General features: G+C 37.4%; 3 protein-coding genes across 5 annotated transcripts in view; all 3 read right to left on the bottom strand.

Moving 5' to 3' along the window:
* Nucleotides 1-386: 386 nt before the first annotated feature.
* LOC147537445 (tRNA/rRNA methyltransferase (SpoU) family protein) lies at nt 387-30,910 on the bottom strand. Of its 3 annotated transcripts, none has more exons than XM_086639986.1 (36): nt 30,448-30,910; nt 29,340-29,433; nt 29,101-29,195; nt 28,525-29,009; nt 28,213-28,414; nt 27,793-28,104; nt 27,400-27,550; nt 27,152-27,286; nt 26,802-26,883; nt 24,388-24,674; nt 24,153-24,266; nt 22,744-23,000; nt 21,941-22,183; nt 21,662-21,817; nt 21,423-21,560; nt 21,068-21,316; nt 20,268-20,392; nt 19,961-20,084; nt 18,645-18,809; nt 16,747-16,894; nt 16,552-16,652; nt 6,824-6,988; nt 6,253-6,300; nt 5,882-5,989; nt 5,037-5,111; nt 4,848-4,898; nt 4,627-4,770; nt 4,414-4,541; nt 4,232-4,319; nt 4,032-4,091; nt 3,782-3,965; nt 2,688-2,839; nt 2,515-2,585; nt 2,135-2,291; nt 1,793-2,010; nt 387-742 (listed from the first exon to the last, which is right to left on the bottom strand). In XM_086639986.1, the coding sequence occupies exons 1-35, from the start codon at nt 30,664-30,666 to the stop codon at nt 1,828-1,830; spliced, it is 5,496 nt and encodes a 1,831-aa protein (XP_086496112.1). In that variant the 5' UTR covers nt 30,667-30,910; the 3' UTR covers nt 387-742; nt 1,793-1,827. The 3 variants fall into 3 exon arrangements, with proteins under 3 accessions (XP_086496112.1, XP_086496113.1, XP_086496115.1); XM_086639987.1 differs by having other exon boundaries at nt 387-749; XM_086639989.1 differs by lacking the exons at nt 29,340-29,433; nt 30,448-30,910 and having other exon boundaries at nt 28,525-29,002.
* A 997-nt stretch (nt 30,911-31,907) lies between these two features.
* Nucleotides 31,908-36,420, bottom strand: LOC147537446 (uncharacterized). The gene is made up of 9 exons (XM_086641222.1): nt 35,806-36,420; nt 35,202-35,311; nt 34,750-34,818; nt 34,112-34,227; nt 33,954-34,008; nt 32,877-32,997; nt 32,593-32,640; nt 32,383-32,477; nt 31,908-32,253 (listed from the first exon to the last, which is right to left on the bottom strand). The coding sequence occupies exons 1-9, from the start codon at nt 35,900-35,902 to the stop codon at nt 32,155-32,157; spliced, it is 810 nt and encodes a 269-aa protein (XP_086497348.1). The 5' UTR covers nt 35,903-36,420; the 3' UTR covers nt 31,908-32,154.
* Nucleotides 36,421-66,394: 29,974 nt separating this feature from the next.
* Nucleotides 66,395-68,146, bottom strand: part of LOC147537447 (peptide methionine sulfoxide reductase A1-like) — a 5,311-nt gene continuing 3,559 nt past the window's right edge. The window contains exon 2 of the mRNA XM_086641495.1: nt 66,395-67,039. Coding sequence (XP_086497621.1) covers nt 66,788-67,039 — 252 coding nt within the window. The 3' untranslated portion in view covers nt 66,395-66,787. The remainder of the gene's footprint in view (nt 67,040-68,146) is intronic.

Below are 68,146 nucleotides of genomic sequence, written 5' to 3' on the forward strand. Positions count from 1 at the left end.
GGCCGGAAAATTTTCCGACCGGCGACCTAATCGGAGAAGATAGAGATGAGGTGGAGAGAGTGAGGTGAGGTGGAGAGAGAGTGAGGTGAGGTGGAGAGAGAGAGCTGAGGTGGAGAAGTATTTTGCTTTCCCCCCTAAATAAAATTGTCAAACAAAATTGACCAATTTTTTACCAAGTCTTCAAACCCAGGAAACTATTTAGCTTTCCCCAAAGCGCTGGCCCATTGTAAAATATGCCTAGAGTCACATTCGCATCTCACAAAATAATATATCTGAAATTGAAAGATACAAACACCACCTAATATACCTGGGGATCTAAAGTCTAAAAAACACCAACCTGTTGGTCCACAACTCCACCCATCTTTCCAGTCCAATAATACCCAGAGTTTCTGAACAAATTCTACTACACAAGCTTTTACTGAAACTGATAATTAGAATTTTACATCAAAATTGGTACAGAAGACATCTAATTTTGTCGCAAATATTAAAATTACTGGCAAAGAAATAAATTATTCGATAAATGACTCAGAAATCAGTATTACAGAGCTACTTGATGTAATTCTGATAGCTCCTAGCTTGTTGTGCCTTTCCGCAGACATCCATCATAAGCAGAGTGACAAGGTCGACTAAAAAGTCATTTAATCAGCTAGCTGTTACATAGAAACTAGTTTATCTTGTTGAAACCTGAAAACAGAACCTCTGCGAACCATGGGGGAAATTGATTTATCTGTATCATCTCAAACTGTAACCTGAAATAGAGTAACAGTTGTTAAATTTTGTCAAGGGCAGAAAAGAAAAGAGTAACAACTTTTATGGTATGTCATGGAATTAAAGGATTATGAATCCTTTAGACACAAGAATTCTGCTCAAGGAAGACCTCTACATCTAGGGGGTGAGTGGGTTCGCGTTTACGTTTTCCTTGGAATCGTCAATCATATCATTTACAGACATAACAATCTGTAGCGATGCTATTCCTGACAAAACCAAACAATGTAGTAAGGTACTACGGTATTGTGACTACTAGGAAATACACTACAAGATTGTTGTTTCTGGTAACCGTGTTAATTTCCTGCACGTCAAACAAGGCCTTGAGATCACCTCCATCTTCTAATTTCTAAATTGTTTTGAAATACTAGTTTGCATATATGTAACATATCATCGGACAGGTATCAGTGTATTTCAAAAGCAGAGTGAGGTGTCGGACACTGTGAGTGAAAAAGACAAAAACGGAGAAATAGCCATGCAGATTCATTTTGTTTATTTCTTGTTTGAAATTTCATTTATTCTTACTCAGTTTTTTTCCGTTTCCAATTTTTTGTACACAGTTTTTCCTAATTTTTGGATCATTGATAAGCTTATACTTAGAAACCTATAACCCAAACTGATACTTTATGGGCATAAATTTAAGATGTGCATACAAAATATCATATTATGCATATTGAACTCATTGCGAGTATCTGCATTCAGCGTAAGCTGGTCAACTCGGACTCGGCTTGGGATTGGCGAAGGACCGAGCCTGAGTCAGGCCGAGTTAGAAGGAAAACTACAACCAATTTTGGACTTTGGCAGCCTAAATCTGAGTGAATCCCCAAGAACCAAAATCAGCAAGAATCAAGATATTACATCCAAAGACACCATTGAAGAATATTACGTTGAAGAAACCACCTTAAAAATGTAGCCAAGCATGAAATGTGTTTCCGCCTTAACAATGCCTATATGCTGTCTGTTTAATGTTTCGGACACTAACTCTCAAAAGGAAAATGATTAGTAATGGAGGAGCTTCCATGCTTACCTAATTTGATGTTTAAAGTGAAATTGTGACATCAATCAAGAAGGGAAGGATGAGTGACGGGATCTTTGTTGTCGAGTATATTCCCATAAAGCAATAGCACCACTAACATGAACATTGAGAGATCTAACTACTCCCAACTGAGGAATCTCTACACAACCATCAAGAACATGTATTATATCCACAGGTATTCCCTCCTTTTCACGCCCAAGAACCAGAACCTGTAAAAATAATGAAGCATTTCTTTTGTTAAAACCACAAAACTTCAGGCGTTTGGATCACTCACAGACACTTAAATATGTTATATTGACACCTTTTGAAAAATTTCTTCTAATTAAGCATTACCATTTTTTTTGGAAATGTATACTTGTCGAGGGGTAGGCTATTCGCAGTTTGCTCTAAACCCAAGATAGAGAAACCCTCTCTCTTTTTTTTCTCCAAGAAGACCTTAAGGCTGCTTACTGGAACCTCCACAATTGGGACCCATTTCTCAGCTGTCACACTAACAAATAGAATAGTCGGTCTCAATATATAATTCAGGTGAAGAAATCACAAGCTAAAAAAAATCATAAGTGTGATTAAATATATTTGATGTACAACTTGAAACAAGTCTATGCAAGGATATATAGAAGTAAATGGCGAATTAAATCCACGACAAAATTAATTTATTTTAATCATGCAAGTTTTTACAGGTCAAGTCCACGGCACGCGAAATCACGACTGACCTAATGAGCTGGAACTGTTTATCATTTACAACACTAGCATCAGCAACGGCTAAACCTGCTGTTTTGAATACCTGTAATATGAAAGAAGTTATATAGAAGATGAAGACAATTAGAGCTAGCAGACAAATATAGCTACGGGGTACATAGATATCATATGCCTTTTCCTAGAATACCTCACACGTCCGCGCTAACCCAGCAAGGTTAGGTATACGATCAAGTAGAGATGCAACAACAATACACTGTTGTTGACTTGCTTTTATCCTTTCTGTGGCCGCTATTCTTGATTGGAGAACTTGATTGAGAAGCTCATCTTCTTTCTCCATCTCTATAACACAAGAGCTTATTTAGATATTTACTATATTTAAAGAAGGATAAGGAATCCACAAAATGAAGGTATAACAAAATATAAAAGTACTCTTCTTAATGTTGGAATTGTCTCCTTTAGCCTAGAACTATCGACATGCACCCATTCTGACAAATGACCGAAATAAGCAGTGGACTGAAGAAAAATGGAAGTAGAAGCATGTATCTTCTAGCCTACGTAGTTGGCCTCACGAGTCATGATCTTGAAACCTCAATAAGTGGAATATATGGTAAGACATTCACATCTAGCCATACTACAATAAACTGCAGTGATAAAATATACATCGAAGAACACTCATATCTAGCCTATGTTGTTGGCCTCATGAGTCAGGTCGCTGGTAGGATGAGCTTTATTCGAGTTTTCTAGGATGCAGGTGAAGTTCCGCACCCCCTTTTTCCTTTCTTTTCAATCATTTATGGAACTACAGAATTGTCGTAATAAAGTACTTCATATTTACTGTTTCTATGACAAGAAAGTATCATTACGTAGTACAGGCATATCTTTAGAATTTGACATATATGGTTTAAAGAAAGAAACTTGGCTAAGTATTGGCTCAAGGACCACGTCTAGCTCGAAATCTGGTACCAACTACTTAGTGTCTGGTCTACTACATAAACAAGTAGTAGCAATAAGAAATACCTAGCAATTAAATCTATTGTGCTACGTAATTTCAGGAGTAAAACTTATACATGCAATATAGATCAAATATTGACCAATATGTAATTGAGAATACTAGTTGAACTTTATTTGCAGAAACACAGAACAGATGCAATATTATTTTCTCGAGAATGAGGTAAGCATTAAAATCTCAATTATAATCGGCAAGATCGCGTACTTCGAAGAAAAATAGGCATCACTCATATTCTCAAGCACCTACAAGTGGGTTATAGAATATGACGTTACCTGAGAATACATTAGCCTGATATTCATGTCTTTCATGTTCAGAGAGAGTAATTTTCTTTTGAAAATCGAAAGTTACATCTCTAGAAACCTGCAAACCACTACAGTTTTCTCCAGTTGATAAGCTCTCATTCTTGATGGTAGCTGCATCTTTAGCCATGGAACTCCTGAGATCTTCCCTTACATCCTGCAGTACTAGATGTTGAGAATGATCTATCATGCGACAAAGGATACATACAGGTAATGTACTTACATTCAAAAATGTGATCATTTTCTCCAGGAGCGATGTGGGCACGCATTCAAACTCAATTTCCTTCAGAAATAAGGAGAGGATTCAGAAATAGATATTGTCAAGAAATTAAAACCGCAGTACTGCAAAATAGAGAAAAGAAGATAGCTAGAAAGCATTGCTTCAGTAATGCACCAAATTAATGAAAATCTTTTTTATCCAACCTTATCCCGCGCAGTAAATATTCCTGAGGGAGCAGATGATGTTCTAGGATCAAATGCATCCAGAAATCCTTCCATTGATGCCCGCAACCTGACATACAACTATGCAGTTATAGCAGGAATAGATATACTTTTAAGTCAGCATTTGAAGAAGTTAATTTTGGATATGGGACAAGAGCAGGTACCTCACACAGTCGGAGTTTCCCGCAAGATACAATTTTAAATCCTCAAAGCACCTTTTCTCTAAAGGAACAAATTCATTTATAGAATCCAAGGGAGGAACAAGTTTGAAAAGAACTTGGTAAACTAGCAACTGCATAGAAAACCAAGAAGCAATAATTTATATCCACACAAAAGTTAAAACTCAGAAGTCAGAACTGTGGCAGTATGGGATTGACCTGAGTAAAACCGCGTAAACTGTGGTGATGAGAAGTTAATAACGGAATTATAGGTGGAAGTAACTGATTCAAATGACTAGTTTGAACACGCTCCTCACTGTGAAGGATAACATTTGTCGCTATGAAAACATACGAAGAGAGTGCCTACAATTGATGCTTAAACGTTATTAAAGAGGAAGGAGACAATCACGGCCAAAATATACATATAGATATTTATGTACCTGAGGTCTTATATTGTAGTCTCGAATAATAGGGGTCAATTGTTCCACGACCTGTCAAATAAGGAGCACAAAAAGAATAAAAAATAAAGTCATTAAACTTGCTTACAAGTTACAAGTGATGGAAATTGCTTGACAAAGGCATGTGAAGAGTATATAGGTTTCTTGACAATGGCATGTGAAATTGCTTACAAGTGATGGAAATTTCAAGTAAACTTGAATTGCAAATGTCTCCAAGAATTGTCTAACAGCTGGCAGGTTGTTTCTCTACATGGAAAGAAATGCAAGCATTTAACCATATAGGACTCAAAACATTCAGAAAATGATGATCTATAATTAATTTCAAGACAGGAAGAAGAGTAAATTGGCACAGTTCCCGCACTCGATACTGTACTAGCAGATGTAACCAAAAGAGTTGTTTTTATCTTGAGTTCAGATATGACTCAGTTCCTTTGAATCAAGTTACCGTCTTAGATTGAGAAGAAGCTGACTTCATTCATAAGATTTTTAGCATGAAACTGTGATTTGAACAGTTGAACTAAAATTATACTTTCCGTTTAATCCATTATAGAGGCAACTTCCTAAGGATTAGGGAGATGTATCCATTAAATATAAATGACTCCCTTGCGTTAAAATTTCAAAATAAAATAAAGTAACCTGCATGCCTGCATCTTTCAAAAACAAAATTTAATCAATCAAAAAATAAAGTAACCTGCCATTGTGTTTGTACATAGACATACTTCCTGGTGGAAGGAGATGTATGCTCTAAAGCCGATAAATGAGCAAGATATAATTAATGTTTTTGTAGTCGATTTTAAATCTGATTTGTGGTCTGAATTGACTCAAGTCAGATTTCAGACTGTTGTTGTTTCTTTCATGATGTCTGGCTCCTTTAAATAGCTAATCTTGGTCGAGCTTGAGTCCATTTTATTGAAAAGATTCAGGATCAGACATTGAAAAAAAAAACACTTTCTAGAATTTTGACCAAATAAAAATCAAGTTAGGTAGAAAGGCATAAGGCACATTTTTTTTCTTACATATAGGCACAAGTGCAAGTTAGTTGTAACTTGCTGAACAATGTCTTCCCGAACAAATCGTGATAATATACATATCATCTGCCAAGCGCGGACTTTTCGCCTATGGATCTACAAAAATCAGATTACTATTATAAGAACCTCAAGAATGAACTTAGTGTGGATGCAAAAAAGAGGAAACAAGCTTTGAGCCTTTGACCAACGAAAGAAAGTGTCAAGAACCTTTGGTTGGAGCGTTTACCAAATTGGTTCCCACCCTCTAGGTCTAGGGTTCGAGACACCGAGTCATACCCCTTAAAGTATGTTGATCTTCCTAAAAAACAAAAAAAATAAAAACAATGAAAGAAAACACCATAATATAAAACTTTACTCACCCCACTATATTTCTTGTACAACTCCTTCGAAATATCTTTGTCATTAACCTGTATCAACATCCGAATTTTCATCAAAAAAACATCCGAATTTCATCAACTCAACGACGTGGTATATAATGGAAGGCTTTTCAATTGAATAATTCCCGAGGAGAGGTTCAGCTTGTGGCTAGATGGGACCATGTTAAACTAATATTAATGGAAATATCAAAATATGGATCCTTTGACCTTTGATCCATACCACAAGGTTAGGTTTGGAAGTGCAAGAAATAATTTTAAGATAACTAACAGCACACAAAAATAAAGATACCATAGATTTGTGAGATAGTTTGCTTTATCCATTCTTGGGTACTGCATAATGTGAAGGTATTCTCTACTCTGGAGGGGCAACAATTTAATGACAAACCATTTAAACTACTAAAACCAGAGACATTTTTTATGAATTGCCATTCACACATATTAGTAAGTGAAAGAATTGTAGAAAACATTTATAAAATCAGACTACTAATTGGCAATTTACATATTCGATAGGATTTGAAAGGTTAACAATGGAATCATTTCCAATAACACATACCGCAGAGTCCAGAAGCTCTAACAGAAACAGTTTTCCTGCCTGAAGGGCTGCAGAACAATAATCTTCGTTCTCGGTTGCAGATCCATAATTATCAGCCATGTCCGCCAGTTTGTAAAAGAGAACCGCAACAGATACACGTGCATACAGCTCCGTGTTGATAAACGCCTAAGAAATAAGAGGATTGAGAAAATTAAAGTCGAAAGTTTGAATCGTATATGGAAGGGTCAAAAACGCTCTGGCAATGAGTAATAACCGAAATTTTACCAGTAATGTCCTGACGCAGGCATTTTCAACAATAACCCAAAATAATGGTCATCACATCGAAAAAAAATGAGACTTCTTCCATGTCAATTAAAGTTTAAAACTGACCTTTTCATATAATTGAACGATAATCTAGGAAGTAAGAAGTGCATGCATATAACTTTAAGTAGATACCATACACGAAACAAACAAGTGTGCGGAATAATGGTTTTTAAGGCGTCATCAGACATAAAGACAAGAGTAAGAAACTACACCAGCATACCTAGGCTAAAAGCATCTCCAATGCAAGACTTGAACTTTAAAACTTAGAGTGTCACGTAGGATTTTTTAGAGGTTTTCTTTAGAGAACATCTCCAATGCAAAACTGAACTTGAATCTCTAAGATTATGTGGCAACATTTATTATAGAGATCGTCAAGAGGAGATCGCAGGGCACCACTCCACCGCTAACACCCTTGCACAGATCTCTGGATCTGGTATAGCGCCGAGTGGTAATCTGAGTGCATCGAAAGGAAGTTTCTGTGTCTTGGGTTTTCGTCGGAAAAGGTTGCTCGTCGGCTGCTTCCGGTAACAAGTCTGCCCTGGAGATCGTAGCATACCAGCCCACCGCTAATGCCATTGCACTGAATCGTTGGATTCAGGTATAGCGCGGTCTGGTACGCTGAGTGGTATCAAAAGGAGGTACCGTTTGCCGGGGGTAAATGATGGCAGCCAAGAATGGCATCTATGCTTATGTTGATAGAAAGAGATTTCTCTTCTCCAAATTTAACGGCGGCCGATATGCTATATCGGAGCAAGGCTATTATAGGGAGTGGGCCATTACTCTCTCGCTGGGAGGGATGAATAGTTTGAAGGAATTTACATTTAATGCGATTAAAGGAAAAGGAAACCAGAAGGAATCAGTAAAGTTAGCCATTTTCCGAGATGGTTCTAATCTTTGGATGTGGGAGGTGATGAGTAACAAGAGGGGTGAGTATATTTGGGCTCACTGAATAGGGGATGGGGATAACAGTAAGAGATCGATTTGCATACCAAAAGGGAAGGAAGGTGAAGGATGGAACAAGTTGGAAAAGGCCATTGCAGAGGTAACCTCCATTTTCTACAACTTGAAGAACACTCAAGAGGCCCTCATGATAGAGCCGATCCCTAGATCTGCCAATAAATTCGAGGTTTTGAATAATATTGATGCCAGGGATAAGATCAAGGCGGGAGTTGAGAAGGTAGATCCGTCCAATCAAATCCCTAGGAAGGAGGGAATGAATAGCTACACGCCAAAAAAGAATAATCTGCCAACCGGCGTATCCAGGGATAGGATTTTTAACTCTCAACCACCACCGCCTCTCGAACCAATGCATGGCAAGTTTATTCCTCCCTCATTCAAACCCACTTCATCCTATAAATATCCCCACGCCTACAAGCAGTCGACTCAACTCCCTTCATCTTCTCTTTCCCCTCCCACAAACTCTTCGAATCGCCCTTCATCTTCTTCGTCCCTCCCCCCCCCCCCCCCCCCCAATTTCTCTTCTGTCTCCAACAAGAAAATGGCTTCTGTAGATATTCATAATATGGATTGGTCGAAAGCGGTGGTCCTCGAGAGAGAATCATCAGAGGCTCACTGGAAATCGGTGGAATCGAAGGTGCAAGGAATCTTAGGGTCCAATGATGTGGAGATCCTGCCGTTTAAAAGTGGGGCAGCTCTGGTTAAAACAAGGATCCCTACCGATGCCTTAAGGGCGATGGAGTTCTTGGTGGAGGAAACCTCGGGCAAGAAAGTGTTTATTCGTAAATGGAACCCTCATTGCAACTCAGTGATTGTTACCCCTTTGTTGATGGATGTCAAGATGTACGGGATCCCTTTCCACCTATGGAATGATAGAACTTTTGCTAGTCTGGTAGAAGATTTGGGTGAGATAGTAGCAGTAAGCTACGAAACTACACATCTTTTGGATCTTCATTATGCTCGTGTCTCGGTGGATGTTAAGCCAAACGGTTCCATCTCGGAAAGGAAGACCTTATTGGTGGATGGTGAGAGTTACCAGATTTGGATCACAACGGAAGTGATTGCTGAAAGGAGACAGGATACGTCGGTACTATTCTCGTCGGGAAACCAGAAAGCGTTACCGGAGAAGACAACGGGTGCTGCCGTAGGCTCGAACTTCGAAAACCAGGTACACAACCCTACTGCTGACCTTATGGATACAGACTTATCACAGGATAAGGTGATGGAGACTGAAGTTGTCAAAGGTAAGGCAGTCTCGAGTCCCAAGAGAGATTCTAGAAAAGGTAAATCTAAAGCTGCAGATACTAAGGAAGTAAGTTCAGAGGAAGTAACCCGGAAGTTACAAGACATGCCTGACATGAGGGGGATAGAAATCAGACCAGTTATGGTGGGAGCTCTGACCAAGATGGTCAATGACTCAAACAAGTGGACTAAGTCAATCACGTACAAAAGACTCAAGAAAAGTCATGACATGAATAAGAAAAAGCTTTGGTCTTTGGGCAAGGTCCCAACGGTAAAGAGGACTATATCCAAAAGCTACAGGCGCCCAAAGATAGCTGGGCCGAAGAAGGTGGCAGAGCCCACTACTCCAACAGATCAAGGAGCAGGGGAAAAGCACGATTCTACAGGCACTGATGAGGAAGCTAGGATGGTCCAGTTCTTTAAGATTGCCAAGGAGCTAGGCTTATCAGGATCGGATGACTATGAAAGGGTTATTCAAATGTTGGTAGCCCAGGATGTGGAGCTGCAACATAGAAAGAAGAAGAAGAAGGACAATCAGGAGGAGGAGGTCCTCAACACAACACCGTTTGCCATTATCAAACCAGGTGGCAGCCAGGTGAGTAAGTCCAGTGGAAGCAAGGAGGTTGGTTTTGGTTCAAAGGATAAGGTGGGCATGGCTATCGTCATTCAGGAGGAAGAGAAGGAGATAGGAGATGGTAAAAAGACCAGTCCAGGCAAGATGAACAGGGAGTTAAAGAACTTAACATGGGGTATGTCGGACCCACCCTCGTCCCTGGTTAGATCTCGTTCAGCTCCGAGTATGGGGGATATCAAGTTTAAATGTCCCTGAATCTTCTCAGTTGGAACATCAGGGGCTTGGGTAGCCCGGCCAAGAAGGTAGCTGTCAAGAAAGTTGTTAAAGATCTTGCTGTGTCTGTTTTGTGTATTCAGGAGACTAAAGTAGTAGATGTGTCCGAGTCTCTTGTTAGGGCTGTTTGGGGTAAAGGTAGTTGTGGATGGGATGCCATCCCAGCAGTAGGTGCTTCTGGTGGTATTTTGTGTGTATGGGATAGTAGTTTAATGGAAGTTAAGGAAGTATTTAAAACTTCTTATAGTCTTTCTTTTCACTTCAAGAATTTATTAGATGACTTTGAGTGGGTGTTCTCTGGGGTTTATGGTCCTTGCCAAAGAAATCTTAGAACTGATCTTTGGAAAGAGCTGGACCTTGTCTCAACTAAGTGGGGGTTGCCATGGTGTGTGGGCGGGGACTTTAATGTCATAAGATTTATCCATAAGAAAAAAACGAGGCACGAAGATTACATCTAGCATGAGAGACTTCGGGGAGTGGATTGATCGTCATGGGCTTATGGACGTTCCCAAACAAGGGATGGAATACTCTTGGACAAATAATCAAAGTGATCCGGTTCTAAATGTGTTAGACAGATTCCTGATCAGTGGATATTGGGAAGTTAAATATCCTAAGGTGGAACAACTCATTCTCCCTAGGCCAATCTCTGATCATGCTCCTATTCTGTTGAGGACAGAGTTAGTTAAATCTAATCCACCACCATTTAGGTTGGAGGAGAGGTGGATGAGGGATCCGGATTTCATGGACGTAGTTGCTATTTGGTGGAAGGAGGGTGCTATAGGATCGTCTCCAAGCCATACGTTCTGGAAAAAACTTCAATTTTTGAAAGGGAAGCTTAAAGGATGGTCGAGGGAGAAGCACAACAAGTTCCATAAGGCTTTTGTACAATTGCAATCGGATATTGGTATGCTAGATAAGAAGGAAGAGCACCAGACCTTATCTCAAACAGAGTTTGAGGATAGGAAGAAGCTGAAAAGGGAACTGGAGAGCCTTATGGCTCAGGAAGAAATTAGTATGCGGCAGAAGTCCAGGGCTATATGGCTCAAAGAGGGAGACAAGAACACTTCATACTTTCACAAAATAATGAAGTGTAGGGCTAGGCAAAACAGAATCAGCATCATCATTCAGGATAATGGCAACATTACTAAAGAGGAAGAGATTGTGAAAGAGGCAGTTGCATACTTCAGCAAGACCTATTGTGAGCCTACTTTTTGGAGACCTGGTATTGATGATATGCATCTCCCACATCTCCTTCCAGACGAGGCAGATAGGTTAGAAAGGAGCTTTTCAGAGGAGGAAGTTAGAAAGGCTGTGGACGAGCTGGCAAAAGATAAGGCACCGGGCCCGGATGGTTTCCCTATTTCGTTCTTCAGCAGATGTTGGAACATCATTAAAGAAGAGTTCATGGAAATGGTTGAGGCCTTCTCAAGTTCGGCTGAGCTGGATTGGAGACTTAATCAGACATTCATTGTCTTGATCCCTAAGAAGAAACAGAGCTCTTCCTTCTCGGACTTCAGACCAATTAGCTTAGTGGGAGGGGACTACAAGATCATCTCTAAAGTTCTAGCATCTCGTTTGGCTTCGGTTATGGACAAAGTTGTTTCCCCTTTCCAAGGAGCATTCATAGGAGGTAGACAAATTTTAGATGGGGTTATGGTTGCGAATGAGTTGATTGATTCAAGGAGAAAAGAAGGTAGTAGAGGTATCGTTCTAAAGGCAGATCTAGAGAAAGCATATGATCGAATAAGTTGGGACTTTCTCTACAATATCATGAATCGTATGGGTTTCGGCTATAAATGGCGGACTTGGATTTACAAATGCATTTCGTCGGTTACTTTTTCGGTTTTGATCAATGGCCAACCTTCTACGGTGTTCCAGAGCTCGAGAGGGATCAGGCAAGGGGACCCTATATCCCCCCTTCTGTTTCTTTTAGTTGGAGAAGTGCTGAGCCAGTGCATGCAACAATCGGAGGCCAGAGGGTGGATAAAAGGCTTTCAAGTCACAGCCTCAAGCAGGAAGATCAACCACTTGCAGTTCGCGGATGACACTCTGTTCTTCCTTGATGAAGACTTGGACCAGCTTACGAAATTGCGTGACATTTTGGTGTGGTATGAACTTTGTTCAGGACTGAAAGTCAACTTGAAGAAGTCTTTTATTTACGAGGTGCTTGAGAATGAGGGAGGCATTACGAATTTGGGGGTTCTGGAAGGCTTCGGCTGTCCTATAGGTTCTCTCCCCACTTCATATTTAGGACTACCCCTTGGTCATAGATACAAGGCAAAGTCTCTGTGGGATCCGGTTATGGAAAGAATTAGTAGCAAGCTGGCTTCTTGGAAAGGACATGTCCTATCGAAAGGTGGGAAAGTGACACTTCTAAAATCAGTAATGCAGGCTCTACCCACGTACTTCTTGTCTTTGTTTTCCATCCCTATGGGTGTCCTGAAGGAGATAGATACTAAGATGTGCAACTTCCTTTGGAATGGAAAATCCGATTCCAAGAGGATACACTGGGTCGCTTGGGGTAAGGTAAACATTGCCCGAGCTAAAGGGGGCCTGGGTGTCAAAGACCTCAAGACCATGAACAAGGCCCTCCTTACTAAGTGGTTGTGGAGATTTGAGCAGGAGGATGGCAAGCATTGGAAGGAAGTAATTGGTGATAAATATGGAATTGACCCAAGTGAATGGGCAAAGAAGGTTAAGAATTTATCCTATGGGTGTGGGGTTTGGAAAGGAATCCAAAACAACTTGGATGCTTTCAAAAGAATTACCAAATGGAAAGTGGGCAATGGGCAGAAGATTATGTTCTGGGAGGATAAATGGCTAGACAACGAGATGCTAAAAGATCGGTTCCCTAATATCTTCTCTATAGTGTTGGAAAAGAAGGCGAAAGTGTGCGAGTTGATGGACTTAGATGTTGGGGTTTGGAACATCAAAACCAGGAGGTGCCTGAATGATTGGGAAGTTACGGAATACGTGGATCTCCTGAGAACCCTTCAGGAGGTTCGGCTAAACAGCATCCAGGACTCGAGGGTATGGTTAAGAGAAGAGAAAGAGAAGCTGACGGTTAAGTTTTGCTACTCTATGATGGAATTAGGAGACCAAATCATGCATCCAACTCTAGTGAAAATTCTCAAGAGGAAGGGTATCCCTCCGAGAGTTGGATTTATGCTTTGGGCGACTTTCATCAATAGAGTTCCGACGGTGGACGCACTTAAACGAAGGGGTTTTATGATCATCAACCGATGCATTATGTGTAAGGAGAGCGAGGAGACTAGTGCTCACTTGTTCATTCATTGTAAGGTTGCGCAAGGTTTGTGGTCATACTTCCTCAACTCGGCAGGTATCAAGTGGTGCTGCCCATCATCGGTTGCAAACCTTTTCGATCAATGGGAACACACCCCCAAGCCGAGAGGAAAGAAAGAGATTTGGAACCTAATTCCGGCAGCTATAGTGTGGAGTATATGGAAAGATCGAAATAACAAGACTTTCAAGGAAGGAAATGCAAATTCGAACCTAGATGTGGAGGACATTAAGTCTGTTATTTTTGGGTGGGCTAAAAATTTAAATTGTATTGGCTCTGCACATTTTAATGATGTCGTTTTCAATTGGGAGGCGTGGATTGGTCAACATATCCACTAACCTCCCCCCATTTGTATAGTTTTCCCGTTTAATATTAATTCAAAGTTTCAAAAAAAAAAAAAATTTAAAGTGTACTACTTGAATCTCTAAGATGATGTGGCAACATTTATTATAGAGATCGTCAAGTGGAGAGTCAAAAATTAGGGTGTTCTCTCATCTCTAAGTGCGACCTAAGTGCGACCTAAGAGCATCTCCAATGGAACACTCAAGAAAAACTCTAAAAATCCTAGTTGTCAAGTATCAATGAAGATCCTCTTCCCTAGGTGGCAAAATAGAGACACTCTTAATTTTCTTTGTATCCAATGGAGATCTCTAAAATAACTCTAATTGATACACATAACACTCTAATTTAAACTCAAGAAGACACTCTAATTTTATAATGTCTCTATTGAGAGTCTCTATAATAAATGCCTCCACATCATCATGGAGTGTCAAATAGAGTGTCCCATTGGAGCTATGTAGTTGATCTCGGTCTCGGTCCGGCCGAAGGCCGAGATGGACCGAGATTCTCGGTCGAGACAACATGTATAGTTAATCATAAGTATTATGTACTTAATATTAAGTAATAAGTTTAACTCTCTGACTCTTCATTACTTCATAATTTTTCGGACTACAAATATAAAATTACTCCAATCATTCATCATAAACGAAATCCTATTATAGTTCACTTCAATAGTTCAATAAAATAAGTAACGAAGTTCATACTTCATAAGTATTCAATAACTAATAGGTTTAATAACTAGTAGTACTATAGTCATCATCTTCAATTTCCATAATGACTAATAGTTCAATAAAATAAGTAGTATAATATTACGATTTAAAGTTTCCAAAAAAATTAGAAGTCGTTGTCTCTGGTCTCAGTCTCAGTCACGGCCGAGATAGCCAAGAAACTCGGCCAAACCCTAGTCTCGTCTCGGGAGAGGGCCGAGATCGAGACGAGACCCGAGATTCTCGGCCGTCTCGGCCGAGACCAACTACATAGCATTGGAGAAGGTGTTTTAACAAAAAAATTATAAAGATCTTAAATGACACTCTAAGTTTTAGAGTTTCAGTGTCCAATTGGAAATGCTCTAGGTAATTTAATTTTTTTAATAGTCAAAATATAAGCTCTCGAGTTTTTCTTAATGTCCCATTTAAGAAATCAAATGTCAAAAAATGTCGACCGAAATGGTCGAAATTTTTCGGTTTTACAAACAACCGACACGAAATTTACGGAATTTCGACCCAAAATCCAAAACTAATTGAAAATATATTGGAGATTTTATAGGTAAAATAAATAAATACTAGAAACTTCGAACAATAAAGCCCTACCACTAGAAACTTTCTATTCTAGTTTAATCTTATTCATCTCGTTCTTATTTTCTTACCTTGAAACTTTTTAAAATGTTTTGGATCTTCTTCTTTTTCTTATCTTTAAATCACTTGATCTCTTTCTCTAAAACACTCAAAATCGAACTCTCTTTCTATCTTTAGGGCAATCGGCTATTTGACGCGGCTGAGGATGAAGTAGAAAGTGATTAGGGTTTAGGTTTTTAAGAATTATAAATTTATAATTCTAACCGCACCACCCAAAAAAGGCTACTGGCACCCCTTCCCTCACTGTCCGTCTGTCCTAGTGCCTTAGAGCGGTACCAATAACAATTGGGAAGGGCGCCTTTAAAACCTGATCTTTTTTATTTCTTTTAGATGATCTCTTTTATTTAACCTCTAAACAATTTCTCGTGAAAATCGCCCCTCAAACTAACAGAATGGTTAAAAATAATTAGGTTTACGCCCTAAACTAAATGTTTAATTGCAGATTATCCCCTCACCTAATTGTTTTAGGGTTGTTAGAGGTGAATAATTCAATTTGGACCCCTAACATAATTAGTTTATTGCATATTAACCCCCGAATATACTAACCTTTCATTCTAAACAGATGTTAATAAGGATACTAACATTTTTGCAGATTTGTAAAATTTCCACAGAGACCGACCAACTTTTGGACCGACCGAAATTTCCAAACAAAAGCGAAATTTTGTTCCTTGGTCCCTTTGGAGAAGTCTTTCTAATAAAGTATCTCTAAATGACCAAGTAGGAAAGAGACAAATTAGAGATCCACTTTTCACACTGTATACCTAAGATTCTTATAGTTTTTCCTGAGTATTGCATTGGCTGGTCTAATTGAGCTCTATGATAACGAAAAATGATGCAAATAATTATTATTTCTAGAATGTAATACAAAGTATTTTCCAAAGTGAAAGAACCAATTAATCAAATAGTAGGAACGAGTAAGTCTTAAGAATCAATGAACTTGTTAGGAAATGTAACACCGTAGCAGTATAGCATAGCTGCCTAGGGGAGATGAAGGTTTGTAAATGAAGTACTATAGATAGGTCATAGGGGAACTCCTTAGCTTGTAAAATCGGAAAACGATCTTCTTATAATCAAGTTAATATCAAGTTTATTTTCTAGTAAAAGTTTTCTGAATTCTTTCCCTTTATTTCAACTCAAGAAATCAAGGCTCCGACAGTGTTTGGAGAATATCAATTTATACAACCGATCTGTTATGAATCTGTTTGCACTTTGCATTAGAAGCCCAGGTCTGTTATGAGTGACATAGACCATTCTGATGTTAATTGCCACAAAATGACAGCTATTGTTTACATTTTACAGGAATCATATCATTAAAATTATAACAAGAACCAGAACTATAAAAGTGCGAACAGTTAAATAGAAGAAAACTAAGGCTTGAGTTCACCTCAGTCAGCTCAGGATCTGGACTTCTAGCTAGAAATGAGACCTCCATTCTAGCATCATGACTTTCAGCTAATTCAGCTTCAAAATCCTCATCAAAAGCCACTACGGAGAAAAGCGCATTTTTAAATATGTATCCATCTTAAGTAGCCAAGTAGGAAAAGAATAGAAAAACTAACCAAGATTAATAACTACATACCAGAACCATACAGTGACAGCAGCTTCAACTCTTTAATGTAATATTTAATCATTTTCGGATAACGAAGCAACAACCCTGTTAAATGCAAAGCTGCAAGACGGATGGTGCGAGGACTTTTTGTACCTTCATCAAGAAGTTGTTCAATAAACTGCAAGAAGAAAAATGGTGGTCGTCAGAATAGGTACTAAACTTCTCATTCGACCATGTCCAGCATACAACTAGAAACATCTCGAATAAATATTTCAGTGTACAAATACATTATGGTAGCGATCAAATTTAGTTGCAAATCAGCATTTTTTTCTAGTTAGAGAAGCAGGAGACCGCAAAAAAAAAGGTTAAAACCATCTAATTGTTGTCTTACTTGTAAAGGAGTGCCATAGAGTGTTGACTTAGGTTTACATAAGTATCACATTCACTTATCATGCCAGGTTAAGCGATTTTAAGGACGAAATTTCAAGGATAGAATTGGTCTGGTGACTAGCTGAAAGGGCCGAGAAGAAAATGTTTCGGTTGGATTTACAGAAAGAGACAAAGTTGCTATTTGGTTTCATTTGGGTGAAACTCTGAAGAGATAATGTCACTCTTTTCTAGAAAAAATAAAATAACTTAGTCGGAACTCACAGAGCTACTCAACCAACAAATCTCAAACTAACTCTTGTTTAAAACAGATCAGCTTTTATAGGAAGTCAGATCAGTTTACTGGTGCCTATCGCTTTAATAGCACCTACGCCCAAGTAGGTCCCAATTTCTACGGCATACGCCTATAATCCTAATAAAACTAAAGAATGAGAGAGTTTCCCATGATTAGCTAATGCGTTAACGTTAAGAGTGGATACTGTGTCCTACTGAACTATTGAAGTATAATGCTAACTACTGAATCATTTCTTTTCCCTTCCCTGGCTCCGTTGTCGAGGTCTGTTTAACATTTAGCGTCCCGTCACTCCCGAAACCAGATATCCGGGTATACTGCGTCTGCACCCCGGTTTTTGGTCATTAAAAATAACTATGTTCTATAACATACCAACATGTTATTGATCTGATTATTAGATCGACTAAACGATTATGCCTAATACTGTAGCCATCAAGGTTTTAAATGTCAGTTTCGATCTACATTTCGGTAGGCTTGGAAATGGAAATATATTTCGGTTCGTGGGGAAATTTTAACATATCTAGAAGTGATCGAAAGTGCAAATGAAGGAAATAAGATGTAATTTTTGTCACAAGATCATTGGATGAAAAAGAAGCACAAAACATACATACCTCTACTCTAACAAATATAAATTTAAGACATTACCCTAATCCCCTGGGGGTTTGTAAGTAAGAAAAACCGTAACAGAACAGTTACAGAAGTTGGGTAATGAAAGGGGTAACATCAACTATATAATTACTGAGGGGGTAAACTCAATTCCAAATTAGTGAAGGGGGTAAACTGAAAAGAAAAACTAATAACAAGAAGTAGGACTAGGGTTTTAAAGTTTGGTTCATACGTCCTCTTCTGTACAAGTTTGTGTCGGCTGCCATATTCTTCTCCCTCCCCCTTCGGCTGCGGCACCTTGTTCATCATTTTCAGGGTTTTTCTTATGAAACGTACGGTTTCTTTCTAAGGTTTTATCCGCTAAAAAATATAGGGTTTTTCTGCAATGTAGACATGTAACAAGATTTCATACAAAATCTTGCATTTCTTTTCATGTAGGTATGATTACGTTTAAGGTTATGGTCAACCCGAAAAAATGGCCAAAGTCCTTCAATTTTTAACACCTTGGTAGCCATCACGCTAATATTCTATAAATCTATAATGTGGGCATCCAATCCAGCCCTTGGAGAAGTAGTTAAATATAACAGAAATGTAGCATTATGTCACAAGCGTATGCCGACAAAAGAGAATTACAGCAGCTTACCAACTTCATTGGACCTGGAGTGTCGTCAGTAGATTCATGCATATTCTCATCACTGAACACAGAAGAATGCAACACAGAAGATAGAAGAGCAGCAATATGTGAAACTCTGCGCTTGTTGCAGTTGACATGAAATATCCAAGACGAATGCATCAATTTTGACATCAACTGCGAAGAAATATAGAATCACGGTAATCAATAAAGAAGATTAATTCACTAATCCTCGACTCTGATGTATGATAACAATGAGTGGTCATTGGAGTCAAATATCGAAATGATCTGACTTACAAGAAAACTATCCTAATCCCAAAACACAAACTAACTAATTTTAAAAAGAGTTATTTCCTTTTTGGCCCCCTACTTTGTGACCAGCTTCCTTTTTGCCCCCCTATTTTTTATAAATTCAAATTTGACCCCCTATTTTCAAGTAAATGTCATAACTACCCTTCCTAATTTCAAAATAAATATTTAAAAAAAGATATTTTCAACTCACCTTTTTCGTCCGGCGACCTTCGTCGAAAAAGAGAGAGGTGAGGTGGAAATATTTTATTTTTTAAATATTTTTATTTTGAAATTAGGAAGGGTAGTTATGTCATTTACTTGAAAATAGGGGGCAAATTTTGAATTTATGAAAAATAGGGGGCCAAGAAGGAAGATGGTCACAAAGTAGGGGGCCAAAAAGGAAATAACTCTTTTAGAAATGTGGCAATTCATAAACAATGAAATTATTGAATAACTTTAGACATAATAAAATTCAAAATTCATAAACAAATACAAAGACCTCCATAATAAAATTCAAAATTCATATATATATATATATATATGAACATATATATATGAATATATATATACTAGGGTATATCCCGTGCCCTAGGGCACGGACACTTGTATCAATCAAATGTTACGAAATTTATTGTTATATTTTATTGAGAGAGAGAGATTTTTATTAGTTATTATTTTTTTGTATTAATTTTTTGTTTCTTTTCTCTTAAATTAGTTATTATTTTATTGAGAGAGAGATTTTAATTTCTATTTTCAACCCTTGAAATTTATTTTGTTTCTTTTTTTCTTAAATTAGTTATTTTATTTTTAAGAAGGAAACAATTATTGTTTTTTAAATAGGTAATTATTTCTACGAAGGACTATATTTTAAATTTTGAGAAGAGCTTCTAGACAATATCCCTTATTAAAAAAGGATGTTTGTCCCAGTCATCGTTTTCCCGTCTGTTTTATGTCTGTTTTATTATATAGATGAATATATATATATATATATATATATGAATATACAAAACATTCATAAGAAAGAAGATACAACAGACCTCCATATCCAAAATCTCATACAACGAAACAGTTGAACCCATTCTTCCTGAACGAAACAACTCCAAAACCAATCTCACTGATCTTAATATTGGCAGAATAGAACTTTCACCAGCATTCTCAAGGCTGCAGTTTCCATTCAAGGAGAACAAGAAATTCAGTAGAAAAAATCTAATGCCATTTGAGAGTTGCTTTCAGCACTTACACGATTTAGCTTAACCACAATGTTTACCTACAATTGACACATTTTGAATAGCCTTAACACATAACTGTTTTAACAGAATACTGAAAGAAAAAACTGTCCCTTACCTCTCAACAAGATCAACAAAAATACATTTGATAGCTGCACCTGAAAAGAACAAGGTTGTCCCACTGCCATGAACTCCATTTTCAACACTAAACGGAATTGACAGCAAAGAGACCAAACAGAGCCACTGAATCCAAAAAATATAACAATTATCTTTCAAACTCATGCCAGGCAAAGCATTGAAAGTGGAAAATTTTAGATAACTAGAATATGTCAAAAACCTAATGACGCCCACAAACTACAGAAGTTCTAACTGACTACGCCATGAAAGTTGCACTATAAGATTCAAGCATTAACATTTTCTTTTTTTTGAAAAGTTTGAATTAATATTAACTGAAAGTAAGAGTTACAAAAGAATTGCGACGGAAAGCAATAAGAAGGCCTTGGGAGGTATATCGAGAACCAAATACCTCCCCCGATAACAAAAGGAGCAAACATCAGATAGTATGCTCCCCCCCACCGTCATAGGGAGAAGCATCAAACAAAAACACAACCACAGAAGCTCCTTATAAAAACAAAGCAAGACATCAGTAAAAACTGACTAATAAATAGAAGGAACCTATTAAGCAGGAAAATATAGTGTATTCATGTGCGATGAGAGGCCCGATTCAGAAATAACCAGCTATCAAGCGACCAATAGGCTAGAGTTACATTTTTGCTTAAGTCCACATGTAACAAGGTTTTCTAGCTCACATATATTACTTATACTGTAGTTCTAACCGTTACTTCCTCCATGCTACAGTAACACAAGTAGGTCAGAATCAGCAAGATATCAGTGACAACTGAGATCATGGTAACTCACCTTCCAATTCATCAATACAGCTCGTCGACTACGGGTTAGAACCCCAACTGTGAGAAGATCATTGATGTTCTGAAGAAAACAAATAACGAAAGAATCTAGCAAAGGTTTGCCTTCTTCAGTTGGTGGTCCTTGATCATTTGTCAATATCAAATCCAAGAAAAATGGGGAGTAAGCAAAACTAGGAGAACTTAACGCTTTTAAGGCAGGAACAAGTGCTTCAAATGCAGCAAGACGAACTTCTGCTCCAGCCTACTCAAGGGCATTTTAGCAAGTCAGCAAGTGTTGGGACAAGCTCAAAAGGAACAACTTTTAACCATAATGAAAAAATTTCAGGGTAAATCTATTATCCCATTACCTCAGTTTCAAATGTAGGAGATAAAATAACTTTCCAAGCGAAACTCCACAAGAAAGTAAAAGTGGAACGAAGCAAGTTATCATTTTTTAACTGGGCACACCATGATGAGATAGATGCAACAGTCCTCACGGATAATATCTGCATCACGTATAGAAAGTTAATTATGAAAATACATCATGTTTATGAAATATATAAAGATTATACCAAACCAAAACAAGGTCCACAGGAAACAAACATACTGCATTGAGTACAGTAGTAGTCATAGAAGAAGGCAATCGACGTATACTTGGGCCTCCAAGCTTTCCCGTAACAGAAGAAGGTAAAAGCGCATTCTCCATCACAGGACTGGCCCAGAATACAGAACAAACCGATTTGGCACAAGTTAGAAGCTCATCCTGCATGTGAGATTAAGTATTTCACCACTCTTATATCAAAAAGCAAGTTCTTACAAAATTACAAGATAACCTAGACAAGTGAAAATACCAAAAGTGACAGGCTCATGTCTCCTTAGTACCTACCAATATAAGAAGAAAATGACTGTTAAATGTATCAACAACGGAAGCAGCTTCACTTGAACTGAAGAAATCTGAATTTTCAGGCATGCCAACTTCTGCGTGACTCGTTATTTTCACGGTGTTAGTCGATCTATCCTGTATTATTAGTAGCTCTTCAATTAATCCTAAAGCAAGGATAAGAAACTTCGGTGGAATCCATTTCAAATTATTTTCACCGGCGATCCTAATGCCGTAGTCCTGGAGAAACTGCAAAAATGAGCTTTGAATGTCAAAAAGTTGCTTCAATTATCCAATCAAAGCACAAAAGTTGAAACTACTGATAACTAAGAGTGATCAAAACTAAATCATAAAACACATTCAATAGAATTTTCTATGAAATGAAATAGTATATTTATTCCAACAAAAGTGGGTTAATATAGTGCTACCGAAATCTTCAGCCTTATTATTTTCTTAATTATTCTATGTAAATCAGTTATAGCATAGGCATTTAACTGTTATTGGTAAAACACGCAAAAACAAACTGGTGGCAGCTGTAACACATGCTACCCGATGAACACAAATAATGCAGCCCAAAAAGTTCTCTCGGTCAACAAAATTAATCAAACCACATCGTAGTATCATCGCGAGCAGATAGAGTTCCCTTCTCAGTTCTCAGAGATGCCAAACACTAGACAGTGGTATGCTAGAAGTTACCTCACAAGGAACAATAATGGTTAACAAGATAGATCACATTGCATATGGTAAGCAAAACCAAATGATACACATTATAAATACAACAAGGGCTTCCTAGTCAAAAGAAAGTGAACCTTGAACAGAGATTTCAAATGTTGCTCTTCCGTGATTACAAGGAAAAATAGTCTTGCCCACCTATGGGCCTCAAATCCATATGCATCCAAATCTTCATCATCATAAGCAACAAAAGCCTCGGGAAAATAATGATTATGTATGAACTTTTCAGGGAAATCACAAAGGCTCTTCAGAACATGCCTCTTAGTACTGGAAGAATGCCATCTGCTCTTCTTGCACCTAGAAAACCATCCTTTCACTTTTCCTCTCAAGGAACCTAGAATCCACAATAGAAAGAAAAGATAAAAACATATTTGAACCATCTACAGATCTAGAAAAGAAACAAAAATAAAGAGAAAAACTAAAACATGAAGGTGCACTTGGGCAATATTTAAAAAAAAAAAGACTAAATAAACTGCATTGGCACATAAAAACATAAATGGTTAGGAGATTTAAGAAACATAATGAAACCATCCTAAAATCCCTAAGAAACTGAAAGAATCAGTTAGCCAACAAACTAGAACCACAAAATTCACTCGTATAATCTGAATTAGTAAAATCCAACAGTGAATTCAACAGACACTTGCATTATTAAGAACTGCAATGGACAAGCAATATTTGAAAAAACAGTTGAGGCGTACACCCCGATGCGAGGCGGTCTTGAGGCATACGTATTTTAGGCCATTATCGAAGTTTGTGTTTTTTAATCCAAAAACCTCTTTAGAATTTTTGGTTTTGCTTTTCACTGTTATTTTTGAGTAATTGAGTTGTTTGACAACACTTCAGACTTATTACTATGGTAGTAAAGTAGAAAAACTTGTTATGCTATGTTTTTACATAATTGATGTCATTTTCTTCAGCAAGTTTTTTTTTCGTATTTTACGCATCGAGGCCCGCCTCGAGGCACCGCCTCGCCTTGTGAGAGCAAACCGCCTTGAGGCGTAAAAACGTATTTTAAAACCTTGTGGACAAGAAAACTAGAATTTAGTCTTATTGCTTTTTTCCTTTAACACTGGTATAGCACAGATCATGGATCCAGAAGTAGATGGTGTGGTTGAAACCCCATAAGAGATTTTAGGTACTAGGATGAATAATTTAGTTTACTATTTTAGTCTAATATTATTATTCAGCGAGGTGCAGGGTTCAGGAAGAAGTACTAGCGATCTAGTCGGTTTAGGAGAAAATTGTTGGAGAGAGTGTATCTCTGGAAAGTAGTGAGCAGTGACATACCGTTAAAAAAAAAAAACAAGATTCGTATAAACTATACGAAAGCAACAAAATGTACACTTTATATGTGCAAGTAATTCGAGTATGAAGGAGCTCTACTGTTTCATAAAACAGCAAGAAAAATGTCATTTTAATTGAGGGTGGGTTAAAGGAGAGAATTTAGTGAATGAAAAATCAGTTGCCCGAGTATAAGCTCACCTACCACCAATATCAGTAAATTCCCGTGGCACTTTAGAGAAGAAGAGCATAAGTGTTTCACTGGGAACATCAGATGCACACATCACAGAAGAAACAGCCTCCAGAACCTTCTCACAAACTAATACAATCAGAAACCAGCACAAGTTTCAAGTTAATTTTGCTCTGGCTACTAAATTTAAGAACATATGTTCAAATTTAAAGGAACACGATTGAAAAGTAACAGCTCATAAATTATAAACCTCGTAACCGATAGTTTGGATTGAAATGTTGTTTGCTGCTCTCAATAAGAAGTCTCAGAATATCCAATAAATTAGCTTTTGAATTATCGAAGAAACACTCTTCGGCAGACTCTAGTGAAACAATGTCATGTGAACCGGATTCACAGCATCCAGGTTCACCTTCACGATGCGTTTCAGGTACAGAGGCAGCTGAAGCAATACAAAAAGAAAGAGCCATCAATCCAGCACGCCCAAATGACTCTTGTTTGACAAGGCATGCTAAATTGCACAAAAATGTCACACGTTCCCTGCAACAAAAAATTCCCGAACTTTATCAACTGATTCAAAGCATGGTAGGTAGAATGCCTGAATTTATTTGACAGACTGATACAAAAAGTGACAGTGTTGAATTCTCTCAGCAACCTTCGAGGAGATAATAAGTCAGGACTCGGAATGTAGTCGCAAACACATCAACTTCTTGACCACTTTAATTTTATGTTTTAATCTCAACTAGAATACGCTAAACAAAGAAGCGAATAAAGATAGCACTAAAAGGCACAAAATCAGGCAACTCAATTTTCATTATGTCGAAGGCAGCTGAAATAACAGAGAGTGTTTTAGAGTACTTCTCTGCAACCGCAGAGGCAGGCCAAATATCGATCCCTAGGACTTAACTACTTCAGATATTTTCATGATTCTAAAAGACAAACTTATACCAAATTACTTTAATTGGACCCCTACCTGAACATGAACGAATAAGAACTTAATCTAATGAGTTTGCTCCACCAATCAATGCTAAGAACTCTTGATCCTTTGTGCCTATAGCCTAGTCGTGAAGGTTTCTTCGATGGTCTCCATCAATTGCCTATTGCAATGATGTTTTCAGGTTTAGAATGTAAGGATCATCAATCTCTTCCCACCTTGTCTCTTCTTTTACAGCCAGCTACAAACTCCAACATCAAAATACAGTTGCTTCTAAAACGCAAAAGGAGAAAACAAAGAGAAAAGACTAGAGAAAGTTTTAAATGCACAAGGAGGAGATTAGAGGAAGATTTAAATGCAAAAGGAGAAGAAGAGTATAGCAGCAGCAGTGTCTTTCGTATTTCGAGAAGTGAGAGAGAGAGAGAGAGGGAGAGAGAGAAGATTAGAGGAAGCTTTAATGCAAAAGGAGAAGAATAGGACAGCAGCAGTTACTCCTTTAAGTGTGTTTTGTATTTGGAGAAAAGAGAGAGATGAGTTGATGTAAAAGGAGAAGAAGAGGGCAGATGTTCTTAAAAAGACTAAATAAATGGTTGTTTCTTGAAGAAGAAGAAGGGACCGAAAACTCGGCGAGTCAGTTGGGCTCCAAAACTTGGCCGAGTCTAGGCCGAGTTACTCGGCTGAACCCTAGACTCAGGGCCTCGACCGAGCTTGGCTAGAGTCCCGAGTTACTCGGTCGAGTTTAACAGCATAGTTCGGTACTTTCGGTGGAAATTTCCATAAATATAATATCTTGTGTAATATTACTACATCAGCTTCTGACATTTTACAGCAATCCTAAAACAAATGCTACTAATTCTTCTTATTACCCTTCATCAGTCGTGGACGTAGTTAGAGTAATTGTGCTTCCTTATTGTTTATTAATCTTGTCGCATAGAATTACATTGTATACTCATCATTTGCTTAACATTTTCACTATTTCTATAAATTTGTAAGTATATCCGCAGTGACTGAAATATTTCTACAGAATATTTCCATTTTCATACCGACCGAAATTGATTAATACCTTGGTGTGAGCCAATGGATTTTCCTTCCTTTGGAGCTCAAGAAGATAAAATGCTAAATACGAAAATGTCACTAAAACTAAAACGCAATTGGGTGATATATTAGGATCATAGAGCTTAGCAAGCTTGCTTTGGGTTATCAGCTATATAGCCAGCTCCAGTTACAAGCCTTAGAATCTAATAGAATGTCCAATGGTCTAATGGAGACTGAGCTTCCTATCCAAATTGGTAATAAAAAGGTTGCAAGGAAATTGGACGAGAATTCGTTTCGCACCAGGAGTTGAATAGTACCTTACCACCTTTAATAAGGTGGCAGCATGGAAGCTATTTAATTACGTAGTTATTCATAATTCATAACAACATTGGCCATGTTTTTGCCTTAGAAGCTTGTTTCATCAGATCTTCTACAGCATCTGTTAATATCATGTGAGACAAATACTAACAGAAGGCAACAAAGTTCAAAAATAGCCAGAGATTTATTTAAATATTTTCCTATAACCAACTAAATCCCCAGATGTATTGGCCTTGTAGGCCTTCGTGTTGATATTTCATAATAGCTTGAAGAAAACAAACTAACGCCACATAAAAACTGGAACTCTGAGGATTTTTGTACATTACCAATCAAAACAGAACAATCAGAACTTAGAAATTTGCAAGACAAAGAAGTAGTACCTCCAACTGAAGGAACTACTGAAGTGGTACATAAAATTCGTTGCACCTTCAATTGTTTTGGATGTGTAACTTCCTTTGAAACCTATGACGGATTGGTGAAAGTGGAAAATAAAATATCAGTAAGCATTTCGGAGATTTCTACCAATTCCACCCAAAATTTACTGAAAAAATGCAACAAAGTAATCATTAAAAAATGAAAGCACTATCAGAAAATAATAGAACTCAAAAACAAAGTGAAGATAATCAAAATCTAAACCACATTTAGAGAGAGGCAGGCGCATATACACACTTATGTGTCAACTTGCATTTGGTTGAACTTTGAATGATCAGTAGCATAATTGAAAACTAACCAAAATCTTTATGGTGAACGGGATCATTTAACCCTTGTAAGAATGGACCAAGGACAAAACTTTCAGGCACTTTCTTTGCGCAATCATGATTCTTCCATTCGATTTCCAAAAAGGACTGCATAATTAAGCACCTAACTGTAATATAAACATAAAATGGGATTACTCTTACTTTAAATTATGGAAAATCAGATATACAAGAAACAGTACGTTTTATTTATTGTATCATTAGATTAGCACCACAATTATACCTAAAGGGTTTTCGTGACAGAGCCCTCGTTCCCATAACACTGTTAACCAGCTAAAAGTTCCCTCCGACGTTTCCAACTGAACTTGATACCATTCTCTTACAGGATTTACAGAAGAATACAGTTCGGGAGAAAAATGAAGCAACAATGAGATCTGAAAAAAAAAATTATCTAGTCAGACTTATAATTTTCGCTCACTCCCATAGAGAAGAAAGCAGAAGAAAACTAGCCATACCGATGCAAATATTATTGGTCATCTTCACCACAAAGAAATTATTAGGTGTAGCCACATTTCAGTACCATTAGTTTATAATAAATAAACATTAAAAATAGACTGCATGAGGTAAACCTATTCATCATACTAATACGAAGAAAAAAAAAGAGATAGTAACTAGCCTGGTGATTCCATGCAGCTTCAACTAAGTGTGTGCCGTATTCTTCAAGCATTTCATATAAAAGTATGAATGCCTCCCAACGCTGCTGACAATTTAAAGTGGGATCAACTGGCTTGCATATTTTCCCCACACCCAACGACTTGGCCTCCTTTTCAGCCCATTGCTCTCTCTTGGTGATACATTTAGTATCTGAAATTTGTTCATTCGAAATTGTTTCAGTAATTCGAGTACTGCATAGGCTTCCATCACTTAGCTGCAATGCTCTTTTCAGTATATGTAATGATTGTTTCCTCACCAAACCCTCCTTGTCAACCTAACAGTCCGAATGAAAACTTATCACATCAAAAGGCTCTAGTAGTATTGCCTAAGTAGTAAGCTGAGAAGTTCTAATAAGAATGAACATTTAAATTTGGACATTTACCAAGCCTTGTTTTATTTCATGCCAAAATTCCTTTTTGTTTTTTATATCAAACGCATCTGCCCCTTTATCTAAAGCATCATCTTCACATCCTTTAGCATGAGAGAAATATAAAGAGAGCACATCGTATGCATCTTTCCTCCCAACAGGTCCTTGACGAAACATTTCCAGGCAGCAGTTCCATACTTTTTCGAAGAAATGTTTCCTAGAAACTCACACATAAAATATGAAAAGACCACTTAATGATCTAAGCATCAGTAAACATGATAAACAATATAAATTAGTGATGCCAGAATAGAAAGTTGCGACTCTTACCTGGAAAGCTTGGGTATTGGATCATGCATAGAGGTTTGAAAACAACAATCAGAAGAAAACCCCATGATAATAAATGGAAGGAGAAGGCGTATTGCAGATGAACGGTGTTCCGGATTTTGAGAAAGCATTCGTAGAAACATATCACAAAGAGCTGAGAGTAAATTTCTTGTAGAACTTTCTGAAGAAACCCCGTTCTCTACGACTGGTTTTATCGAGTTAGATTTTGCTTGATTACATCTCATAGAAGCAGCAAGAAGTGAAGTCAAAATATTGCAAGCAACAGCTAATGGCAAAGGTACACACAGAGCAGGGATGTGTTCAATATTTGCACCAAGATCACTTAGTGGGTTGTTAACTGCCAATTCCTCAGTATCAAGCATGCCTGTAGATATTCTGATAGATCTTAAACAATAAGGTATCAATGTTGCTTCAATCACTGTCCATGTCTTACTCTCAGTCACAACATCACAGAATAGGCCTGTAATCTAAAATCAGAATCATGTCAGTAAAACAGAAACAGGGAGAAACCGAACAGATTGAGAAATTCAGTGCATGGCATGAAAAGGTTAGGTTTACCACTGGAAGTAATTCATGGTCATTCGAATTAATGACCTTCACTGCTGGCAGAAAACCTCTCCAAATAAATGACTCTAAAGCATTAGGGTTGGTCCCTGCAGGTATCCAATTGTGAAAGGTTACAACTTCAAGAAACAACAGCTAACCAATATATTATTAGAAACTTATAATATAAAGTACTACTTCATTTGTTCAATGACAACGGCAATTTGATACCAATCCATGGGAATATAACTCACCCGATTTCTTTAAAAGATAACAAATAGCAGTTATGAAAGAGGTTGTGTAACCAGCCTGAGTGGAATCCACCCCCCCATGCTCCTTGATAACACCCTATCAGATAAAAGGAGATTTTCACCAACAAATCGAGAAATCCAGTTAAATTTAAACCCAAAAAAAAAATCTATCATCATACAACTACTTAAACGAACCATACATATTATACTGCTCAAGGGGGCTATGACCTTGTCATGACCTTGTGGATCAAATCTAATTCTTTGTCTCTCAAGCTTCCTAACTTCTATTTTAAGCCACGTCCAGGCTGGCAGGAACAGAATGTGATTCGAAAGTGCTTCCGGACTCCAACCAAGAATTCCACTCAAATTCCTCAATTTGGGAGAATCATGAACATAAAGACGGGTGATTTGCAATTTCTATTCTTATTAAGTGGTTCCAAATAATTTTTTATATCACTACTAAAACATGTGAAACTTAGGATATCGATTGTTGTGTAGTTTGGTCCATGTGTGATGACCATGAGTATCAATTGATGCCGCTACCAGCTTGGCATGCTAGCTACACAACGGGGCAAATGGTCTAGATGGAGAGATCTCGATATACTCCGCTACTTCAACTTATGCATCCAAGATGCCGATCTCTTCGGTACCCATATAGGCTAATTGCCAATTGGAGACAATAAATTAGTCAATTTTTACTAATAAACTTTGATCACCCAAGATGTCGATTCCTTCGGTGCCCATATAGGCGACTTAGCCAATCAAGGAAGGTCTATAAAGCAACTAACTATCTCAAATGAAGAACTACGACTACATCCTAAAGAAAATGATGCATCAAGATTCATGAAGAATCTTCATTCTTCTTCAACATACAATAAGGTGCATACTTGTGTAACACTTAAAATCATGCCCACTCACCCTCCATCCACCCAAAACTTCAAAAATTCAATTTGGAGAGAGAGAGAGAGAGAGAGGCTCAGTGGCCGAAGTCAATTCTACTCTAGATGGAAGATTCAGACAACCATTTCTGTTGGTTAAAGGTTTCATCTTTAGTACAGATTGCTGATAAATGAGAAATATCTGAAGATGTTAAGATACAGTTATTAATTACCTGCAGATTACGGGAGAAAACGTCGAGAAGGGAATCAAAGAGAGAAGATATGGTAATTGTTGATGACGATGATGAGCTGGTGGTGGATAAAACGCAGTCGAGTATTGCCGGAACAGCTGCCGGAGGAACTAAGGCGAAGCTATTAGTAAGGGAAGAAACGATGTTACTGGTGGTGGCAATAGAAATGGAACCAACGCCATTGCTATTAGCTTCCGCCATTGGTGGGTTTTTTCTTCCTGGTTTTCCTCCGCTTCCGGTATCAGTAGCTTCACTTGAAATCTTGCGCCCCCACAAGTGACGTCTTGTGTTTCGGAGAGGCAAAACCTTTTGGAACGGCTCTCATAAACCCTAAAATGGTTATAGTTGAATTGCGTGACCGTTAGGGTTAAACTCCCTAAGCCAATTTTCTTTTACACAAACCCGTCGCAAAAGAGTATCAACTGTTTTACAAAATGGTTGCAACCCTAAAAATATTGTTACATTCTTTTTGGATTTTATTTAAATAAATTACAAATATTTGAATTTTTAAACAAAACAGAAAGACACGTGTGTAATTTTTTAACTAAATATAATATAATATGACTCATCTTTTCAAATCCCAATTTCTTGGATACCAAATCCGCAACCATACTACACTTTTTTATCTTACGTTAGAGTCATTAAATTATACGAAAAATAGTCAAGCAACAAGGATAACGATTACAGCATTGTGAGTGTGACTAGAGGTGTCAAACAATTGGTTACGGTTCAAATACCTCACTATCACGAATGAGAATCTATTAAAATTGTCTTTGGTCTCAGCAATTTCGATCCTATAATATAAAGATTTATAAACAGAACCTATAAAAAAAAGTGGGGATAGCCATAGACATCAGCTACTTACCGATTTTCTACAAGATTTATTATTTATTTATTTTTATCACTCCTTAAGAATGTTATATTTCACTCGAAAACTCCCTTATGTTATTAGAACCTATTTACTAAAGAAATAGATAATTGAATTATTAAAATTTATGATAGATTTTATATTATAGTGTTAAAAATTGTTACTCCGTATTAATTATATCTTGATTATGCATTAAGAATGTTATAACAAGTGAGAAATTGGTAAATAGAACACGATTTATTTTGAGTGATAACTAAAAAGTACTATAACCAATACAATCCTCGGGTTGGTAACAGGCAAAACACAAATTTTCTGGGTTCTGGTTCTCAGCCCACGCCAAGAAGTGTAGATCGCTTTCATATGTCCATAAATAACAAACTTGTTCTTTAAGATGGACGGTGAAGGTTAGCCTAGGTCGCATATGATTAAGCTTAAATAAGCAAATATCACAACTTTATCACCAGAATTATTAAACAGAGGCACCACTAAAATGAAAAGACATCTCAAAAACCATTCCTCCAGAGTGCTAACTAGTTCATTAGGTACTACGGTATACCACTAAAATGAAAAGACATCTCAAAAAACATCCATTACGTACACAATTCAATTTCCATGTCAAGAGAGAGAGAGAGAGAGAGAGATTTGAACATACAAACTTCAGCGACACCAAGGACAACCAACAAACATAAAGACACTGAAATATGCATGAGAATTGTTTGTAAACTGTATCAGTTGTAAAAAGTGGGATAAAACTCTAAGAGAGAAGCACTACAGAAATTCTTCGTTCGTTAATGTTTGTTAGCAGCACTGTTATCATTATCCTATTCCAGGAGGCTGTACGATGGCATGTCTTCGAGACGTCCAATGTCCTCAAGAAGCAGTTCTCTTTCTAGCTGACGCCGTGTGGACTTCATTACCGTCTGAACATACGAGAGATAGAGATATGAGAGATAGAGACATGAGAGAGATAGAGACATGAGAGAGATAGAGACATGAGAGAGATAGAGAGAGAGAGAGAGAGATAAGAGAAGCGGACAGAGGGCACGTACGTTGAAGTCCATGTATGAGGCGTGCATTGCCAGCCATTGCTGATCCATCAATTTGAAAGTTATGCAGTAAAGAAGGTCGAATGCTGATTCATTTTCTGTCCTCACATAAACCACATAGTTAATATCCAACAGATACTAATTTGAAGTCATTCTGTGTCGGAAATAACCTGCACAAAATGACATTTTAAAAGAGAAACTGCTGAACGTTACCTGAAAGTAATTTCAAGAAAACTGCACCCACCAACGTCCTTGGTTTGACTGAGTAAGAAAAAGTCTTTGTGTTAGTTATGTACTTAATTCTTGATAATATCCACTAATATTGACCGATATCTACTATTTTTGAGAAAATTATAAAAGCAGCCTGAACAAGACGACCGCCCTACCAGAAGCATTTGTCGAAGGGAATTTTGACGTTAATTTGCTTCTCGAAATATTAGTCTGAGTTTGGTTGAAATCACTAATTTATGTATGAAGCAAATGAGGAGAAGTCAAACCTGCTTCAAGATCGAGCATTTGAGTTAACATGAAGGTTATGTTTACACCAGCCACTGCAAATGGATACTCCCACATCGCCCTATCACCTTCCTGCTTTCGAAGAAGATCCTGAAAAGATTTCTGCACGAAAAAAGAACCCTTTTTTCACATCAAAGTTTACGATTAAAGACACTGTAAAACAAACTTAGGGGAAGGAATCCACTTGTAAACTTGATCTTCTTAAAGAAATTCTAAAAATAATCTATGAAAAAGCATGTTAGCTAATGGATTATAAGCAAAACAGCTATTTTCAGGCGAAGATTATTGAACATATACTCGATATAAAGCCTCGAAAAGTGGGAAGTCAAAGTCCATTTTCGTAAGGTTTCACACAGAATGTTAGCTAATGGAAGAGAAAAGATCATGCAAGAGAAAGGCTGAGACTGTGGGTACTCAAAACTTTATTCATGACATCTTGTCTACGGAATTATGTACTTACTCGAACAATACCTTTATCCAGGTAACAAATTACTAAATAGTCTTCCAGATAATAGCTTCGAAGAGATGATAGTTCAAAGAATAAAAAGTACTTATTTGCGGATTTGAGACGTCACATATGAAGCTGATTCCTTACAACTTAAGAATACATGGAAAATGTTAATATCGACAAACATGAAAATGAAATCAAAACTTTATTCAGTAGACAGACGCACATAAGACTAGGAAACACAAAAAAATTAAGGTGCAAATGAAGCGAACGCAACGAAAGATGAATGCTACAATGCTAAAAAAGAACTTATAAACAGTGCCACGTCTTTGCGATCTGTAGTGCCTAACTTGAGCTTATGTATGCCTTCCTATTCTTTTCCAACAAATGCATTGCTATCATCACGAGAAATGGAAGAAAAATAAGGAAACAAAAAAACATATTCCGGACTACAACTGAATTACATGGGAATAAGATAATTTTGACAAGTGTACTTAGTTTTGTTATTAGCACTGCTCACACATAATTTTCTGAAAAGAAAAAGAAACGCAAATATATGGGAATAAGATATCAAAGTTTAACGGAGGAAGATACAGTGGAAGTGGCATACCTTGTAATTTCTTGCAAAGAACAATAAGTTCTCTAGTGATATAAAACCACCACCCCTGCAAAAATAAACCAACCAAATGGGAAAAAAGTATTAATAGACAACGCCCTGGAAGATCCATACAGGAATCCGTGATGGAAACTAAGGAAACTGTTATATACCTAAAGTCTGTAGATGGATCTTTTCCTTGCCAACCCATCTCCTTCCATTGCTCAGATATTAAACCATGAAGTTCTTCTTCAGGATAGGAAACGTTCCACAAATCCCTTAATGCTTCCTACAATCATGTGATTGTATTAATGACAGAAAAAGAAAAGTTATACTACAGCTCCAGGTAAATTTACTTGTAATGGAACCATTCATCGAACTGAACAATTTCACCAAGTGGTAAAACAAGTTCCTAAAATTGGATCAACCCAGGTTAAACTTAACTTCATTACACAGATGCAATTTATATTTTAGAGGATTTTTGTTTGAGTATTAGCAGTTTGCAGGAAAAGAAGGTAAAGAGGACACATTTTGCTTTATGATTGCTAGTTTCAGTGTTAAACCCACCTAAGCAAAGAATGGGACCAGTAGATAGATTTGACTAAATAAGGATGTCCGGGCTCAAGTCTCTCTCTCTCTCTCTTGCTTGAACAACAAACCAATTTTACTTGAGTTTGAACATCCTTATTTGACAGGACCTACATAGATATTGCTCATACACAAAAGCTCTGTAACGAAGTTCTCATCGAAGCACTAACAGAGAATGCAAGATAAGAGGAGCATTTATACACGCTATTCAAGAGTGAATTACCTGGTGCTCAGGATTTGAACCAACATAAGGAACCTCTATGCGCTCTTGTAATCTTCTCAAACACTCCTCCTGATAGAGCAATCGCAATAACATTAATAGATATGATTTTGATATCAAATGCAAAGCAATTACATTAACAGATATTGAAAGTTACAACAAGAGAACAAAGAGAAAAATAAAACGAAAAACAAATATAACTCTGTGTATGACCTTAGAATGTTCTGCGAATAAGGGAATATTTTATTAAGAGGGCCAAAAGGTTAGACAGTAAAGAAGTGACGGATCGGTCTACTAGCACCTACGCAAGGAAACAGACGTCCCCAAGGAAAATCTAACTTATGTTGTTTGGCTTGCAAGAGAAACAACAAATCAGATCGTGGACTTTGGATAACTAGGAAATGAACTTTTTTTGCCTTCAACGGCCCAACAACAATCAATATAAGGTTCACTACCTGGATAGAAGAAAACTCAAATGATGGGCGATCATCGCTATATCTTCTCTGAGCACAAACACAAGAGAGCCCCTTTCCAATCCATGCCGCTGATCCAACAACAAGCTCCGCTGCAAAAAAAAAAGGTTACTAATTTACTTACATCCACATTACAAAGAACATGTCTACAAAATCGTAAATAGAGAATAACGAGAACGAGCAGAAACTAGCTCATTATTGTGTTTCAATTTCATGGGAATGCCATAGAACATTCTCCATTCACGTTCTCTTTCTTGGATTTCCAAAAGCAAAACATGAAGTTCTTATTTGCAGTCAACTAGCTCAATTCATATAATAGCCCTAACAAAAGTTGATCTTTATGGAACTAATATCGAATTAATTATAGCACATTCTTAACCTGTGATTCCACATTACCACAATTTCAAGTAGCAGAGTTTGCAAGGTCACAAATTTGTTCTAACCTAGTAATACCCAAATTTGTTCTAAGGCATAAAACTGAACCAACATTCTAAAGATTTTTTGTTAAATAATGAGAATTTCAATTAAAAAGCATAATCAAATGTGGAAAATAATTTATCAAGGAGAAAAGAAATCAAGATCTTACCAGAAGCTGAATGATAACCACCACCTCTTTCAAGGCCTTGTGAAATCCTCCTAACCGCAACGAACGATCCACCACGATCATCCATACTCAATCCCATCCCCTAAACCATACCTAAAACCAATCTGAATAAATTGCTGATAATCAGAACTTCTTCTGTATTTCTAGGAAGAAATTGAACGAAAATGTCGTCCAAATGCAATGAAAAACCCCACCAGATCGTCTAAAAAAGAAAGATCAAGATAGAATAAGGAATTCTATCTAAGAAATCTTATCTTTCTTCAAAACAAGATCGACGGAGAATCGCCGAAGTCGCCGTCTGAGATTCCAATCAAATCTGTTTTTTAATTTTTTTTTATTTTCAGTTTTGATTTTGTTAATTGGATCAAGAAAAGATCAAAGAAAATGAACAGAGATATCGTTAAGATTACGTGGGTAGCGTAAAACCCTTGATTTTAAAAAGAAAATAGGAATGAGAGAATTTCGGAATCTAGGGTTTTTATAAGAAGTTCAAGATATCTGGAATGAAGAATGAGTCCGTATTATCTTTCGTAACGGAAAATATTACTCCATCATTTTCATTTGTCAGTTACTTTGTTTCGCTTCTTCCGCTTGATCATTTTTCATTTATTATATTTTGATGTTTAAGGGTTAATTCCAATGCCACCGACCCAAAAGTTTTACGAAAACAGATGACCCATTTTCAAGTGGTTTGTTGGTTATTAGGCGAGGTATATTTTGTTTGGTTAAAAAATCAATCTAGTCATAGTGTAACCAGTGCAAATATATTTTACAACATGTCAGTTTGGTATGCAGGGGAGTAGGGGACTACTTGCAAAGACACTCCGAGCTCAAGTCAGTTTGGTGTGCAGGTGAAGAGTTATTAAATTCTCAAAAAGTAAGGATCACTCTCATCAAAAAAAAAAAAAAAAAGTAAGGATCAGATTCCTTTAAGTTCGAAGATGTGTCGTCTATATAGGTTTGTATGGCGATGTTCAATCACCGAATATGATTTTGTGGTGGTTAGACCTAACTTGGTGAAGGCCATATGCCACTACTGTTAATCGAATTGTTATGATCATGGTCGAAGATCGAATCTTTTGATACAGACAGCAAATATCTAGCGTTGTCTGTCCTTCAACGCAACGTCATTTCTTTCAGGAGAGCTTAAGGTGTCAAGCTTACTTCTCAAGATCTCCTGTTATAAGGCTCAGGTGCCAGAGCTTACTCGAGTCCACCGTTTCCCATTCCTTTAAGTCGTGACAGAGTTCTAGGTGCTTAGGAGACTTATTTTGACCTCTCTTTCCAAGGCTCCGATAGCAGAACTCTTTCGTGCCCACCTCTCTATTGCCCCGGTCAAAAGTCCATTCGTACGTCACGTGGGAACTCTTAGGTGTCTCCGAAGTTAAAATCTCTATATTTCTTGACTAGTCAAGGCTGGGCAATATTTGGCTCAACCACCATCAAAATAATAAATTAAAATAAGCAAACGGAAAAACCGATCAAAGGTTTGACAATTATCCCCTAAAGATGACCAATTCAGCAAAATGGCTCTGCGAGGATGATCAATTTCTAAATGACTCCTTAAACTACTCTTTGATTTTTTTGTTCCTCCTTCAAAGAAAAAGACCTTCCATCATCTAAAAATGAAAAAGACTCCTTCACTAGGAAAGAGGACTCCCCTCATCTGACCAAAGGGATCTTCCCTTAGTTAGAGATAGGGAGTAGGTGTATGTCCCATACGTAGGGAGGGAGAGCAATTCGCTAGCTTAAGGTGAGTCATATTTCTCCTAGTTTAAAGTCGATATTACAAATTTTCAATTAATAAGTAAGGGTTGACACCTTGTCAACAAAAAAAAAAAAGTAAGGGTTGACACCCTACAAAGCTATACTACTACTGTCTACGCGGTTTGTTTCGAGTATTTTCTGCTTAAGTGCAAAGAATACCCCTTAAAGGGAGTTGAAGCCATCAGTAAGGTCCGGCTACTTAGGAGTTAGATCCTAATCTCACGTCAAATTCAACAATGTCAAGGGACCGCCTCAGGTAGATTATTTAAGAGTGTGGGCCTTCCAAAATGTAACTCTTCAGACCAGACAAAGATCAACCAAAGCCGGTCCTGAGATTTCAGAGGCATGTGCTTCGCAATAAAAAGATTCACATATTGGAACTTCTACGTTTTCCGTACACCTAATGTCGGGTTCAGACATGAAACTTTTGTTAATAACTATACGGTATGACTCAAACGATCTAATTGAGTTACTTAAAAATCGGCTCATATTCGAAGAGAGTCCTACGAACTTCCGATTTAGTGGCTCAACGAGATACTCGGTTGAGTTGGTGAGTCAATATATTGGCACGTTTCCTTTCTATTTTAAATAGAAAAAAAGTAAAAATTAGAAAAGAAAAAAAACTAAGAAGTCGCGATTCTCCGAAAAGAAGAAGTAAGAGAGCAAAAAAATCTCAACCCTCTTCTTTCTTTTTGGTGGTGTGAAAGGACAGTGTTGCTTGTAGTATGATGATAGTCGTTGTGGTGTAGTAACGGTGGTGGTAACGATTGTGGACATAGAGGTGTAGTAATGATGGTGGTTGTTGTAGCAGTGGAGGTATAGTGGTGTAGTGGTGGTGGAGGTTTAGTAATCTTGGTGATAGCAAAAGTGTGGTGGTAATAGAGGTTTGGCGGTGATTTTGGAGAGGTTGGACAAAGAGGAAAAATGTTTGGGTTAAAACATACTATAACTTCAATATTTTTTTTCGAAATTTTAATTAAAACGAAGCAAGTCATACTTTGACCATATTAGTGCTTTTGGAATTACTTATTTTTCGTTATCAATAGAAAAAATGTTTTAGCTTGGAATTTAACTTGGGTTGCTTAGTCTTTCTAAAAAGTGTTCCCCTCATTTATCTAGGGTAGACTTCTCGCTTCTAGTTTTTTTTTTTTTTTTTTTTTCTGAGATAATGAAAACTACATGCTAGTGAAACAGGATAGGAGAGAGGTCACGAATGGAGTGCCATGTGTGTCTCCTTTGGTTGTTCTTCCCCCATTTAGCCATTCGATCTGCTTTCTCATTATTGAGCCTCGGAGTGTAGGAAAAGATAAGACTATCGAACTCGTTTTTGAGCTGGAGGATGTTGTCCATATGCTTGCCTGATTGCCATTGGAGTGAGATGGAGTTGTTGTTGAGATATTGGATAAGATTCCGGTTGTCGCCTTCGATATGAATATGCCTAATGTTTAGGATGGCTACACATTCCTCTACATTTTGGGCTCTGGTGGTGTCTGCTAGAGCTGCTATGAAGTTTGCTTGCTCATCATGCATTATACATCCAATTCCTGCTGGATCATTTAGCGTGTTAAAGGAAGCATTCACGTTGATTTTGATAAACGGACAGTTGGGAGGAGGGGGGGGGGGGTCCATTCACTTTTGTTGCTATTGAAGGAGTTGAAGGAGATGTCCTTCGACCAAGGTGACAATGCGAACAAATTGTCGGATAGGACAATTGATGTGGAAGATCATCAAGTCCGATTGATTTAGGGATCGTAGAGTTGTAGCTAGAGACCAACTACGATCGTCGAATTACAAAGTAATTCGCGGCTAACTTCGATCGGATCCTACAACGGGTTACACATAAGAGTGACAAATTGATCTAGGATATGACTAGTGGGAGTGAGATATAATCATGGGAGTGTCCCATAAACATATCTCATAGGCCTAAAAAGGAATTAGGCAAAGATAGTACAAAAAGGCAAAAAACAGGGTTTTTGGGCCTAGGCCGATTCGGGCCCTTTTAGGGCTCGGATTGGGCTGAATTTTGGAGGGTTAGTTGCTGATATAATAAACATTATATCTGACAATTTTCGTGGTGTTTGGGCACCTCCTCCTTAGGGAATTGAGAAAATACCAATAGTTGCTATTTTCGACTATTTCCCTAAATCTTATTCTAAAGGGTGTTTTAGGAAACCTAAAAGGAGGTGGATTCTTATTAGGGTTCTATATAAACACTCTTAGGGCAGAGAATAAGGTGTGGAATTTCTCTCTAAGCTTTCTTACTCTACCACATCAAGTAGAGAGGAGAAAGTGAGCTAATTCCCAAGCTATCTTCTAGTCAAGCAAGAAGAAGGTCTTCTTATTATCCAACCACCATTGGTGTGCTAGCTATACAACAAGGTGGGAGATCAAATTGATTGCTCGTGTCCCAAGTGGAGGAGCTACAATTGAAGCTCTTGGTCTTCTTCAATCAATTCAACTAGTTCGAGGGAAAAGCGATTAAGGTAATCTACTATCTCCATTAGATTAATTACTAGTTTTGCATGTGATCCTGGGAATACTAGTGTAGACATTAGATGTCATATTTCCGATATAAACACTAGTAGAAGGGTATAAATCCCTACAGTGGCGTCAGAGCCTCTTGCCATTAACTAGTTTTTGCTAAGAATCGAACTAATTAATATGCTTAATAGTTTGAAAATTGAGTTTATAAAAGTATTTTAAAAGATGTTTTTAAAAGTATTTTAAACTCATAATTTGATGGGATTCAATAAATTTTCAAATTGAGAATCAAATTGATGATTAAAAGTGTTTTAAAAGACTCAATTTCATTGAATTTCAAACTAATCCATGCTTGATTATGTTGATAGTTATATTTAAAAAGGTTTTAAACATAAAATTTGATTAATTATGAATTGGATTCAAAGATTTTTCAAATTGATTTCAAAATTGTTCTTTGAAAAATTTCAAAAACCTAGATTTTGATCCAAAATTGGTTTGATTAAGAGTTGTTTTTTAAATTTTGGAAACTTTTAAAAAACAAAGATTTGGAATTTTAGAAGTGTTCTAAAAAGAGTAGTTTTGAGTTTGGGAAACTCTCAAAACAAATTTGGAAAAATTTAAAAAGTTTCTAAAAGTTTTGAAAAATTTTAGAAGTGTTCTAAAAGGAATTTCAAAAATTTAAGAAAAGTTTTAAAATTGGAAAATAGCAACTTAAAGTTGCATAAGAAAAAAAAAAAAAAAAATTTCTTTTTGGAAACTAGGGTTTTGAAAAACCCTAGTGTCCGGCCAGGAAGCTTCCTGGCCGGACCAGAAGCTCCTGGATGCGTCCTCTGGACGCGTCCAGAGCAGCTGCTGAGACGCGTCTTGAAGACGCGACCAGCAGCTGCGACAGAAGCTTCTGGACGCGTCTTGAAGACGCGTCCAGAGCAGCTACTAAGGACGCGTCTTGAAGACGCGACCAGCAGCTGCGAAGGAGCTTCCTGGACGCGTCCAGAGCACTCGACCAGACGCGTCTTGGAGACGCGTCTGGGAGGTTCTGGGTGTCTCGGACTAGTCCGAGACACCTAGTGCTGGTCCGGTCCAGCACCAGACACGTCTAGGACGCGTCCGGTGCATGGACTAGCGTCCTGGCTCTCGGCCAGGACGAGACCAGGCCTTGGTAGGCCTCGGCCAGGACATGCCGGCCCTATGGGCCGTGCTATGTCCGGACCTTGTCCGAGCCCTTTTTGTGGGCTTGGGCCGGGACTTGTCTAGGACTTGTCCCGGGCTTTTTCGAGGCTTTTCGGACCACGAAAAGGGACCATCATTCGAGTGGGAGTTTTTGCCAAATTTTTTTTCCGATTCCAACCAAATAATTCCAAAATCAATCCGGGCCATCCAAGAGCCCAAAACGGATTTCTCTTTAAATTGATTTATGAAATCATTAAGAATCGAACCAATATTTTTTTCGAAATTGACCCGGGCTTTCTCGAGCCCAAAACGGAGTTTTTCTAAAAGATGATTTTAATCATAAAACATAAAACCGGAAAGCACCATTAGTTGAATTCTTCGAATTTAGACTTAAGGTCCGCAATGTGACATGTGATGTCAACAAAAGTATCTCCCAAGATAGTCATGCATATATAATTCTTAGCCTTGATATATTATATGATTGCATGTGATGTGAATGCAGGAAACTAGTATGGCCATAGATTTATTTCTTCATTCTTGTTTTAAACACGGATGGGTGCATGCTTTGTAATTAATTTTAATTTCAAGTTTATACGATCTGCGAATCGTTAGAGTCTTGTAATTAGAGTTTAGGGTCTATGAGTCCATTGAAGAAACTCGAGGATGAAATCCAAAGGCGAGTGGGAGAAATCAATGGAGGTTCAAAGATGGCGATCCAAGACGAACCAAAAGGCGAAACAAGAAGAAAACCAAGGGAGAATTAGATCTTCTAGGTTAGGGGTCATACTAGGATCCATGTCTGCTTGATTTACTTTCTCGCGCGCATTTACTTACTTATTTACGCTTTATGTCGTGGATGTTAGTTAGGCTAAATAGTTCACTATAACAAACGCCAGACTAGCATAAAAGTCCCCAAAAGTAATCTTGAGTAATCGCCTATCCAGATTAAGACACTCGTTGCGCCCTTGTTCGAGGAAGGTGGGTCGGCCTTCGCAGAGTACCTCCTCTACCTTGGGACAATGCGGGTAGGTCTATAGAAGAGGCCTACACGTCTAAATGGTTCTACTCAACGAGATCAGCAAGAGAGTCTTGGATACTCGAGGCAAAAGGATAGATTAGTCATTCATTAATGAAATCTATCAACCAAGAGTCATAAGGTATGATCAGTGAAGTAGTTCACTCACCCGGAACGACGGAGTCAAAGGGTAGGGCCTTCGTCCGCTTTACTCCGAAGAACTAGGGTCTTGGAATCACTTATTCAATCGGGGACGATTTTATTGAATAATGTGGGAAAACTAAAGTTTTTCAAAAACGATAACGAGTTTTAAAACTTTGCCATTTCTTTATGTAGTTTTAAGATGACACAAACGATTTCAACATTGAATCACACCTAAGGGAGGTGCTGATCCACTTCCTAGAATGGAAGAATGAATCCGAGAATAGTTCTCAGATTCAAAAGGAAGGTCACTAGAATACCCAATCCCAATGTTGACTCATACAAGAGAAGGTCAAAAGCCATTTGCAAGCAATCGTATAACATTCTCTTTGGAAGAGTAATGAATGCTAGCATAACCATTAAGACAAACTAAGGAAGAAATTCCTACAGAAGTCATAAATGGGGAGGTATGAGACCTCCAAGGCAATCTGAAAGTCATCCTAAGGGAAGACAACAGAATACATCTATCACCCAAATTCAATATCGATTGAACAAAGATTGATAAAGACCTTAGATGAGTCACTCAGGTTGTTACAAACAAACTGAGCAGAACATACGGGAATATCCAGTCTAAGAAAGGTTCTTGAGATTTGGTACAAAAATCTAAGAAAGAGCTCTTAAGATTCAAAAGGGCAAAAGGATCAGTCAAGTGAGACAAACATTTGATCAAAGAAAAGCAGTTGCCGAGTACATGATCAAGAGTATTCCTCATTACTGTGAATGTTTCTAAAACAATGGCTAGACCATTTAAAAGGAAACTACCTTTAGCACCTGGAGGACAAAAGGAATGGAATTATGAATTCCGGTTCCGTATCCTTGCTAACAAAGTTAAAGACAAGTATCGTAAAATTCCTTCATCAGGTATTTAAGACCAGATGAACGGCTCGGTAAAGCTCAAGGAAATCACATACTTGACTAAAAGAAGTAAAGATCCAAGAGGGAGCAGAAGCAGTAATGCTAGGGATGCTGAAAGGGATCAAAGTCTTCTTTTAGACACTGATCTAGCTTAGAACTTAATAGTGATTATTTTGTTCTTCTAGAAACATATGATGTTTTAAACCAGTGGTAAAATTAACTGAAGGTTAACATTGATAATGGCTAAAATCAAGAGATTCAAACTCATTAAACTTCAGCATTGTCAATTAGATCTTATGGACTAATTTGACAAAGTCACCCTTTTCAAAAGGCATAGAGACTAGTAATCTATTAGGACTCATACAGTGTTATGCAGACCTATAAGTTTACTTGCAGAAGCTAACGAGAGAAACTTTAAATACATACTCTGACAACTTCATGAAGTATGGAAACGTACAAATCATAAAGTATAAGTCAGAATGTTTGAAAGGTTCAAACAAAGTACAAACCGAAGAAAAGAATCACTTTGACAAGATAGTGAAAACTTGAGTCAAACACTTGATAACCATCAAAGGAGTTGAGAAACAGTTTCCCAACTCTGCTCCATGGAACACATCCGACGGATGGTGGATTCAGTGGGAGTAATCGAACACTGCTATGCATGATTCGATCAATGATGGGTTTTAAGCCAGTCTTCCGAATATTTTTGGACATATTCTAGAAACGATTGTTTTCACACTTACCAAAGTCCGTCTAACAGCTAAGCTTGTAAAAGCATTACAAAAATTAGCTAATATCTGACGCAATTTCTTTAAAAGAAATTTGGGCTTCTTCCATAACTAATCAAGAGAACAAAGTGTTTGTTGCTCATGATAGTATTCTTCTAATAATTAGCACACCTAGTAGTCTGGGAGAAAACAATAATTATTAAAAGAATAAGTGGGAGAAAAGTACAAGTCGATTTAATTCGATCATGAGAAAAATCATGGAGGGTCATGAAGAACAATCATGAAACTTGTACAAGTCGATTAAATTCGACCAAGAGCAACAAACTGCGACTCCTCAGAAAAGGAAAGGTTAAAGATATGATCTTATAAACCCACCGCACAAAAGCGAATGTCATTCGCCGGAGAACTCTCAAAACAAGTGAAAGTGTCTCTAAAGGAATATCTCAAAGTAGTTGAGAAAATTCCAAATTGTTGTTCAAAAGCCCTAAAAGGTCAAATCTCAAAGACACAGAAAATAAAGGTTATTTCTGAAGAGATAAAAGACCTGCGCAGAAACGGAATCTGACTCTAGATTTTGGCTAGAAGCCAAAATCATCGTGGAATCCATATCTCGTCAAGACATGAAGCTTGATAATTTAAGTCAACAAAAGACCTAAATTGGTTTTCCAAAATAGAAAACTGAGAAGGATGGAAACATTCGTGTTTCCCGAAACGAGACAAGAAGAATAAAGATTCTTCCAATCAAGTTATGTCCACAAGCATGCTTCAGAAATCTATCGATGGATTAAAAGCACGCAAGAGTTAGAATCTTCGATTCAAAAGGCAATCAGAGAAATTTGATTCCTGGAGATTGAAGAAAATCTTGAATCACGAGTTTCAAGAAGGTAAGTGGGAGTAAACAAACCTTCCGGGTCCGTATGCAGAGTACATACAAAAGATTGAGTACGACATAAGGTGTTGTATAACAGTAACGAACTGACTCAATAAAGGACCACACACAAAAGGATAAAATGCCATTTTGGGCATCTGAAGATCTATAAGCATAGATCAAAAGGATGATAGGATTAGAGAGACTCAGTACGCTGAGATGCTTGAGATCCGAAACAGAAAATCTAAGACTCGGAAAGTCTAAAAGAATTTCGACCCAAAAACTCATGACAGAGGGCGTTGCAAAACTCGGAGTCTAAAAGACACCGATGAGCTAGCACGCATGAGAGAGACATTTATGTTCGAAAACATAAAGTCAATCATGTTGGACATGATTAGCATTTAAACATCCGAATTCGGATTGGAAAAACGAAACACTACTTAGTACATCCTAGAAGGCTAAAGGATGAAGTAGTACAAAGTTGAACATGTCATCGTAGCAAACTTCCAGACATGGAAGGAAAGTAGGCTAAAAGTGTTTTAAGCCGGGAACTGTTGCAAATACTACACAAAGAATTAAAGGCCTTAACTCTAGTAAAGATTACTAGATATTATCAAGGTTGAAGATAGTAATCTTCAAATTAATTGATAATAAGCAAAGTTTAAAACCGACTACCACGGTAGTCAAACTAAACTGTCACCTAAGGCATAGTATGAGATTCATACACAGTCTAAGGCATGAGGTATAATTTTAAACCTCGACAAGTAAAACTGAGTGGGTAAAAGGAGTTTTACGGAAGAGGCTCAGATTTACAACTCTCGTTATCAGAAATAATAAGAATTATTTCACCAGTCGTCTAAACTTGGTTTAGTGTTTAAACGACAGTCCATCGATAATAAAACGTTCCGAATAGGTTTGTCAGATACGTGATCTGATGAATGAAACCCTATTAAGTGAACTTGGAATAATTATTATCAAAAATCCCTGGTCCAGGTCATTGCATGGACAACAATGACTCACGAAGACTAGCACGGGAGTCGATGGGATAGCGCAGTTTCATGGGCTATATGAATAGTATATTCTATTCGACTACGTGGGTGTGTAAAAGGTTTATACACTGGATAACCCTCAAATGAGAAGTACATCACTCGTGATGAACGTCAATACTTCTCATAAAGACAATTGGAGAGATTCCTCAAAACATGAGTGCTCCACTCATCTTATGTAAGGAATGCCCGACTTTGGTTCCGTTAAACGCCGCGCCGTAAAAGGAGGTTATAAAGACGGATACTGGGAAGGACAGGATAGACATGAAGTTAAGTGGGAGCGCAAGAATGGATTGTGTCACCCTAATCACATTAGGTACAAAGTGTCTCAAGGCCACTTGATGAGTAGCAACTGAAAATGCGTGGCCGCGCTCAAACGGATTAAAGTTAATCGTTTGTCTTTTACAGTTGTACTCGGATATCAAAAAAGTCTGAATGACGTGACGTATCAGATGGGATACTAAATTGACACGGGAATCGAGGCATTGCACTTGTTCTAAGTCTAAGTGGGAGTCTGAAGGAGTTGAAGGAGATGTCCTTCGACCAAGGTGACAATGCGAACAAATTGTCGGATAGGACAATTGATGTGGAAGATCATCAAGTCCGATTGATTTAGGGATCGTAGAGTTGTAGCTAGAGACCAACTACGATCGTCGAATTACGAAGTAATTCGCGGCTAACTTCGATCGGATCCTACAACGGGTTACACATAAGAGTGACAAATTGATCTAGGATATGACTAGTGGGAGTGAGATATAATCATGGGAGTGTCCCATAAACATATCTCATAGGCCTAAAAAGGAATTAGGCAAAGATAGTACAAAAAGGCCAAAAACAGGGTTTTTGGGCCTAGGCCGATTCGGGCACTTTTAGGGCTCGGATTGGGCTGAATTTTGGAGGGTTAGTTGCTGATATAATAAACATTATATCTGACAATTTTCGTGGTGTTTGGGAACCTCCTCCTTAGGGAATTGAGAAAATACCAATAGTTGCTATTTTCGACTATTTCCCTAAATCTTATTCTAAAGGGTGTTTTAGGAAACCTAAAAGGAGGTGGATTCTTATTAGGGTTCTATATAAACACTCTTAGGGCAGAGAATAAGGTGTGAAATTTCTCTCTAAGCTTTCTTACTCTACCACATCAAGTAGAGAGGAGAAAGTGAGCTAATTCCCAAGCTATCTTCTAGTCAAGCAAGAAGAAGGTCTTCTTATTATCCAACCACCATTGGTGTGCTAGCTATACAAAAAGGTGGGAGATCAAATTGATTGCTCGTGTCCCAAGTAGAGGAGCTACAATTGAAGCTCTTGGTCTTCTTCAATCAATTCAACTAGTTCGAGGGAAAAGCGATTAAGGTAATCTACTATCTCCATTAGATTAATTACTAGTTTTGCATGTGATCCTGGGAATACTAGTGTAGACATTAGATGTCATATTTCCGCTATAAACACTAGTAGAAGGGTATAAATCCCTACAGCTATTGTTGTTGACTTTGCCTTTAGTATCTGAGTTGATGGTTGTGATTGCGTTCCGAATAGTAGTAATGACCTGCTTGGGATCCTGGTCTCTTGAGGAGAATGATTTATCACATCTCGCATTCCATGTGTACCACATAACTTTAGCAAAAAGAGATACCTGTTCCGCTCCCATATCTTCCCATTGAGTAATCCATTCTCGTAAATTGTTAATATTCTCTGTTCTAACGCTAAAATGGAACCATATAGGATGTACATAGTTGCAATGCAGTATGACATGCGTAATAGTCAGGGGCGTGGCTGAGATTTTCAGGGCCCTGTGCTAAATTTCAAAGAGGCCCCTTTTACTATAAACGAAAACTAAGAAACTTTTATTAAATAATAGTTAAAAATGATTTTAAACTAATAATCCGTCCAAATCAATATATATTGAACTAAAAAACAAAAATTAATAGAAAATAAACAAAAAAACACTAAAATCTTTGTGTTTTATGTGACTTTGTGAAACCTTTTTCACTTGAAATTTTTTCTCGCATTTTTTAAGCAAAATTATCAATTAAATCTTCGTAATTTATAAATTATGACTCATTTGTCAACAAAACATAATATATATTCAAATTCAGATAATTTTAGATAAGTAAATAATAAAGGATTTTGGTATAGGAAGAGCATTTTTTAGCAAAGGCAGTGCATTAGATAGGGAGATCACTTTTTTTAGAATAGGGAGGGATAAATATTTTTATTAAAATATCCCAAATTTATACTTTGGTCCCTCCCATCAAACTATTTTGGACCAAAAGAGAGAGAAGAGAGTATCCTCCTATCCGGCTAAAAACCTTCGAGAGAGAAGAGAGAATCCTGTTCGACCTAAAACCTTAGATCAAATCAAAGAGAGAGAAGAGAGATAAACATCTTGAGAAGGAGAAAAACCCTAAATCTGTTTGATCCTATCTAAAAGATAGATATAGAGATAGAAACCTAAACCTTAGATGACTAACACAACACTCATCTCCATAGAGAGTTTGTAATTCTTGTTATTGCTTGATTTCTCAATAGATTTTTAGGGTTTTAACACTAATTAAAGTAACTTTTGAGGATTTCAAGTATCAATATTGCAATAAAGAATACAAAAAAAGATGTAACTCGAAAAATATATAAGTGACATTTACATAAAAGAAATTTCGCTTGGCATAAATAAAAATCATGAATACCAACTGAAAATTATAAAAAATTCGGCCAGAGCGGTTGAAAAAACAGACTAATTTCAGCCATCTCGACCGAAATTTATTACTATTTTCAGCGGGACCGGCCCAAATTTGTTATTTTTTTCAATCGATCCAACCGAAATTTGTCATCTTTTTCAGTTGTTACTACCGAAATTTGTTGTATTTTTCAACCGACCATACTGAAATTTGTTGTCTTTTTCAGTCGATCCAACCGAAAATTCTTTACGAAAAGAAAAACGACCTGAAACCCTAAATCGTTTGTTCAACCATAGAGGAAGGCAAGAAAATGATACTTCTTTACCTGAGACATAGTATCTTCATTATAAATGTCTTTGTTTAAGTCGATAACTTCGTTTAAGTCGATGTCCTTGTTTAATTCGATGGTTTCGTTTAAGTTGATGGGTTCGTTTAGGTCGAAGGAATCTTCTTTCTTGATGTAGGTTGCCTCCTTCATTAACGGTGGTTCCTCATCCATGAGATCCTGAGGCATCATTAAAATCTCGAAACTAAGACTATAGTGATGATAAACTTTGGAAGTTTTTTAATACTAATGGTGATGTTGATAGTAGTGATGATATTAGGATTTTGGTTGTTTATGTGAGAGAAACTACAAGTGAATAAAATATTAGATTTATTATTACTTTTTATCCAAGTCCTTCTATTTTGGCACTATTTATTAAGTGATCCTTATAACGCCCTCCTTAAACTAATTTGGTAAAGGAAGAGCAAATACATAAATTGACCTTTATAACGCACTGCCTTTACTAAATAGTGCTCTTCCTGTACCAAAAGCCATAATAAATTATAAAAGTTTAGAATATTTTTTTTAATGAAATTAGGGAAGATATATGAATAGAAAATATCACCAGGAGGTTGAAGATATCAGAAATAATATTGTCTTCTTCTAATTTATCTTTACGTATTGAACTTTACAAATTTATAATTGGTATAGATTATATTAAGTAGTACCATAGAAAAGAGAGAGAAAACAAATAATTAAAAAGAAAAGTGAAAGAAAGAAGAAGTCTTTGATGAAATTGAAATTCAAAGAAATGGTTAACTTTTTTTTTTTTTTGGTAATTCCATTACAATTGGTATTGATACATCATAGATGTGATAAGCTCAATTACTACCCATACAAACTCAAACAAGCCGGGCCTATAGAAATGGTTAACTTTTTTTTTTTTGTTGAACTAGCTTACATAGATTAAATAACAACGTTATTACAATACTTATTAACTAAAATACAAGGTACATTCTTCCACTCTTTGCTCGCGTTTTTCTTCCTTGCCCATTTAGCCAATTTGTCTGCGCTGGAATTGAGTTCTCTTTTAATATACTTGAATTTCACCACTTCGAATTCCTTTCTGCTTTCTCGAATTCTCCGGATGTGGATTAAAGATTGCCAGTGTATCATGTGATGTTTGTTGTGAAGATGTTTGATGAGATTGATATTGTCGCTTTCTACAATTATATTCTTGAGTTGATTAGCATTCGCCCATTCGAGGCCGAGTAAGATTGCCATCGCCTCTCCTTCTTCACTGTTTCTGGCTCTAGTGGATTTTACTTTCGCTTCTATGAATTTCGATTCTGCATTGTGAACAATCAAGCTAATTCCCACATTGGATGTTATATTAGTAAAAGATGCATCAACATTCACCTTAATAAAATTCTGGGGCGGGGGTTGCCATTTCTCACTAAAAGTATGTTTGATTTTCTCCTGTTTCATATTGATTTTTGGGAAGTTTTCGATCATTCTGATTATTTTATTCAGGTCATTGATTTCATATTGAAAACAATGGTCACACCTCACTTTCCATAAAATCCATAAAATGGTCGAAAAGTGAATATTTTTTCTGGTATAGCAAAGATGAATATGATTTTCCCAAGAGAAGATCCAGTCAGATATGGACGTAATATTTTCAGATATAATATTGTAGTTAAACCAAATGTTTTTAGCCAAAGCGCAGTGTAAAAGAGCATGTTCAATAGATTCTATACTAGTGCAGTTGGGACAAGTGGTATTATTGTCGATGTATTTTCCGATTCTTTCCCTAACAGGGAGAGCTTTGGTGCAGATTTTCCAGATGAACATTTTGATGCGCGGAACGGTCGGGAGAGACCAGATGAAATTCCAGTTATGGTTGTTAGGGTTGTAATTATTGTTATTATTGATGAGGTGCTGATACATGGAAGCAACCGTGAATTTACCCGATTTGGTAAGTTTCCATTTGAGCTGGTCCTTACCTTCGCTGTTCACCGGTATAGTTTTGATAAGATTCTGAGTATTAACGTCGAAGTTGGCACTGAGCACTTCATTATTCCAGTTGTTGTTCGAGATAAGTTGAGCTACTTTGGTAAGATCGGATTGATTGTTGTTCTGAATAGTTCCATTGATTTCAGGGATCCAATTGTCAGTCCAGATGTTTATGTCATTACCCGATTGCACTTCCCAAGTTGATAGATCATCAAGAAGGCTATAGTGCTTTCTGATCGTCTTCCAATTCCAGGAGTGATGAGATTTAGCTGGGCCTGGGGTGTTGGAGTGCGGGAAATACTTGGCTTTAAGGAGTTTGACCCATATTGCTTCTGGTTTAGTCTTGAGCCGCCATGCCATCTTAGAAAGGAGAGCTGTATTATCCAGATCAGGCAGATGAAGCCCTAGCCCTCCAAGTTTTTTAGGAGTGCAGATATAAGACCATGCTTTGGTGCAAATACCTTTCGACTTACCCCACCATAAATTCCGTTGAACGACCTTGATGCTTTTGCTTATTCCTTTAGGAATTGCAAAGCACTGCATCTGGTATCGGGGTACGGCCGCTGCTATGGCTGAGATGACCACAGTGCGACCAGCTTGAGATAGGAACAAGTGGTTCCACTTGTTGAGCTTATTCTTGATGTGCTCCAGGATATCCTTGAATACTTTGGTTTTTTGTGCTCCGATGAACAGCTGGGCTCCCAGGTATTTCTTTGAGGCGGAGGCATATTTAACTTTCAGATTGCGCATAATCAGTCTTTTGAACTTGGGGTGTGAATTCTTAGAGTAGAAGATGTTGGATTTAGCATAATTAATCATTTGACCCGAGCTGTCACAGAAGTCCTGAAGAATCTTTTTGAGGATGTGGATGTTGTCTATTGTGTTTTTACAAAAAATGATGCAATCGTCGGCGAATAGGAGGTGGGAGATCTCAAAGTCTGCATGATAAGTAGGAAAACCCAAAAACCTATCTTGATTATTATTCAACATCAACTTACGACTTAGGCCTTCCATAGCTAAAGTGAAGAGAAACGGTGAAAGCGGGTCACCTTGCCGAATACCTCTGGAAGGATAAAAAGCTTTACTTGGTCGGCCATTAATAAGCACTGACATTGATGAAGTCGAGATGCAAGTATAGATCATCTTAATCCAATGTTCGTCGTAGCCTAGTTTTCTCATGATGTCTGTTAGAAATTTCCATTCTATTCTATCGAACGCTTTGGACATGTCTAACTTAAGACCAAAATATCCAGCGGAACCTTTCATCTTCTTGAAGGAGTGGATAATTTCCTGTCCCATAATGATGTTGTCGGTTATCTGTCGACCTGGGACGTAAGCTGCTTGAAAGGGTGAGATAATAGGGTTTAAGGTGTGTTTGAAACGTTCAGCCAACAGCTTGGTTATGATCTTGTAAGTGGTGTTCAGGAGACTGATGGGTCGATAGTCCGCCGGGGTTTGGGGGATAGGGGTTTTGGGGATCAGACAGATGTGAGTATGATTTATATCAGGAGGAAGGTAGGCTTTTTTGAAGAAATTCTGAACCAGGTCATAAATATCTGCGTTGACAGTCTCCCAGTTAGATTGGAAGAAAAAAGGAGGGTAACCGTCTGGGCCCGGGGCAGCTTCCTTCTTGAGACTTTGAATAGCCCAATTGACTTCTTCCTTGTCTGGGATAGCTATTAGGTCTCTGTTTTGATTTTGCGTGATAGTGGGAGTGAAAAGGTTGAGAGTATTTTGATCTTCTCTAGGATTGATCGTCGTACTAATATCAAGGAGATGTGAAGTGAAGGTATCTTGAATGTCTTTCATATCTTCGTGCCAATCTCCATCTTTATCTTTGATAGCACTGATTTTGTTGGTCCTGTTGCGTTGAATAGCCTGAGAGTGAAAATATTTGGTATTTTTGTCGCCTAAGGTGATAAAGTTATTTTTTGATTTCTCCTTCCATAAACTCTCTTGCTGGTTGTAGAGCTCCTCCAAGGCAAGTGTGAGTTTGTGGTCTTCCTCTTTCGATTTACTATTCTGAAGGCTAGTTGTAATCTGATTGATGTTATTTTCTATGTTACCGAAGACATTTTTATTCCATTTAGATAGCTGCTTGCTAAGCTTTTTAAGGTCTTGTTGAATATTGTTGGGGTTCTGATATTGTTTTATGTGTTTCCAATTGTCAGCAATGAAGTTATAGCAGTCAGGGTGGGTCATCCACGTTCTGATAAACTTGAAAGGTTTAGGGGTAGTTTGACTAGGATCTTTGTTGTCAAGAAGGATGGGCAAATGGTCTGATCCGACTGCTTCCAAGTGAGTGACTCCATAAGATTGAAATTGGTGAAGCCATTGAAGGTTAGCCAATGCCCTATCCAACCTCTCTTGAATCAGATTCTCTCCAAGTTGTTTATTACTCCAAGTGTAGGGATTACCTTGATAGCCTAAATCTAATAAACCTAATTTATTAATGATCTCCAAGATTTTAGTAATATTAGAGTAGGACCCTTTAGAACCGCCACTCTTCTCTGTGGGATCAAGAATAGAGTTGAGATCCCCAATCATCACCCAAGGGTTCTCTTGGTCTTGATTCAGCTGACTGAGAGTTTTCCAAGGCTTGAACTTGTTCTTGTGGTAAGGGGACCCGTAGAAACCAGTAATCATGATGGGAGTGGGCCAGCTGGCATTCTTCAATTCAGCTTGAATAATGTTGTTGTCCGAGTATATAACTTTGAGATTGAGGTGGTGCTTCCAGTAAATAGCGAGGCCTCCTGCTTTGTTACAAGGGTCCACAAAGTAACTAGAGTAGTTTTTGGAGATGGGAATGTGTTTATTCATATTGTATGATGTGTTTTTGGTTTCCGAAAGGAAAATGATGTCCGGCTTGTGCTTCATGATAATGTTAAGGGTGTGTTTCTTAGTGAGGAAAGTTGAGGCTCCCCTCACATTCCAACTTAAAATGGATGGATTATTCATGTTGGGGGTGTTATTCAGCATACTGAGGTATAGAGGCAGGCCTAAAGTCCCAGAGACCCAAAGTATAAAGGCACTCCCTAAGAGCACCACAAATAGTAAAATAAAGAGCATAAACTAAGTAGACAAACTATAATGAGAAGCTAGTAATAGACAGATACATAAACTACAATGAAAGAAGATAATCACTAACACTATCACATATAAGGATGGTAGAAAGTAAACACGAATAATATTAACATTACAAACTCAACTAGATTAAAACTAGGCGGAACCCGTGGACTCCTAAAGCACATAAAACAAACAGGAAAAATATACAAGCTAACAACAATACTATGAAACTAACATAATTCTATTTATAAATATAACTGTAATTAATATATCTATGAAGGTTTTTTTTTATTTTTTATAAAGAAAACTAACCTAATCAGAGAGAAAACCTAAGAGAAAACAAAGAGAGACTCAAGGAAGAATCAAACACTCAAATAAGCTAATCTTAAGACCAAGTCTAGTAATATAGTAATGCAAAGAGAAATAAAAAGCAAATCTAAAACTATAAACCTATTTAACAGAGGATGAGATTATGTAAACAGATAAACTAACAACAAAAAGATGAACAGATTAAATCTACTAAGAGTCAATACTAGCTAATAAAACTACACTAACTTAACATGAGATAGCATAGAATTAAAGAAGACAAAAGCCACCCATCAACTCAAATATTTAGAGGCAAAAGAGAGCAGCCAAAACAACAAAGCAGATAGACATATATTCAACATCTTCAGGAGATAAAATAGGGGGAAAAGGGAGAGGCAACCCAACAAGACTATGGAGGCACAAAAACTACAAAACTAGAGCAAATAAGTGAAAACAGTGAAGGAGAAAGAGACAAGATAAATCAATTATATTATGAAACTACAACAGTGGTGGACTAGGAACATTAATTAATAAGTGAGAGATTAAATATGAAAGAAGTAAAACACGGATCACTAAATCTACTGGATATGTTAGGTTGTGTTTGTTTTTTTAATGTGTCTGAATCTGAAATTGCTGAATCTGAATTGGCTGAAACTGAATTGGTTGAATCTGAATTGGTTGAGTTATTTTAAAAGTTAGATGTTTGTTTTCTAATCTGAATAATGAAATCTGCATTAAAACTTTTACTTTTATACCCTCACTTTTTTTAACATTAAAAACCCTAAAAAAAACCCTAACATCTAAATCTCTTTCTCCCTCTCTCTCCTGGGTTGTCTCTCCCCAAATGTCTACTGCAAGTCTGCGACTACTCGTCTCTCTCCAGTTGCTTGCTCCTGTATGAAAAATCTTTCTCTCTCTCTCTCTCTAGAACCACACATCGAAATATTGGAAGAAGAAGAAAGACTATATTTTGGGGGTTTTTGTTCTAAGATGTTGAATGGATCTAAAGTATTTAGTATCCTATGGTTTTTGTTGATTTAATCCAAGGTTTTGGACGTACCCAGCCAATCTCTTTGATTTCTGTTGTTAGGGTTTGAATGAAGATCCAACATTTGAATGGATCTAACTTGTCTCCACTGTGTTTGTTTTAGGGTTTTAATGCTAGGGTTTTGAATGAATTTACTAATTTATCTTCCAGTTTCTTCAATATACTGAAGAAGACATAGAAATCAATAGAATATGAAAGTGGGAGAGAAGGTGATGTTGGTGGTGGCGGTGGTCATGGTCCGCGGTGGTATGATCGGCAGTGGTCAGTTAAGTGAAAGATGAAGATTCTGGGGAAGTAATTTCTAAGATTTAACAGGGGTATATTTGTCTTTAGGATATTTTCAGATGCTAGGTTCCCATTTCAGACTTGTTTTAAAGTCTGAAATAAGTGGGCAGTCATTCAGCCATTTCAGACAAGTATCCCAGTCAGCCGAAATTTCAGATTTTGTTAAACAAATAAAACAAACATCTGATTTCTGAATAGGGTCCGATTCAGATTTCAGATCTGAAAAAATAAAAAAACAAACACCACCTTAGTCTACTAGGTGTGGTAGTGAAGGAAGTGGACTCCAAAAAAACTTAATATTCTATCATGCCAAACAGATTTGAGGGCAAAGCTATCAACTATTAATAAATAAGAACATGAATCAAATCAAGACTTAACAAAAAAGAACATGAATCAAGTGAAATTAACAGTAGATATGTTATATCCAAGAGCCCTAGAAAACTACAAAATAGTTCAAGAGGACTTCCCTGGGTTTAGCTGATCCTTATCTTTGTTGTGAGTGAGCGTCACTTCTCAGATCCGAGTGTTAGAGGCCAGAAATGGATGATCAGTTCAAGCTCTCGTGTTGTTCATGTTGTGATGTAACTCCAATCTTTGTTGTTCTTCTTGATTCTATTTCCAAGATGAGAGTAACTCTGAGTTTATTTTCTAGATTGGGTTAGGGTTAATGATTTTATAGGGTTTAGGTGGAGATTGAAGTCTCTACATCAACAAATAGAGAGGGATTGGAGTCGAATTTAGTGTGGAAAGTGTTGAAGAAGATGAAAGAGGGTTAAAGTTACTCGAGAAAGAAGAGAGAAAAAATCGCCTTGATGACGTCAACTTGGAACTTCTCTCTCCTAAAAAAACTCCCCCACCTTCATATATGATCCATTTCCCCCATATAGAAATGGTTAACTTACACACGTGAATTTGGAGTGAAGAGAGAAAAGGTTAGAGAGAAAATCAAAAAGTCTATTAATAGGCATGTAATTCCCAAAGTTTGACATTCTCAAATGTCACTTCAAACCTCTTACAGCACTTGAGTTTAAGTACTGTTAAATACTTAGAAAAGTTCAAATCATTTAAAACTTCTTTTTCTTTTATTTCTACCATACGGTACAAAGCTTTTTGAATTACACAATTTTTTGTTTGACCACCGGTCTATGTGATGGGCCCCTGGGTAAAGGTGGGCCCTGTGCCACCGCACCGGTGGCACCCCTTTACCCACGGCTCTGGTAATAGTTTCAATGTTATCACATTAGTTGCAGCTGAGAGAATTACCTATGTATTTACCTATTTTGTCTCGCACTAGTAGGCTGTTGGTGCAATATTTCCATATGAATAGTTTTATTCTAGGGGTAGTATTGATATTTCAGATGAATTTCCAGTACTACCTTCACTTCTCTTTCTTGTTGGTGTTGTTAATTGGTATATACAAATAAATAAGTTGACCCCTTCACTTCTCTTTCGTAGTAGCTCTTCTGTGAGGTCATATAGTTTAGGAATCTGAAGCAATACTACTCGCTTTGTCCTAGGACTGACCCTGAAATCAACCCCCCCCCCCCCCCCCCCCGCACCGCGAGTGCAAAGGATGAAATGAGTTTGACAACGTCACCCACTCGCCCAGCAGGTCCGCCTTCTTCCTTGGTGACTTCAGTACTGGATATATCTTGGAAGATCGAATGGAGATTAAAAAGAGAAAAAGATGGTGGTTGTGACGTTGGGACAATAAACAAGGAGTACAAAAGAAATGAAACATTATTTGTTGGGCTTTAGTGTGTGCGAGAAGAGTTTGATGGGAAGTAAGTGAACAAACGAAATTAAATTCCTCCACCAAGTAGAAAGAAACATCACAAAGGAGTTTTTTGAGGAGAGAGAAGGAGCCGGCTGACGTAAGCAAGTCGACATATCTTCTTCCTCCTTTTTACTGCCAAAACCCAATACCATCCATGAATCTTTCTCTAGGTTGTCATTAAAGCCATTAAACAGCTCATGCAAAGATAGACACAAACAGGATCAAGACAAACACTTACTTTTCCAGATCCATTAATACTCATAAAGTTCAGTCAGAGAAATAGAGAGAGAAAGAGAAGAATCAAAACATTCATTCCCCTCGAGAATAGAAGCAAGCCTGGAGATAGATCTCGGGAAGGAACGAGCGGAAGATTATCCGTCTCACTAAGAAGGTAACCCTAATTCTCTCCTCTTAATTACATCTGGTGTATTTTTATTTGATTTTCCAACATGTGGCATAACTAACTCATAAACCGAGATAGACTACTCTGCAAACCCCACGCATGCGCCGGATTAACAGGATAATCTGACATTAGGCCTTCCTCTATTACGTCTGTTTTAGGGTTTCTCCAAGTGGAGTAATTATCCTTTTATTTTCGAGACGTCGCGTTTAGATTCTGAGAGGCAGTACACGTGGAACGGCTAACCTGCATGGCCTTTATGGAGAAGAGATCAAGGAAGGAAGGGGTACTGGCTACCCATAACCCCTTCACCTTCCTTATATTTAAGAGAAGCAAACCTAGGGTTTCTAGTTCTCACGGTCACCTTCTTCTTCTCCTAATCCTTCTAATGTCGACTAACTCCCCTGATAGCATCGAAGAACTCTCTCAACTTATGTCGATTCAACTTAGCATGTCTGACTATGGCAAGTTAACCATTAACTACCCTAAACCGTCTGAGAACAAAGAACTTCCCATCATCTCTTCTGGTTTCTTAGCCCGTCTCTGTTGTCAGTATGATTATGGGATTGGTTTCATTCGCAAACATCTTTCTGCCCAGTCAAGGTTCTTTAGAGAAAGTAAGATCATTCCCTCTTCCACAGGCCCAAATCATTTTATGATCAAACCCAGGAACCTTATAGCTATGAACGAGATAAACCAAGGTCGCCCTTGGATCATTAGAGGGTACTTAGTAGTCATGCAAGAAGTTGACTTCCCATTTCATGGAGAGGTTCCTGCTCTCATGCAGGAACCAATGTGGTGCAGCTTCTCTGGATTGCCATCTTCGATTCAGAATAGGCATGATTTGGAAATCATCTTCTCATGCATGGGTTTCATTCTCCAAATCCAACCGAAAAATTTCAGTAAGGTCACTAACTCTAATATCCGAATCCAATTTCTTTATGATGTTCGTACCCCTCTTCTTGCAACTCTCAATTCAATATTCACAGATGGTGGAAAGCCAGTTAACTTTAGTTATTTCAAGTTTCCGAAAGCAATATGCCACAAATGTAGAATAGTGGAACACCCAGTTATTCCTTGCATTCAGACTCGTGATCATTTGGACAGTGTACCCATGGACGTCAACTTTGTCGCCCATGGTCCTGCAGATAACTGGGCTCTAACTATAGTCCCTCCCTCTCAAGCTCAAACCAAACCTATTCCTCCCCACGAATTGTTTAATCAGAGAGGTAAACGTAAGGATTTGGATAAGCTAGTTGAAGTAAAAATAGAAGAAGATGTTAGGAGAAAGCTAATGAGCAAGAGGTTGAAGGACTATAGAGAGGGTTTCACTTCTCCTTTCTCAGGCAGTCCTCATAGTTGGAATTCAGGCAACTCTTCAGGATCGTCTTCGTTCACAGGTTATGGCCCCTCTAGTTGGTATACTCCTCCCCCAGAATCTTTAGATAGTGCTGAGGAAAGGCGTAGGCACAAATTCGCAGATTCTCTCCTAGAATCCCAGGGCTTTTCGATGGAAAAAGACAGTGGTGGTGAAAAAGAATAGTCTGTTCTTGGTCCATGTTCATCATAGTTCAGTCGTTATTTTATCTTTTTAAGTAAGATTATGTTTTAACTTTTTGGGTGGATTACTACTGTTAAGTAGTATTATTTTGTTTTGTGATAACTTATGTTTATTTTGCTTTAGTTACTTCTAATCCTTTAAGTCGGATAGAAGCTTTCAGTTCAAGCATCAAGGGATAGTTTATGTGTAATCTGAATCTATTATGTTCTATTTAGTATTTTAGTGTTATTTTCTTCTTTAGATTAGCTCTGTGGCTAAGCTTCATAGCTCTACTTTTTCGTTTTATAGCTACATCAAGTTATTAGAATCAGTTATATACTTCTGCTCCATTCCAGCTCCTTATTTGCCTCTAATCATAAACTTATTACCTGTTACTGTTGGGACAGCATAGTAGGAGTGCCCTTAGACTAGTGCCCTATTTATTATAAATTGAAAATCGTCTTCTTCCCTTTCTCATAGTAATCTGATAAGGTGTATAGAGAGAGCTTAGAAAGCATCCGTTTGGGCCGGGTACTAGTAGCATACTATTAGTATAGTAGGTTCCCCTAAAGTCGAGATAGGAGTTAGAGACCTTCAGTCCTCTTAGGGACCTAAGCAGTATACCTACTTTGGCTTTACCCCTCTATCACTCTTAACAACAGTATCAGGAGCTAGTTTATCTAGAATCAGCCTCTCAGGAGTGCCTTTAGATAGTCCCGCAAGGTCTGTTGGCTTTCTAGGGATAGTTTAGGATAGGAGTCAGTTTTCCCTTTCTTAATGTCTTCAAACTCCTACTACGACACTACTATTCTTAGTTGGAATGTTAGAGGTATTTCTTCTTTCACTACTAGGAAATACTTGATGAATCTCATTCACAAACACAACCCTGATATTATTTTCTTATCGGAAACGAAAACTAAATCTTTAAATATTAATAAATACATAAAGCTTAATAAACACTACAATAATCACTTCGTGGAACCTAACAATAAAGCAGGAGGTCTAGTTATGTACTGGAAGCATAACCTGAATTTAAAAATAGAATTCTCAGATAATAACATTATTCACACAGTAATTTCAAATAATAATAATAACTCTCAATTCCTGATTACGGGTTTTTATGGTTGTCCACACCATAAGAATAAATGTAAACCTTGGAGAACGTTAGAGAATCTGAATACAGATAAGAACTCACCTTGGATTTTGATAGGCGACCTCAATACGATCCTCAATAACCAAGATAAGCAAGGAGGTTCTTTAGCAGCTAGCTCCCACACTCCTCGAATTTTAAAGCATATTAACAATCTCAATCTTCTAGACGTAGGTTTTAAAGGTTACCCGTATACGTGGAATAATAAACAATTTGGGGAAAACTTCATCCAAGAACGCCTAGATAGAGCCTTGGCTAACCTCCCATGGTTCTCTAAGAATAGGAACTTTAGTGTTAAACATTTAGAAGCAGTAGGATCGGATCATCTCCCCATCCTTTTAACAGAAGAGGAAGATCACCACAACAAGCCGAAACCCTTCAAATTTATTCGCACCTGGATGTCTCATCCAGAATGTCACAATTTCATTTCTAAAAAATGGACGAATAATAAAAATATTCAAGTAAACCTCAAAAATCTGAGTAGACATTTCACAAAATGGAATAAGGAAGTTTTTGGTAATGTTGAGAACAATATTAAAACCATTATTAATAAGTTAAACAATGCTACTAATAGAAGCGAGCATAACAAATTAAGCCAAAAGCTAGAAGAGATGTACAGACTTCAAGAATCGTTATGGAAAGAGAAATCGAGAAATAATTTTCTAGAGTTAGGCGATAAAAATACTAAATTCTTCCACTCTCAAGCGATTCAAAATAATAGGAGTAATAAAATTAGAGCGATCAAGAATAACCAAGGGGAGTGGTGTGAAGAGTTGACGGATTTGCACTCTATTTTCACTGATCACCTCCTTAACATCAATACCTCTACTGGGATTTCCCCAGACCCAAAAATCTTAGATCTTTTCACCAACACTATCACACAAGATCAAAGTAGAGAACTAGACAGAATCCCCGACCAAGAAGAAATCCATAGAGCCATTAATAACTTTAAGAAAGAAGCAGCCCCGGGACCGGACGGTTATCCCCCCTACTTCTTTCAAACTAACTGGGACACAGTTAGCAATAACACCCTGAGCCTAGTGCAAGACTTCTTCTCCACAGCGGAGTTCCCTCCGGAGACTAATCACACCCATATTTGTCTAATCCCTAAGACCACGACTCCTCAAAACCCAGCAGACTTTAGGCCTATCAGCCTGCTTAATACTACGTATAAAATCATCACAAAAATATTAGCTGATAGATTGAAGGTTTCCCTACATAACATTATTTCCCCCTATCAAGCAGCTTATATCCCCGGTAGGCAAATTACGGATAATGTCATTATAGGTCAGGAAATCATTCATTCCCTGAGAAATTTAAAAGGTGCTACTGGGTATTTTGGTCTGAAATTAGATATGTCTAAAGCATTCGACAGAATCGAATGGAAATTCCTGACGGAGATAATGCATAAACTGGGGTACTCTAGACATTGGATTAGCATGATCTCTCAATGCATTTCCACTTCTTCCATGGCTGTCCTGGTTAATGGTCGCCCTGGTCCCATCTTCTACCCTTCGCGAGGTATAAGACAAGGCGATCCGCTTTCTCCTTTCCTGTTTACTTTAGCCATGGAAGCTCTCAGTAGGCTTATCAATGCGAACCATAATGGTAACAAATCCATAGGTTTTCCCACTAACAACCCCAATCTTAGCATATCTCATCTCCTCTTCGCGGATGATTGCATCATCTTTGGAAGAAATTCCCTAGAGAATATCCACACTCTCAAATCCATTCTTAAGACGTTTTGCGACACATTGGTCAGATGATTAACTATAGCAAGTCTAATATCTTCTATTCAAAAAATTCACACCCTAAATTCAAAAGATTAATTACTAGAACGCTAAAAGTCAAATACGCTTCCACGTCGGAAAAATACCTTGGAGCTCAGCTTTTCATAGGGGCCAACAAAAAGAAGGTTTTTAATGACATTATCGATAAAATTAAAAATAAATTAGATAAATGGAATTATAATTTCCTATCTCAGGCTGGTCGCACAATTGTCGTTTCGACAATAGCGGCAGCCGTACCCCGATACCAAATGCAATGCTTTGCCCTTCCCAAAGGCATAAGCAAGAGTATTGCGACTTTGCAAAAGTCGTTCTGGTGGGGTAGGTCTAAGGGCATTTGTACCAAAAGTTGGGCTTCCATTTGTACACCCAAGAAGATGGGTGGGCTAGGCATTCACAATACGGTTTTGGATAACCAAGCGATGTTAAGTAAACTAGCTTGGAAGATTAAATCTGAGCCCAAAGCTATTTGGGTTCAATTCCTTAAAGCTAAATATTATAATAATAGTGAACACCCAATTTTAGCGAAATCGCATCACTCGTGGCACTGGAAAAACATTAGTAAACAACTTCATAACATTGACAAACACTCGTTTTGGGAAGTTCAAAATGGGAAGAACATAGAGATTTGGAAAGACAATTGGATTCCAACTCTTAATAACCCCCCAGATAATATATACAACTCTCAACTTACAAAGGTTTCTCAACTCATAGAAGCGAATCAGTGGAATGTTAATCTCCTAAATCACACTTTCGAAGAAAATATAAAAAATTTAATCCTATCCATCCCTATAGACAATACTAGTGAGGACCATCTTAGGTGGTCCCTTACTAAATCTGGAAACTTCTCGGTTAAATCTATGTACAACAATCTGTCCACCAGCATGAATTCTCCTCTTCCCCTGGCACCAAACTGGAACTTCATCTGGTCCCTCCAGGTAGTGCCAAGAATTAAATTATTTATCTGGAAGATATGCGTCAAAGCCCTCCCGGTGAGGGAAAGAATAGGAAAATACACTGATAATAATCTTAATTGCCCCAACTGCAATGTTGTAGAAACAGTAGAGCATGCACTTCTACATTGTCCGTTGGCGAAAAACATTTGGTTTTACTTTAACATCATCTCTGAACGGATTACCTCAATTCGAGATTGGATTTTCTCATGGGAAGATACCCCGGAAGCTAGTCAAATCCTCAATGGCATTCATTTGGCGACTATAATGTGGAATATATGGAAAATTAGATGCGATCATTGCTTTCAGCATGAAATCAATTCCTTAGAACAGATAACATCAATGATAAAGAATTTTCCTCAATACACAAGGAATACACAAAATAATAACAAAAAGAAGCAAGACAAATGGACTCCGCCATTGCTTGGTTGGGTAAAAATAAATGTAGATGCATCATTTATTAATATCAATGAAATCGCAGGCTTTGGCCTCGTTATGCACAATAATGAATCTACATACATGGAAGCTCACGCATCAACAACTAGAAGTAGAAACGCAGAGGAATGCGAATCTATAGCCATATTAAAAGGAATGGAATGGGCGTTAGCCCACAACTACAGGAAAATAATAATAGAAAGTGACAATATTAATGTGATCCATTACTTACAAAAAAATAGAAATGAATTACAATGGCAATCCAAGAGGAATATACAAAAAATAATGGAAATCATTCCCATGCTGGAATCCGTTAAATTTTCTTATATTAACAGGAAATCGAATCAAGCGGCAGACAAGTTGGCAAAGTGGGCAAGGAAGAGGAATAAAACGCAGACATGGAAGAATATCCCTTATTTTATTGCAAATTTATATTGTAATAGAACGCTTATTGTTTAATTTAATAGAAACTATTTCAACAAAAAAAAAAAGTGAACAAACCTATCACATGGATTCACGCGCCAATGGTGGACCAGATGGTGACGACCAAAATACTCAAATTAGTCAACCGACCACCAACTACCAATTGTCCCTTGTTATTGACACTACCACATGGCCATTGATTTCTAGTCCACCATTTTAACACATCAGAGGAAGTTATCACCGAATTAATTACCCGCCCTTGTTCTTTATCATCTTCTATTGTTTCTTAATTTATTATCCTATGATTATACGCCCATATAATGTCAAGGAAATGATACTATGTCCGTGAGTCTCTCGACTGAATTCCGATTGAGAGACGTGATCGGACAAGATCTAGTGAGACTCTAGTGAGAGACTGGCATGCCACGTCACTCCATCGAGACATGCCAGTCATTCCATCGAGATTCAATCGGGAGAATCACTCGACAAAGCATCACGGTTGTAATGTAACACATGACTACTAGCAGGTCGCCAGTAGATTAGTCCTACCCGTGCCCACCTACAATCCTCATGTGAGAAGCCTCGTTGTGATAAGAATCTTGTATTTTGCTCCGTCTTGGTAGATTTAATTGAAGAAAAATGTAAGACAGATTAGTTCAATAATCTGCCTTTAGGCAAGAGTATAGACCCGAAAATTAATAATCAATTTGTTACTGAAGTTGATGTGACATCATAATGTGAGAAATAACAGATCAAATATCCAATTAAAATCTCTAAAATTCATCCATTAGTTATCAGATCCCAATATTATTGTCAACAAGGAATCCAAATAAAGAACCAGACTGTTCCTGAGATGATCCAATAGAGAAAGCATATGAACTCACTCATCTATGTCATTACTTCATATCTTTAATAAAGCAAAAAACCCTAAGAGACAAGGAAGAAGCTTGCTAGAATAACCCGATCCAAAAAAGTGTTCATAGTGCACATTTAAGTAATAAAACAAAGTCAAAGATTATAACTCTTTTTAACTTATCCATTCTTTTGAATTTGTAATCTCCACTTTAGGCCGTGTTTGGTGCGAAAAAATGCATCTGGAATCACTTTTCGAGAGGAATGTTATTCCCTTGAGAAGGGGAATCATGAACCTAAGGGTCACGAATCCAAGGGTGAGCTATTTTGCTATTCCCTTACCTTTAAAATCGTCATTTAAATGACCCAAAGACAAAGAACTTCACCATATCATTCATGACTAGACTAAACAATAATTACCAAGAATAACACTAGGAGATGACAATTCTTTGTAATTGCATTCCATTTTGATGCACTTGACATGTCTCTAAAGGAATATTCCGCGTCAAAGAAAGTTGCTTAAATTCATATAAGATCGACAAATTATATAACCAAGTAACAAAAATCATATAAATAACAACTCAATAACTAGGTCTTGGGATCGAGTCTCGGTGAAGTAATTTATCATCAAGATTTATTCCATGTAATTTAGGCACTAAATAAAGTAGATGTTATCGGACTTTAGGCTCTCTGTTGTCGGGCTTTAGGCCTCTTTAATTATTGGTTTAACTTAGACGGTTATCATGCTTATCACATTTTAACGGTGTATCAATGCCTTGTAACGACTAACGTAGATCATAGTCGATTTCTCAAAAAAAAAAAAACTCTGATACAACACAAATATAAAAAAGTAGTTCCAAGTAAACATCATAAAACTCAAGTTGAGGCAGGCACCATAGATATAGACTTGCCCCTAGGTGCCTAGATCTATTCCAACAAATTTTTTTTGTGAGGATAAGCCAAGCAGTTCATAATCCAATCAAAATGTACAAGAAAAGTAGTGAGATCCACGCTGAACTACTTTATCCTGTTTAGATCTTGGTCACTAGGTCCTAAACCTGACAACGGATACGTCTCTTAGCGATGTAACGAGACACCAATACTTACTGACAATTCGATCCATAAATAACATATAATTGGTGATAGTTTTGTGCAATAATCGAGCCCCTAATATTCCATATATCTCCTCCTTGAAGTAAAGTTCATAACATTAAAAAGATGAAACTTTTCACAAAAACAGAGTAACAGAAAAGAGTATCTACAGCTAGATATGGTACTAATTAAATGTAACAGAAAATAAGAGGCCATTATAATTTCATAAGAAAAAGTACGTGAATTATTTCTATATTTTACGTTTGTAACCAAATGAATCTCCTTTTAGAATAAAGAGAGGTCACTGATGTGACGTTTATAGGATTCGGCTAAGTAACTTTCTGATATAATCAAGAAGCAATTCGAGTTATGATAAAATAATGCGATTTTCTAACATAAACCAAGACACAATTAGAGTTTCGGTAACATGACATATACGTATATGTTTAATGCATTCGATGGCGTTGTCTCCCCATTTAGGTGTGGATTACGACAAGTAGCCTAGAAGACCAGAGCATTTCACGCGACAAGGGTCGGGTTATTAACGGTTGTGAGTTATTACAAATATCTCAAGGACTCAGAAGAATAAGGTCATAACAGAAAACAACGGCAATATACTTACATACATACTGATTTTCAATCTTGGATTCATAGAAGCTGAAATTTCACACATATCGGTTAAGAACTTTCGATTTAAACATACGAGACGGATGTATTTACCTACTATTATTAACAGCCTGTATTAGACCCCACCTTATAATCTTTAGCCATAGCAACGGATAGGATCGTTGCAACCTTTCTCAGTCGACTGTCTAAAGCCAAATCTTCCCCCTTTTGCAAGGTATTGTTGGTGATACTCCTCTGCTCTATAAAACTTCTTTGCAGGCAAGATTTCAGTAACAATCTTTCTGCCTAAGATCGGCTGCTGCTTTTCCATCGATTCCTTCGCTATTTTCTCTTGCTCAGGTGTGTAGAAGTATATTCCAGATCTGTATTGTGTACCCACATCATTTCCCTGTGAACCCACAACAAAAAAGTTGCCCAAACTTGTTATAATTAACAGAAATTTCTCACAAGAATATGGGTGCTACTGAACCACGTTACTGTTCATCTGTCTAAAATACACAGCAGATAATGTACCTCGGACCACCATAGAGTAACTTTCTCAAATTTATTTTTTTCTGAATGTTCAAGGATTTTCATAAAAACCCTATAACGCTCCAAGTATCAAGTTCTAGCAGTACATATTAAGTCACTTGGGCACAACGATCAAGCCATGAAAACTGCTACATCGATTAACATTTCCAATAAAGAGAAAGGAATATGGTCATACACAAATTTCCCTTCCTTAATCATTTGTTGTTTATTTCTTGCTTATAACTATTTTTAGTTATACATCTTCTTTTACGTAGTTAAACTATATGTAGACATTAACCTAGATCCTGCCACGCTAATTTATGGTCTTAAGTTATGTGGTCATGAGTGACTAAATAGTGTGTCCAAGTGGTCGCCAGTCGACATGCTTGTTTATGTGGTGGCCGGAAATCAGTAAGTCTGTTTCTGCCAGAACAAATGCTTTTAAAATGACTTCCTCCTTGGACTGCTCTATTTCTATCCCCCATCTTGGTTGTGGCTAAGCTTTGAGATTACTTCCTTAGGGTTGCAACTCTTATATCTCCATCTTGGTCGTGGCCAACCTTTAGATACTTTTGTTGTGTTCGTATTTCTAAAGATATGAAATATGTAATTATTTTTTGTGTAACATGAGTTTTATATGAATTAAATCATTAACATCTCTGATAAAATCAGTTTAAAAAATATTCTAAATTTACACAAATTACTAAAGAGAAAAACTCATGTTTCGAGTTTTGGGAGGAAAATTTGTTTCAAGGGCTAACCAAGTTATAGAGTTAAAAGCATGCAATAAATCATACTACACAAGCAATTACATATCAAGTCAGGGAGGACTAGGGGTAAAGGACCTCATGAATATGAACCAAGCTCTTCTATCGAAATGGCTCTGGAGATTCGAGAATGAAGAAGGTAAACTTTGGACCACAATTATATCTTATAAATACGGATCAGATATGGAAAAGTGGAAGTTAAATAAACATAAGAGAAG

The sequence above is a fragment of the Eschscholzia californica genome, unplaced genomic scaffold, assembly GCF_041429995.1.
Source record: "Eschscholzia californica isolate CP2 unplaced genomic scaffold, dmEscCali1.0.p SCAF_5, whole genome shotgun sequence".
Taxonomy (NCBI): Eukaryota; Viridiplantae; Streptophyta; class Magnoliopsida; order Ranunculales; family Papaveraceae; genus Eschscholzia; species Eschscholzia californica.

Coding starts and splice junctions, on each gene's coding strand:
- LOC147537445 (XM_086639986.1), bottom strand. CDS start 30,666: ATGGCGGAAGCTAATAGCAATGGCGTTGGTTCCATTTCTATTGCCACC. Junction 3,966..4,031: donor AAATGATCACATTTTTGAAT/GTAAGTACATTA, acceptor CTAGTACTGCAG/GATGTAAGGGAAGATCTCAG. Junction 2,586..2,687: donor GGTTAGCGCGGACGTGTGAG/GTATTCTAGGAA, acceptor TTCATATTACAG/GTATTCAAAACAGCAGGTTT.
- LOC147537446 (XM_086641222.1), bottom strand. CDS start 35,902: ATGGGATTGAGTATGGATGATCGTGGTGGATCGTTCGTTGCGGTTAGG. Junction 35,312..35,805: donor TGGTTATCATTCAGCTTCTG/GTAAGATCTTGA, acceptor TTTTTTTTGCAG/CGGAGCTTGTTGTTGGATCA. Junction 34,819..35,201: donor TTGAGTTTTCTTCTATCCAG/GTAGTGAACCTT, acceptor TTGCTCTATCAG/GAGGAGTGTTTGAGAAGATT.